The sequence below is a fragment of the Maniola hyperantus genome, chromosome 22 (genome assembly GCF_902806685.2).
Source record: "Maniola hyperantus chromosome 22, iAphHyp1.2, whole genome shotgun sequence".
Classification (NCBI taxonomy): Eukaryota; Metazoa; Arthropoda; class Insecta; order Lepidoptera; family Nymphalidae; genus Maniola; species Maniola hyperantus.
In genome coordinates, this window is record NC_048557.2 from 3,574,552 (window position 1) to 3,629,205 (window position 54,654).

The 54,654-nt window shown below is 38.6% G+C and overlaps 1 protein-coding gene, 2 long non-coding RNA genes and 1 other non-coding gene across 5 annotated transcripts; 1 reads left to right on the forward strand and 3 right to left on the reverse strand.

Moving 5' to 3' along the window:
• Positions 1-7,051: 7,051 nt before the first annotated feature.
• Positions 7,052-7,124, reverse strand: TRNAV-CAC (transfer RNA valine (anticodon CAC)). Its single transcript has one exon. It is a non-coding gene; the product is annotated as a tRNA-Val (tRNA).
• Positions 7,125-12,626: 5,502 nt separating this feature from the next.
• On the reverse strand, positions 12,627-15,087 carry LOC117992938 (uncharacterized). The gene is made up of 3 exons (XR_004675117.2): positions 14,617-15,087; positions 13,947-14,024; positions 12,627-12,751 (listed from the first exon to the last, which is right to left on the reverse strand). It is a non-coding gene; the product is annotated as an uncharacterized lncRNA (long non-coding RNA).
• Positions 15,088-21,566: 6,479 nt separating this feature from the next.
• LOC138403938 (uncharacterized) lies at positions 21,567-23,977 on the reverse strand. Its single transcript, XR_011238053.1, has 2 exons — positions 23,626-23,977; positions 21,567-21,791 (listed from the first exon to the last, which is right to left on the reverse strand). It is a non-coding gene; the product is annotated as an uncharacterized lncRNA (long non-coding RNA).
• Positions 23,978-27,751: 3,774 nt separating this feature from the next.
• On the forward strand, positions 27,752-53,577 carry mesh (sushi domain containing 2 mesh). 2 transcript variants are annotated; one of them, XM_069506164.1, is made up of 21 exons: positions 27,755-28,253; positions 33,527-33,765; positions 34,447-34,653; positions 35,211-35,369; positions 36,013-36,150; positions 36,664-36,832; positions 37,509-37,766; positions 38,080-38,419; positions 38,661-38,942; positions 39,171-39,303; positions 39,577-39,671; positions 40,060-40,178; positions 40,725-40,876; positions 41,569-41,677; positions 42,053-42,189; positions 42,838-42,967; positions 43,284-43,546; positions 45,657-45,761; positions 46,302-46,410; positions 49,335-49,491; positions 49,705-53,577. In XM_069506164.1, exons 1-21 carry the CDS (start codon positions 27,890-27,892, stop codon positions 50,075-50,077), a joined length of 4,038 nt encoding a protein of 1,345 aa, XP_069362265.1. In that variant the 5' UTR covers positions 27,755-27,889; the 3' UTR covers positions 50,078-53,577. The 2 variants fall into 2 exon arrangements, with proteins under 2 accessions (XP_034836554.1, XP_069362265.1); XM_034980663.2 differs by lacking the exons at positions 49,335-49,491; positions 49,705-53,577 and adding an exon at positions 46,808-48,599 and having other exon boundaries at positions 27,752-28,253.
• Positions 53,578-54,654: the final 1,077 nt, after the last annotated feature.

Genomic DNA, 54,654 nt, shown 5'->3' on the forward strand with positions numbered 1-54,654 from the left:
TTGACCACCTGTTGCGGTGGCACAAGCGAAGTGTGAGACAGGGGGCAATTCTCTCTGGGACGAGCCCAAGGGGGGCACCTATGACCTATGTATTCATACGAGATCTCATAGTCTCCCAATATGAGCTGAAAGTGGCCAGTGGCCACCGAAAGGGTTTTAGCATGTAAATTAATATCCTACATAGGTATAACATAACCAATTTCTCTTCCCAGGACTTCGGGTATCTAAAGAAGATTAGTTAGGGTTAGATAACTAAGAAATAATTCGTAAGAAATGCTCATCATTCTATTAAATCTATATATATAAAAGGCAAAGGTGACTGACTGACTGACTGACTGACTGAATGACTGACTGACTGACTGATCTATCAACGCACAGCTCAAACTACTGGACGGATCGGGCTGAAATTTGGCATGCAGATAGCTATTATGACGTAGGCATCCGCTAAGAAAGGATTTTTGAAAATTCTCTATATATGTAAAAGGAAAAGGTGACTGACTGACTGAATGACTGACTGACTGACTGATCTATCAACGCACAGCTCAAACTACTGGACGGATCGGGCTGAAATTTGGCATGCAGATAGCTATTATGACGTAGACATCCGCTAAGAAAGGATTTTTGAAAATTCAACTCCTAAGGGGGTGAAATAGGGTTTTGAAATTTTGTAGTCCACGCGGATGAAGTTGCGAGAATAAGCTAGTAAGTAAATAAATCTGTAACGGTAAGTAAGATATGAATAGATAATGCGTAGGTAATTGCGTCCGCCGCGCCGCCGCCGCGCGCCGGCCGGGTCGACGCAATCCGAAGCAATCAAGAACAGTTATTGTGCTTGGCAAGCTAAGAGTACCTACCTACATTCATTCGAATGGAAATGTAATTTGCCTGCAGTGTAGAGATAACTCTACGTACCTACCTACTTATAACTTACTAGCTTATGCTCGCGACTTCGTCGGCGTGGACTACACAAATTTCAAACTCCTATTTTACCCCCTTAGGGGTTTACTTTTTAAAAATCCTTTCTTAGCGAATGCCTACGTCATAATAGCTATCTGCATGCCAAATTTCAGCCCGATCCGTCCAGTAGTTTGAGCTGGGCGTTGATAGATCAGTCAGTCAGTCAATCAGTCAGACTTTTTAAAACTGGACCGCCCGCGGCTTGGGTTTGGCAAAAATATCATCATCATTATCACTCCATCGCCAGCTCATCAGTGTGCACGGATCCCCTCTCAGAATGAGAAGGGTTTGGCCATAGTCTACCACGCTGGTTAAGTACGTATTGGCAAACGTCACACGCCTTTGAGAACAGTATCTATGGAAACTCTCAGGCAATTTCCTCACGATGTTTTCCTTCACCGTTAAAGCAAAACGTGATATTAAATTAAGAGGTGCGTGCCCGAAATCAAACCCGCATTATTGACGTTTTAAGTAATTAAATAAGTATCACTTGCTTAACGGTGAAGGAAAACATCGTGAGGAAACCTGCATGCCTGAAAGTTCTCCATAATGTTCTGAAAGGTATGTGAAGTCTACCAATCTGCACATGGCCAGCGTGGTAGACTATGGCCAAAACCCTTCTCACTCTGAGAGGAGACCCGTGCTCTGTGATGAGCCGGCGCGGTTGGGTTGATGATGATGATGATGAACACAAAGACTATTTTTTGCAGTTAATCGCTTTTTAGAAAGGGGCCGGCAGAATTAAATTAATTATTACAATAAAAATAATATTAGACAATTCACAGCTAAATAATAGTCGGTGAAGCTCATGTAACATCAAATCGATTGTAACTGCGCACTATGTAAAAAGTCAGCAAAACAAACAAAAGACGGAAGCAAAGAAAAACCATATCAATATCGCTATAAAATAAAATAAAATGATTAGACTTTAAAAATAATGTTCTAGAATTAAATTTAAAAATGACTCACTTTTACAGGATTCGCAAGGTGCCGGCATCGCGGCTAGGAAAGGTCTAGAGCTGAGATCTAGACCGATGCGCACGCACGCCTCCCATTCCCAAACCTCGCGGGTCAATAACTGAGAGCAGGGAGGGGATCACACGATCGTGTAGGCCGAGAGATAGGTTTCGACCATGTTTCGACTAACGGCCGTTTTCTATAAACTATCTATCCGCCGTTTCAGTTACTAAAATTTATTTATTTATTTATTTTCCACACAAACAAAAACACTTACAATATTGGTTTCTTCGTGCTCGTAAGCGCTTGGCGGCTTGTCTGAGCACTGCACATTCCTCTGTAAATTAAAGTAATTAGGGAAATCTATCTTTTTGTCCTTACTTTCTTTTCAATTACCTACTAACAGCATTTCCTACCGAATTTAGTGAACTATACCAGCTATATAGCAGACAGATAAACTATAGCAGATATACCTACACACTTTCGCATTTATAATATTACTTAATATTATGGAATAATGGATGTCATGTTATACCTACGGTTTTAGGTTATTTTTGTTAACGCCTAGCAGATAATTTTCCCATGAGGTTGTTTAGTTCGTCATCTCTCGGCCTATAATAAGGTGGGTAAACAACTTATAGCGGGCGAACGAGGTACGTGTAATAAAATGATCGTAGCCCTTAACAAAAAGCGCTCAGACCGGTCGGCCGCCTCTCACCGATTGACAATCCAAATCGTAAACCGAAACTTGTTTAGTCAATCTCAGACCCTAGACAGAGTGAACTAGAGTGAGGGAACACTCGATTTGAACCAATTTAAATCAATAGGTACCAACTACCTATATAGTATATCTGTGTAGTCTAATGTATGTCTATTATATTTATTTTGTTTGCATAATATATTAGAATATTTTAATATTAGGTTTAGTTTAGCACCTCCAACTGTCCATTGTCTGAAAGAGATCGCTCGCTATTGAGCGATACACAGGAGCGATAAGACCGCCTTTTTGTACCTACATTTTAAGATCTCTTTTTTGTAACCTGTCATTTGTGCTTCGTGGTGCAATAAAGAATATTATATACACATAGATTATTATGTCATATATATTATTAAACTATGGTGACGTAAAATAAAAATAAATATAGGGCTACCTAAGGCAAATATGTACTAACTTTCTAACAAAACGTCAGGCATCACTGGCAGGCGCCAGTGACGTCGAAGCCTGATGTTTTGGCAATTTGTAACCTGCACGTCATCCGCGCTATCCCGCACGGTTAGCGCGGGGACTGTGCGGGTGTTCGAGGCGTCCCCACCCCGATTGCCATCTCGACCTGTCGCGGAGTACCTTTGGTAGGTAATACAATAAAGCTAAGACGAGAGTCTATTTAATAATATCTAGTCGTAATATCTATTACAGTTTTTTTGCGCTCGCGCAATTTGTAACCGCAGCGCAATAATATCTCAGATCTAGAGTCGATGAACCATTCGTGGACCATTCTACGACGTGATACTAGAAATTCAAGACTTGGTTATTTATAGTGAGTTTCTAGTAAGTAATCAAGTAACAGTTCCGACCGCAGACCATTTAAGCGGCGGTGACAGCGACGCTCATTGAAATCAAGTAGATTATACAACCTATACCTGCCCTTAATCGAAGTACGTGTAAAATGGACGTAAGGAATAAAGCTGTTGTACTCAGGAAGTCAGGAAAAGGTCGGAATTCGTAGACAATATAGCGGCTTCTTTAAGGGACGATGCAGGTGACATGGTGACAGAATTATGTCTCATTTATCACTCATCACTGACATTTACTTCTGCAGCTCGATTGCGGTAGAATAACAGCCCCCCAATTGTGTAAGAATAACCATTTCATGGCTATCGCAATCGTCAAGAAATTCTGCCATTTGATTGGTTGATTCGCTGTTTACATTTTTTCACAGCCAATCAAAGGGCCGAATTCTTGACGATTGCGATAACCATGAAATGGTTATTCTTACACAATTGGGGGGCAGCTTCAATTGGTAGGTAACAGCTCAGCTAAGATTGGTTGACGCTCGCTCACTATTGGCTACACTGCATTGTTGTGTACGGGAGCGGTGTGCAGGCTCGACCGTACCAAAGGGGAGATCTCCCACCGAGCGGTTGGTTGTGCTCGGTAGCGCCAGCTGGGCCGACGGTTGTATCTTGAAACTTCTATATATAGTCCAGATTGCAGAACACTCTGTTAGTGCGAGTACTGTCGGCGGTACTTTTGTTCGGGACTATGTCATCGATTGAACAGCGCCATCTAGTTTCTATTGTGGCAACCGCCACAGTTGCAACAAGATTCGCACAAATTCGGCCAATCAGAACAATCGGGACTGTAATAATGATTGATGCAGGTTTTACAAAATCGACCTACAGTATACGCTCACAATATGACGCTCATTGCAGCTGCTATTAGCGCCAAAATGGCGAAAATCGAGTTTCTTCAAAAACAGGGCGGCAATCGCAAGTCTAGCGTAGGTAGGTACTTGTGTTAGTAGAGATCAATGGAGCAGAAGGATAATAATTAGTGAAGCCTACTTCACGACCTATCGTGAAGTAACGTTTCATTAGTTCTTTTAATTATTGACTTGGTAAAGATTTGCAAAATATGAACCACCTAATTTAGTACCTACCTATGTACCTACCTACATAACCGATTCACCCATCTGATAAGGTCACAAGTTACAGTTGCATAGCTAATCTTTGAAATGCATCATTAAGATTTCCCTCGAGAAAGTGAACTCGCAAGCAATTTACATACACTAATCATCATAATTTAAACTCAATGGTTTGCATATTGTAAATTACTCTCACAAGTTACGTAGTTGTCTATGTAATAAACTTATAACAGCTTAGTGAATTCACGTTATATCTAGATAGATAGGTAGGTAGTTAGGTACTTAGTAATCAAGTTTTGATGGATTGTGCCGCCAAGCGATTGAGCGTTCCGATACTTACAATGTTGCGTGGAAACGGCTTAGGGTCATGGGTTAAATAAAACTGCCATACTCCATCCAGGTTGGCCAGTGTCTATCACTTAAGTATAACGTCAACATCATCATGATCAACCCATCTCCGACTCACTACAGAGCACGGGTCTCCTCTCAGAGTGAGAAGGGTTTTGGCCATAGTCTACCACGCTGGCCATGTGCGGATTGGTAGACTTCACACACCTTTGAGAACATTGTGGAGAACTCTCAAGCATGCAGGTTTCCTCACGATGTTTTCCTTCACCGTTAAAGCAAGTGATATTTAATTAATTAAAACGCACATAACTCCGAAGAGTTAGAGGTGCCTGAGGTGATCGAACCCCCGACCTCCGATTAGAAGGCGGACGTCCTAACCACTAGGCTATCACAGCTTGTATATATAAGTATAACGTGCATCATCGGAAATAAAAATAAGGTTAAATCTTCAGAGTATATAAGGCTGAGAGATTATCTAGAGAGCGTACTTTGCTCAGACTTTACTTTTCAAGCTAAGACTATGTCGAACTTCAAGTCGTCATAGTACGACTTAGCGCACTTAGCAAAGCCTTTAGTCAACTAAATCGATAACTTACGTAAAACTCAGGATATTAACTTTTGCCGACTTTAACCAAGTTTTCTCTACGAGTTGCTTAAGATAGCACGTGTCTAAGTACGTAAGGTTAGGCTATTTGTAGGGTAAACACGTTCGAAAACATATATTTTTCGGTGACATCATTTCGATATCACTAACTTTACCTGGAATAATTTGGCTGAATTAGGTATACTTATTACTTACTATAATATTTGGAGACTAACCCACGTTCAATGACTTGCGAATATTAACAAGAAACTAGTCTGTGGTTTCTTTATAAGCTTTATAATTCCTAGATAAAAAATCTATTAAAAATACTAGAAAATACTTACACGATTGAAATACATCTGTAGCAGAACTAAGGCTGAGATCTATAGAGCGTACTTTGACTTTGCTCAGACTTAATATTGAGTTAAAACGAGACAGATTCAGTTCCATCGATAATTTCGTTTATTATGTTATTTGTTTATGGCCAATATTTTGTATACCTATGGCCAATATTTTTTAGACATTTTTTTCCAGCACGTTGGGGTCCCAAGGTGCTTGAATGACTACCTCGCACCGGAGAGCGCAGCTTGAAAGACCCTCCCAAGTGAACAGGTTACATAATTTATACATACAAAGAAGTCACTGCGGCGCAAGTCCAGGACGTGTGGAAATCCCTATAAGAGATGTCCAGCCGTGGATGTCTATCGGATTCAATTGACGATGATGATGATGAATAATGAATATTTTTTAGACATCTTGCCATCTTGTTGTCGTTATTAAGGTACAAGTTGAGTCAAATTATAATAATTTTTTACCTCAATTATAGTCGCCACGAGAGTTGAACGGTCTCGCGTTTCCTAATTTTTTATAACGATCTGGGTAGATATAATATGCTTATGATTTGATGCTAGCTACCTATGTTAGTCTATTTCTTGAAACTCGACAAAAAATCGAGTGAATCTGTTCACTTCTGCACGTGTAACTTTTTAATATAATTTTGGTAAGTCTAAAAAGTTGTGATAGCCTACTTAGTAGAAGCTGTGATAGCCTAGTGGTTAGGAACTCCCGTCTCCTAATAGGAGGTCGGGGATACGATACCGGACACGCACCTCTAACTTTTCGGACTTACAATCCAGCATGCCTGAGAGTTCTCCATAATGTTCACAAAGGTGTCTGAAGTCTGCCAATCCGCACTTGGCTAGCGTGGTAGACTATGGCCCAAAACCATTCTCACTCTGAGAGGATACCCATGATCTGTAGTGAGCCGGCGATGGGTTGATCATGATGACAATAAAGTCTAATAACTTTGTACGTACCAAACAATCTATAACTAAGGAATAAATAAGACATTTGGATTTTTTAACAAATTTCCAAAAAGGAGGTTCTCATTCGGCACGTTTTTCTATAGCTTTCAATTTTTTTTCACTGGCTACATTTTCTAGTGCTACAAAGTTTCAACTCAATCGGTCATGTCGATAAGCAAAATTTTACGAATAAAATCCTGCGTTGCGTCGCTCATATTTAATGTGTTTTATGGTTCACTATCTTTAATATAAAAAAATGTTTCCGCCCGGGATCGAACCGGGGACCTTGTGCGTGTGAAGCACACGTGATAACCGCTACACTACGGAAACTGTGCTGTAAGTGCTGAAATATCGACACTGTCTCAATTCTCAATCAGTGCTAGTTTCACCCAGGGCTACCTATGTGGCCAGGGTGTGCGGCACACATGTGCCGGGGGTGCCGAACGTCACTCGCGACGCGGAAGACTCCAATATATATAATACGTAGTAGTAGTAGTAGTAGTATGCTACAGTCATCCGGCAGGAAATATTGTACATCGGACTTTAGAAAGAGATAGTGGTTTCGTAGAGCGTTGTCTCTCTTGGGACGGACAAGACGTCTATACAAATTACAAAGCCGAAATCAGTACCCTTATTATAAATGCGAAATTGTGTTTGTTCGTTGGTTTGTTGGTTTGATGGTTTGTCCTTCAATCACGTCGCAATGGTCCAACGGATTGACGTGATTTTTTGCATGGGCTTAGATATAAAGATCTGGAGAGTGACAAAGGCTACTTTTTATCTCGGAAAATCAAAGAGTTCCCACAGGATTTTTAAAAAACCTAATTCCACGCGGACGAAGTCGCGGGCATCAGCTAGTACTAAAATATAAATAACATAACAGTAAGTAATAATAAAAAATAATATTGATTTTATTATTTTAGATACTAAAATAAATTGCTTAAATTAAAATTACAATAAATTATTGCGCAATTTTTATATTAATATGTAGACCTTCTTACCAAAAAAAGATAAAAATATTGCGTGTATAATAGATAAATATTATCTAGGTTAGTAGATATTTATATTTTCATTTGTATTACATATGCACAATCCTCATTTTGTAATTTAGGTACGTAGTAAATCAGTCTATACCTATTACCTACCTATTTATGAAAATAAAGATTTAAAATATACATAATATATTACTTTCCATTGCAACTATAATTTTTATTCTATCGTGTACAATAGGTACATTAAATGAATTAAATATTTTCCTAAACATCTCATTCAATCTTAGCCTTAGGTCTAGGTCTGCCCATCATCCGCCTAAGAACAGAATAACAGACCCAAAATATTAAATACAGAGTGGAATCTGTACTGACCAACATATAGGTAGCAAATATGGCAAAGAGGATACCGGCAGCATTCAATATTAGCCTAAATCTATTGGTCTTGGAGGATCTCTTGAGTAATTTGCACTCGCAGTTCGGTGGACAGAGCTTTATGCACTCATCGCAGTCAGGTGGACAGATTAGTTTTACAGGTTGCTCGAAATCTGAAAATGCCAATAAATAAGTATAATAATTTAGGGTCTTGGACTGTAGAGTTAAAAATGGTGTGATTTTTTATGTACTTAGTGCTAGTTTATGGGGCTACAATTCATTATTAAAGAGAATAATTTTAAAAAACATATGTTTTTTATTTATTTTTAACATAATTAATTATTAACATCACGCTGTACGGAAAGTACGGAATGCGAATAATGACGTCACAATCCGTAAACGACAAATATTAAAAAAAAATTAACATAACTATAAAGTAATTTCTGCTGGAACATAATATTTCTCGTGTTAAAAAATATTTGTCATTTACGCGTTGTGACGTCATTGTTCGCTTTCCGTATAGCGGTGACGTTAATCATTAATTATGTTAAAAATAAATAAAAATCATATATTTTTTTAATTATTCTCTTTAATGATGAATTCTAGCCTCTTAAACTACCACTACACGAAAAAATCACATCATTTTATGACTACAGTCCAAAACCCTATTACTTGATAGTATACCTAATACAAAGTCTTCAACAGTGCATGTTGCTAATGATGACATTACGGATCCGAGATATTATGGTCACTGGGCCTCATAAGAAAGCTCAGAGTCACTAAGCGGACGATGTAGAGAGCTACATGCTTGGGGATTCTCTACGTGATCAAATCAGAAATAAGGAGATAGGAATACCAGAGTAATAGTTTTATCATCAGTATCTCCTCTCAGAATGACAACAGTTTAGGCCATAGTCCACTTCGCTAGTAAAGTGTGGATTCACACACGTTTCCTCACGATGTTTTCCTTCACCGTTAAAGCAATTAATCAATCAATACTTAATTACAAAAAGTTAGAGGTGCGTGTAGGGTTGCCCTGGTCGCCAAACCTAATAGCCGGACAGACCAGCCAGTTTGGCCGGACATTTGGGTAGAAAGGCCGGACACCCTACATTATAGAGGATTTTGTGTCTTAGTATTTATAGGTACGACAAAAAAATTGTATGTAAAATCAAGCTTTTTTATTATTGTCATAAATCTTGTCAGGCGGCACTGCCGCCTGCGGGAGCGACCGACAGTCAACTCGCCTGCGCTCGGCCACGCTCGTTTGCGAAATGTAAAAACCTAAAAAAGGCCGGACAAGCCGGACACCGTTTATTTTGGCCGGACACCCAATCAAAAAGCCTACCTATGTCTGGCTTTATCCGGACGCCTGGCAATCCTAGGTGCGTGCCCGGGATCGAAACGAATAGGAGGCGCTAGGCTAGTCTTAAACGGCAAGGATCTGCTTAAGGAAGATACCCAGGTTTTCACAAAATAGTCTTAGCTTGTAGTATATTATGTAAAGATAAATAGCTACCTTTCGAAGGAGCGGTTCCACAAACGTCAGCCATTGTAGTAGGTACGAGTACGAGAGAACAGTGACTGGAATAGAGTGATGTCGTAAAAATTAATTTTTAGTTTTAAATATAATAAAACGAAGGCCTTTCAGCTAAAAACACGGGAAATGCGTCAAACAAGGTTTTCCGAGAAGATCATCGGCTCACTTCATGCGGAAAATTGGTAAATCGGAGCAAAGAAAACAACAAGCTACCTACTTAAACTCTTTTTTACGTACCTCAAAAAGATAAAAGGAACCCTTAGATTCTAAGGCTTCTAAGGCTTAGAAGATATACGTTGTCTGTCTGTCAATTCGGGAGAATTAAAATCTATAGGGTACTTCCCGTTGACCTAGAATCATGTAGCGGTCTTACAGCACAAGTGAAGGAACAATCCAAAAACCGTGAATTTGTCACAAAAAATTTAAAGATTTGTGTTCCCGACGAAATAATTAGTTTACTATGTCACATCTGTCCGTCATAAACTTGCAGTGTTGCACAGAATTGACGTTGAAGCGATATATTTTTACTACCTATATGTTGTGTTTTTTTGTTGTGTTTTGAATGTGAACTGTGCGCTATGGTCCCAAATAAATGATTATTTATATATTTATATCTACTGGTTTGAGATATCTTGAACAATGGTACGGAACCCTCGTGTACGAGTCCGACTCGCGCTTGACCGGTTTTTTTATAATTATGACAGTTTGCCCTTGATAATATTGAAGTATCAATGTAATCGGCCATTTCTGGCATGCAAAATTGTTCTTATACTCTCTGTTTCATCTGTCCACTGCAGCTCGCTATCCTTTTTGTATCATCAGTCCATCGTGATAGAGTATGTTACGGAATTGGCTATATCAGTAATCGGAACCGAATTCGAAACCGGAGTTTTAAATTTGGTTTGTCGGAACCGGAATCGGAGACAGAGGCAGAAGAAGATTTGTTAAGGGAAGGTCTAAGAAAACAAAATTACACATATTCCCAAATCAGTTATATTCTTATCAGTTCAAATAATAATACAGACCTTCCTAGGTGTAGGTATAGTGTATCTATATCTGGACTTGGAAAATAATCACAATCGAATCAAAAGTCTAATTTAAAATCTTAAACAGTAGGTAGAAAAGTGAAGTTAAGTAGCATATTCGACCTCGATAACTTCCGATCAAAATTTATCGGAACTCAAATCGGAATCGGAAGTTCCGGACTTTCGGAATCGGAATCGAACCTCCATAACATCTCTACCTACTAGAAAAAGACCAAGCGCTACGCTTACCAGATACATTGAGCTAAAATACAACTGGGGTAAGCAATGCTTTTGTGCCTCTATGACATGGACGCTAAGGTATGCGGTATCCAATATAGGACTTTTCAGCTTCAATGCTCGTCGGCCCTAGCTAAAATACTTCACCTACCATTACCACTTCAGCTTGCTATGGATAACAGTACCTAACCTTGATTCTCCGGCGGATTTCCTTTTTTCGGATTCTTCAAAGAAACTCCTACTAAAGCCCTTTGAGCGGCATTGAATTTGTGGATAAGGCTTTTTTTAAATGAAAATATTACAATAAAACTTAAAGCTAGCCTTATCTAATTATTATACAAATCATGCCCGCGTGGAATGGTGCCAAGAATACTGGCTGCATTTCCGCGCTGGACAGCCAAGCTGATCCGTTGCGCAAAAAATGAGCCAGCCCTTCTGTCACCAGATGAGGCTATTAATCGCGGTGAAATGTCTCGTAAAAATTTTTTAGCACTAAGACTCCATGGCCCCAGGGTCTCCACGGCAAACGGAACAAAAATGTAACTCTCGATAAGAGAGGCATACTTGCGCCGCTTGCCGTTTTCAGCTGTTTCTGCTGCGGCTCCCGGTCTTGATGGTGTCTCCCTGATATGACACGGGGCCAATGTGTCAACGCAAGTTGCGTCCCACATTAGCGCCCGTCCCCGTTCCCAGGGAACCAGCGTCAATCCATCAGGTCTCTTGCCATTATCCCGACTAATCCCGGCACTGGTGCACGGAAAAACTTATTTAAAGTTTATGAATGCACCAAATTTATTGTAAACTGTAAATATTCTTCTTTAATAAAATAAATAAATACAAAAAATACAAAAAAAATCCCTGCCGGCTCAATGAGCGGCTTTGAATTTGTGGATCAGGCTTGTAATTATTCACGTTTCAGCCACGTTTCAACAGTTCACCACTAAAATTCAGTTTTAGTTCGTTACATCGCAATTTCTTTATAACAGTTTTAATAATATTGTCGTCTAATTCTATGTGTACAAGTAGCTACTATACTAGATAGGTATAAATAAGATGAACAATTTTTACTTTTTGCAAGTTCCAAGTAACAACTTAAGTATTAGATCAGATTTTATTATCCCCGGCTACAACACCAGTCCGAAGGAAGATCGAAGCGTAAAGGTAGCTCTAGAAGTAGGTAGGTACGACAATAGTGGAACGGGTGGGATTTGAACTGCCGACTTTTCGGATTCCAGCCCGCTCCTTTAACCGTTGAGCTATTGCGGGTTACTGTTACGCTCGAGTGCATTTTTATCATCATTAATAATTCTTCACCATAATATTATTACAAATGTTGACTCAGCTCAAAGGAGCAGGGCCCGAGAGTATTATACTTTTGTCTATCATGGCATCTCATTGCATTAAACAATAGATTTTCTGTAAACGTATCTCTCACGAGACTGTTTTATGTTTTTTGGCCGATTTAATTTATGAACATATATTATGATATAAATCATTTCAATAAAGTTGTAATAATTTTCTTACGCTCCCTTTTAGATCTATATAAAATTAACGTAGGTACCTATGCCTGGTATAATTATGATTACGGACCAGTTTCTCAATGCTCAAATGTTTATCTAAGTACTTAGAATTAGAAAGGAAGGTAGAAATAAATAAACGGAAAAAATAAGAGCACCAAAGATTTACTCTCAAGCATAAAATCAAAATAAATAATATATAGTACATATTGGAATCTTCATGTCAGCAAGCCAAATAAGTGGAGTCCAAATTAACAGCAACCACCACCTTCTCCTGTAAGTGAAATAAACAAATTAATCGCTGAACGAAGGTTACAATTGACATCATCATAAGCAACCCATCACTGGCTCTCCTCTCGAATTTGGCCACTGTCTAGGTACAGTTCCCGGCAAACAACTTGAGTATTGACGCGATTGGCTGGCGAATGGTGGATCCACGCGATTGGTTGATCAGTCGGCGCGAGTGCACGTGATTGGTTGATATGTCGACTTTCGCTTCCCGGATTCGCCAACTTTCTCCCACTACTCTGCTTCATGCCCAAGTTGTTTGCCGGGTACTATAAGTTATAACACGCTGGCCAAATGCAGATTGGCAGACTTCACATACTTTTGAGAACATTATAGAGAACTCTCAGGCATGTGCAGGTTTCCTCACGATTTTTTCCTACACCATTAAAGCACTAGTGATATTAACTCCGCAAAATTAGAGGTTCCCGGGATTGAAACCGGGACCGGGGACCTAGGAGGCCAACGTCTTAACCACTAGGCTATCACCATTTTTGGTACACGCTTGTCACTTGATAAAAAGTCATAATAGTCCAAAATGAAGGGAACCAAAATTCAGCTTATTCCCTCTCATCCCGAGGTTGGTTGCTAATTTGACTGGACTATAAGTAGCTTGATATGATAAGAAAGGTTACCAGACATTTGCTTGTTGTTTATGCTTGCTATGTTATCCATTAGGACATAGAGATCATTGTTGTCATTCTTTTACGGTCGTAGTGTCTTAATATCACATTATCATCATCATTATGATCAACCTATCGCTGGCTCACTACAGCGCACGGGTCTCCTCTCAGAGTGAGAAAGGGTTTTGGCCATAGTCTACCACGCTGGCCATGTGCGGATTGGTAGACACATGCGGATAGGTAATATCACATTATAGTTATCTTTTATAAAATTCAAAGTCCTGACTGACTGACTGACTTATATATCAACGAACGCACAGCCTAAACCACTAATCCTAGAGACATGGAATTTGGAGGGTGTGTTCGTTGTAAAAATTAGGTATCCACTAAGAAAGGATTTTTCGAAATTCCACTCCTAGGGGGTAAATGGGGGATGGAAGTTTGTATGAAAGTCTGTCATTTTTAAAGTTACTGGCTGCAGTTCCGTGCTGGACAGACTAGCTGATCCTTTGCCCAAAAAAAGTTGTCATACTTAAAAGCAGATAAAAAAGAAATACAAACCGCTGCTGCTGGTGTCGCAGCAATCCCCACAGTTGTCGGTGCTGCAATCATCTTTGCAGTCAGAATCCTTGCAAGTATCTGCAAAACGCACAAAGGATTTTGATTGATTTAGGTACGAGTTTACTTTTGTTTTTTTGATTCAGATACAATCTAGCCCTTGACTGCAATCTCATTAGGTGGTAAGTGATGATGCAGTCTAAGATGGAAGCAGGCTAACCTGGAAGGGGTGTGGCAGTTTTTATTAAACCCATTTCCTTTGGTTTCTACACGGCACATACTAACTATCGGGACGCTAAATCCCTTGGCGGCACGCCTTTACCAGTGGGGTGGTAACTAGCCACAGCCGAAGCCTAACTCTGGTTAAAATCAGATTTGATATTTCTACAAAGATTTGGTTTCGTGTAGTCTCAGGTACAATATTAAGTACTGTATCTTGTTCAGCCCGCACATTAAAGCGTATAAAATCCGCCATTTTGATTTTTGGCAATTTTATAGAAAAGGTACTCACGCACGGTAAGGACATTCACGCCATCAAGATGAGTCTAATGACGTTTCATTTATCAAAATCGGTCGAGTAGTTACGAGCGGGCACAGAAACGGACATACACAGACACACAGGTTAAATACATAACCCTTTTGGGTATCGCCGCGATCGGGTAAAAAAACCTACCTTTACACGGTTCAGAGGGTGCAGGCATGTTGCTTTTGGTAGATCTTTTTGGTAGATTTGAAGCTGGGAGACGACGTCAGATGAGATGATCTCCGACTATGCCCTGAATTGCAACACTTCAAGATTATATACTTTAGGATTACGGTAAAAACCAAGGTGGAAATGCAAGGTTGTGGTCGCTTGACTGAAGAAGTAACCTCGATCGTTTTTCATATTGGTTTTCATTTAGGAAAAAATCGGCCAACTGCGAGTCAGACTCGCGCACCGAGGGTTCCGTACTCGGGTATTTTTTTCGACATTTTCTTTTAATTCTAATAATAATTTCTATTAATTTCTAATTATACGGCTGTTTTTTTATTTCGTAACATTTTAAATGTTTTTTAAAATTAAAAACAGGAATTACTAATTTCACCATTTCGGTGTACAGCTATATCTATAGCGATACCAGTGGTGGGCAGTCTCCTTTCTTGCTGGTTCTTCTTGGTAGGAAAGGCATTCCGAACCAGTGGTAGATGCATCCGACTATTCGAAAGTACTTGTAAAAGTTTATTTTAATAAAAAAGATTTTTATTTATTTAAAATCAAAACTATTATGCATAAAAATCTGTTTTAGAATCTACAGATAAAGCTCTTTCATAATATGATATATCCACTTGGTAAAGTTATCTTACTTTGAAAATTTAAAATACTAATTATTTGTTCATGAACACATTTTAATTTTTTCATGTCAAGTAGGACAATTTCACGGTTTTCGGATTTTTTCCTGTACTTGTGCTATAAGACCTACCTACCTGCCTAATTTTATTTTTATTACATTACAAAAAAAATGTGTTCATAAACAAATAATTAGTATTTTCAATTTTCAAAGTGAGATAACTATACCAAGTGGGGTATCATATAAAAGGGCAAAACAGATTTTTATTTATTTTTATCATGCAAAATGCCGAAAAAATACCCTCGGTGCGCGAGTTTGACTCGAATTTGGCGGTTTTTTATTTCCTCTAGATATACGGAACCCTAGAAACAAGAAAACAACCAGATAACAGGAATCATTAATTTCCGATCTTTAGGGCCGTACATACTTTACTTCAGCTTTATATAAACTGCATGCCTACATAAACTGCATGCCTACGGTTGTTTGAATTTTTTTTATTTTTTTTTATTAAAGAATATTAGCCATGTTAAATGACTAATATTCCCCTTTCCTCTCCAACTAAGCGTCAAGCTTGTGCTAGGAGTAGGTACGACAATAGTGCAACGGGCGGGGTTTGAACCGTCGACCTTTCGGGAAATTGGGTGGAAACAAACCACGGAGGACTGTTGCAACTGTTATTCCATCAAAATCGGCTCATAATTGACGGAGTAATCGCGTAACGAACATACAAAATAATAATAAAAAAATTAAAAAAAAACATACAGTCGAATTGATAACCTCCTCCTTTTTTGAAGTCGGTTAAAAAAGGTTTGAATTGATATACCTAGTTCGGCTCCATTCCTCTGCATGCGTGATAATATATCGATTCTATAACATTTAGTCCCTACCTACCTGGGACAAAATGAGGGGTGGCAGGAGTGCTCCTGTTCCGCCGCACTATTGGTTTGTCATTCAACCTATCACTTCCCGCGCTATAAGAAAGTACGTACAGTATATTCCTTGATTTTACATCTTTTTCATATCCATATATATTGTAAATGCGAAAGTGTGTCTGACTGTCCTGTCTGCTGGCTTTTCACGGGCTAGCTGTTTAACCAATTTTGATCCAGAGATAGCTTGTATTCCAGGGAAGGGGACATAGGCTACTTTTTGTCCCGTAAAACCAGAGTTCCCACGGGATCCTTGAAAATCTAAATCCACGTGGACGAAGTCGCTAGTATCTTATCCCTATTTTGGTATACAAATAGCTTGCATCCTGGAGACTGGCATAGTATAGGCTTATTTTATACCGGAAAATCAAAGAGTTCCCACGGCATGTTCTTTAAAATAACTAAAACTGAATATTTTAACGAAAATCTGGAAAACCACAGACAGGTATAAGTTCCTAAACATATCTATGAATTTAATTAGTTAATATTCAAATGAGAGCCAAACTACGTATGTATGGAGAAAGTGACGGAAAGTCCTCTATGAAATAAGACACACATTTTTGTCAGTAAAGGTTATTATTAAATTCGTATTCGAAGCTTTTACAACAAAAAGAATCAATCAATCTTCCTCTAATTTCTCTAATTTAATGCCTGAATAGGTACTAGTAGATCGTTCATCTAGTTTGCCTTTCAAAATATTTTCTATTTCATCGTTTAGTGTTTGCAGTTCGTTATCTTCCTTTTTGATTGGATTAATTGTTCTACTTGCTTCCTCTTCTTCGTTTTGATTTGTATTAATTTCTAAGGGATCGTTTTGTACCTCTTTGCTTTGACTTGTATCATCTTCTGAGAATTCAGTTTCTTCAGCTGCACTTTGTTCGGATTTGATTTCTATACATTCATTTTCTTCTTCTATGCTTTGATTCGATTTGATTTCTATATATTCGTTTTCTTCTTCTTTTTCTGATTCTGATTCTTCGCTTTGATTTGATATAATATCTTCTTCTGATCTAATTTGTAGCAACTCGTTATGTTCCTCCTTTAATTCTCCGATTTGATTTGGTTTAAATTGTATTACACCTTTTTTTATTTGTACTTCTCGGTAAACATCGTCTATTGCCGAAAGTAAAGTGTTAATTTCACTAGCGATATTGATTCTCTGGGTATCTATCGCTGCTTTAAGAAAGTTTTTTTTAAATTCCACATAAACCTCTTTAGGTGTCGGCACCCGACAATGACCTTGATTTTGCCTCAATGTACTAAAAAACTCTTTTAACACATCTGTATTTAGCCTTCGGGTATAAAAGTAATGAAATCCTTTGGTTTTAAGATATGCTGATAAAAATAAAACTGAATTTATTGTTGTTTTAAAATCCTTTAAGCATCCAACGAGCGGAGTCACATCTTTATTCGCTTTGTTGACTATACGTAAATAGCTTAACACTTGCAAAAAATCTTGTAGGTAATCAATTTGATAACGTTCACCTGAAAATCTCTTTTTGTACTTGCAGGAAGTTTCATAAGAATTTTTCGGGGAAGAATTCAAAATATCGAACAGATCATTCAATCGTCGGACAAAGACAGCTGTTCCTAAAGCTTCATTCGGCAACTTGCCTGGTCCTATATTGTGTTGAATCGCTATTGCTACAGATCTGCTGAATACTTCTGCAGCAAACCTGACTGTCGCTTTTTCAAAAACCTGAGGTTTGATATGTGCTAAAGTGAGCTTGTAAGCAATACGGCAACTTTTGGATCTTTCTAAATTAAAAAGATTTTGAATATCGTCCCAAGAAGCGCACAAGCCAGTTATATCCCTGTCTGGGAAAAAAATACGATTTTTCGTCAGTTCGTTCCTCAACAATTTTAGTGTCTCAGAGACATCAAATATGTAGTAAATTTTATAATCATGGGATATATGTCGCACGTTTCGATTTTTTGATACACAAAAGAATAAAGGTCCGCTGTCCGTTGTGATTGCGGCAATATCGAACCCTATATCGATTAATTGCATAATAATTTCATCTACCCATCCACCAACCTCAGCGTAGTTTATAAGTAATTTTTGAAAGCAAAAAGCTATAGGTTGTGTCCATTTGGAAAATAGACCTCGAGCCATCACGACAACAACGTGGTTCGCAACATCTTGTGTTTGCTTACCGTTAATTTCATGGAACCCAATATGTGACTTCGAATCTTCTCTTCGATGGGGATTAATGCTTATCTCAGATTTTAAGCGCATCGTACCTACGCTTATTACACAAACTTTCTCTGATTCAGTTAATCGCTTACACTTATACTCTAGGCATCTAAGCATACTATCCGAAAGTTTTGTGTCAATATCTATACTCGTCTCTCTTAAATTTTTCTCACCTGGTAACTTTAATGTTTTGTATAAAAATCTATATGCTAAAGGGCTAGCGAAATATAGATTCATTATAAACTTTTTATAATCATTATTATCAAATAATTCCCCTGGATTTAATTCACTTAGGTGATTGTGAATGCATTCAATTCTTTTTTGGGCAACAACAAATTCAGATTCTGGTTCTTGAGGAATGTTTTTTACAGTTTTGGTATGTTTCGATTCTAGTTCGTCCGAATTCAGTGACGTGTTACTTAATCTTCTTTTTCTAGAATCACTCTGTGGAGTTAATAAATAATGAATAGTTGTGGCATTTGATTCTAAGCCACTTGTGGAAGGTTGGGAGTTGGTTAGATCGCCTTCTGTCTCTGTCTGAGTAGACTTAGTAGGTTGAAGAAGAAAGTTCTCCGAGTTATTTGGCAGACGAAGGGTAGGGACCGCATTAGATTTAAGTTTTTTCGTCAACCGCAGGGAGAATTCAAAATGAACATCACAAATGCGGTAATTTTTATGAAGTACTTCAATATCTTTACCCTCCAAGTCTAGGCGGCCCGCTGCAGTTATCCATTGGCGACATCTGAAAACATAAGCTTGAGGTTTATATTGAGGTGATTTATCTAACTCTAATTAAGGTACGTACCTAAGTAATATAAATGGCTTTAATAGTGTATGTGGAGCGCGTGTTACCAATTTTGAAAACTGATTCATACAATTTAGAAAGTTTTCAAAAAAAACTGCGACTGCGGTGTGCACCGCATCTTTTTCAGACCGCACATTAATATGCATAAAATCCGCCATTTTTATTTTTTAACAATTTTATGTACCCAGTGACACTAGACGTCACTAGCGCCATCAAGACGAATTTAATGACGTATCATTTATGCAAATCCTTGGTGCAAATCAATTAAGTCTTTGAGTACCTACTACCTACGAGTGGACGTGGGAACGGACATACATAGGTAGGTAACATACAACGGATGGGTTAAACACATAACCCTCCTTTTGGGCTTCGCCGCAGTCGGGTAATATTGTATGTATACTTCCAGGATGCAAGTTTTCTGTAAGGCAGTTATTGTCAAGATTGGATCAGTGGTTAAGCAATGAAAAGGCAGCTGACAGACAAAATGAGTAAAAGATGGTACAGTACACGGTAAAAAGGGTACATCGACCTTTAGAAGGAGCTATCTCCTTCTAGCAGATTTGTAGAGCATTGTCTCTGTCGTTGGGACCGACAAAATGTCATATAGGTATGAGTGACAGAGACAACGCTCTACAACGCCGAAATGTCATTCTAAAGGCTGATGTACATTACTTTCTGCCGCGCACTGTAAAAAGTCCTAGCTGTGTGTTCTTATGCACACACTGGAACAAACCAACGTACATTGAAAAAATACTGTAAGAGTGACACGCACTCATCCGATCAGAATCCGTGAAAATACGGATATAAAAAAATATCTACGTCATAATATGTCATAAGCTACCATACAAATAGTTCTAACTTCAGAACGTATTTTCACGGACTCGGATCGGATGAGTGCGTAACCGCCGTAAGTGCTGATGGTTTTACAGAAACATGCGCACATCGACACGTCGATATTCCTATTCGTTATCTGTCTCGCTCGCACATTACCTGTTCGCTTTAAGTGAGCGTGACTTGAATCTCTAGCGTTATGCCGGCAACACACGATCAAGTATTTCCTCCAATTTGCATGCGACTTCAGCGTGGCGATTCGATAATTGAATTGCTGAGTCTAACCATAGTACTATTACATTATTCTGTGGTGTTATTTTAGATTATATTAACTAGATTATTATTAGATATTACAATAGTACATTTTTCAAACATACACATATTTAGTTAGAATTACATTAAAAAAATATTTATTAAAAATTGAATAGAAACCCCACCCCATCCACCGTCTTAACCTCTAACTAAGCTAAGCACAACGTTTTTCTTATTTAGGTATAAAACGTTTGTTAAGAAAAGCGTAAAATGAAAGAGGAAAACCTAAATCCACGCAAAGTCGCGGACATCATCTAGTATAGGTATCACTATACCTAATCAAATAATTATTTTCTGTTGTTCAAGTCTCATGAAAATAAGACAAAAATTAATTGATCGTGTGGGGCGGGCATTACAACGAACATATATCAATTCAGAAGTGATGATAAAGCACAACGCATTTTTATCTTTAGTCAACAAAAACAAAGGTAGGTACCTAAGTCATAAAGTACCTACGTACCTAATCAACGTATGGCGAGTATTATAGTTATTAGTTAAATACGGTAAACGGAATAAAAAAATTATAATAACAATCGTCACATAAAAGTTAGTCGTCCTACTTTAGGTGCAATTTTATCGTAGGTATTATTACTATCTGCAACTCAGTCGAGATGAACGTATTCCATTCCACTACTGCGTTGGATGGACGGATTCAACCGAGTTGTGTACATCACGTGACACCTCAAAAAATGTATTTATTTAAATGTAACTACTTACAACGTTTCATTTTTAGGGAATCTGAAGAAGGCACGTTTCAAACACTCTTGATTGTCACTTTGTTTCTCTCGTTCTGAGTTAAAGCAGCCCGATACGGCGCAACAAACACCCATGTTTGTTTTTTACGCTCTGGCGTGATGACGCCGCGCGGCCCTTACGTAATGGTGGCTATTGGGTGACTGAGATCCAGTGTTGCCAATTGCCATTTGTCAACAGTGTTTCCATTTACGATTTCGGTTTTACCGTAGCTTCTGTAGGAATTCGCCTAATTTAATTTTTTTTAATAATTCTCAATCACACCCGAAAAATTTATCTATCTATTAGGTTAGGTTACCTACTTTAAAAAAATTCACGACCTAATAAATATTTCGCAATTTCCGAAAAAAAATCAGTCTTTCTAGCCTTTTTGAGCCCAGGCCTAGTTATTTAGTACTTAGGTAGGTATCTACACCTACGTAGGTAGGTACCTACTGTAAAAATTATTTAAAATAAAAAAAACTTAACACAACTCTAAACTAATTTATTAGATATCGTAACATAATTGGGAAAATATTGAACTTAATTATAAAAAGGCATGTTTATTGAAATCTTCTTTCTTCTATCGTGTTCTCTCTACTTCTGTCTACTTCTTGGTGGCAGACGCGTCGGTGGTGGTTCGCTTGCAAGTGCACTGGCATGAAGCGTCACACTTGCAAGACTGACAGCACTGGGTTGGTGTGCATTTGCAATCTGAGGAACAAATACTTACTTATTAAACTTTTTTAAATTCTAAAACTAGCTGATGCCCGCGACTTCGTACGCGTTTATTTAGGTTTTTAAAAATCCCGTGGGAACTTTAAAAAGGTGTTTTTTACCGGATAAAAAGTAGTTCATGTCCCTTTCCAGATCTCAAACTATACCCATGCAAAAAATCACGTAGATCCGTTGCTCTGTTGCGACGTGATTGAAGGACAAACCAACAAACAAACACACTTTCACATTTATAACAGGGGTAGTAACTAGTGTCTAGCAGCTAGTATACGCTCGCGACTTCGTCCGCGACTACACTTAAAAAAATCGTTTAAAAAACACTATCGCTGAAAAATGACTATCCGTTCCGCGAGTTTTGAACGGAACACTCGGCCGCTGAATTTAATTTATACTTACCTATCTATCCTTCTATATCATATAGGTACCTACAATGTATCGTAGGTTTGCATTTCTAAACAGATTAGATAGGTACAGTGGCTTGTTATCAAAACAAGATTTACCTACTTTATATACCATTGTTGCTTATTGCAAAACCATCACGTTTGCCCGAGTTTATAAACTAAATAGTTAACTAATACGTAGTTTATAAACTACCTACATAGTTAACTAACTATAAAATAAATAGTTCAGAAGTCACTAAAAATGAAATAAATTCTCCATAATTTAATAAATTATTATATCTTACTAGATGACGCCCGCGAATTCGTTCACGTGGATTTGGGTTTTTAATAATCACGTAGGGACTCTTTAATTTTCCGGGATATAAGTTGGACGTAAGCTACCTTACCAAATTTCATGTAAATCAGTTAAACAGATGGGCCTATAAGAATCCCTAAATCCTATTTCGATGAAATTTAGTACAATGTTAGCATACATCCCGGGGACGGACATAGGCTACTTTTTATTCCGGAAAATCAAAGAGTTCCCACGGGATTTTTAAAAAACCTAATTCCACGCAGACGAGCATCAGCTTGTTTAGAATAAATTATTTGAATTTTGAATTATTTTAAGTTGGCAATTAGGTAAGGATGTATCAAATCAAATCAAAAATCATAAAGTATTTAATAACTACATACTAAACTAAAATATGTTACCTATTGTTAACATTTTAATTTAAAGTAGAATTTTAAAAACACTATGATCAGCAATTATAATAATAGCAAAAAGAATTTATTAGCAACAGGTGGTAACTGCATCAATACAGACACTAATTAAATATTTACAAAGTTGTTGATTCTTTAATGGTACCTATAGGTATATTAGCTTACTTTTTATTTTAGTTGAATAAATAATTATTAATTTGAAAATTAAAAACAAAAAATAAGAATCTTATGAACAAATTATAATTAAATTAATTGATTCTAATAAGAAAAGCAATTTACATTAAATTTATATTTTTAATTTTGATACAATTGATTTCATTACGCAATCTAATTATAAATATTAATTATGTAATTAAATAATCATCATCATCATCATCATGATCAACCCATCACCGGCTCGCTACAGAGCACGGATCTCCTCTCAGAGTGAGAACAGCTTGGCCATAGTCTACCACGCTGGCCATGTGCGGATTGGTAGACTTCACACACCTTTGAGAACATTATGGAGAACTCTCAGGCATGCAGGTTTCCTCACGATGTATTCCTTCACCGTTAAAGCAAGTGATATTTGATTACTTAAAACGCACATAACTCCGAAAAGTTAGAGGTGCGTGCCCGGAATCAAACCCCCGACCTCCGATTATAAGGTAGACGTCCTAACCACTAGGCTATCATAGCTTATTAAATAATAGTTTATAGGAAATACTCACTGTCACCGCAACCACCGCAAGGCATCTTGAAAGACGGAAAATAAAAGTGAAAATGCAATTCAAAATATCACTATCGTAGAGCTTACTCCACAATCGCAGGAACAATGGCTTGAGACATCATCGCAGCCGATCCTGTATGCTTATTTATAAGAACACTGGGCAACTGAGAATTGCATACATATTACACACATAATTCTTATTGTATTAGCATAAATACGATTTTCGTGCAGCACTGCAATTTAGAACAATTAGCACTGCAGCCCACCGTACCTACTTAAATACTTGTTCTCGATATCACTTGCGTTCGGAATTAACTGCATGAAATTTTCCTTCATTTCTAAGCCTATTCTAGAATTTCTTACAAGGCAATGAAGCAGTTACAGGCACAGGCATAGATTTAATCTTGGGCTAGAAAAAAAAATCGGCCAAGTGCGAGTCAGACTCGCGCAACGAGTATTTTTTTTCGTCATTTTGCTCGAAACTCAAAGCTACTTAAGTACCTACTATGTTGTATCACTTGTATGTACCTACTTAGTTTTAACATTATTTGGTGACTAAAAAAATCAATAACATTTTGAAAATTGGACATAAAAAGAACTATAGGTATAAATAAGGTTACCCCTTTCATTTTCGACCATAGTCCATAACTCTAAATGATGACGTGTCTTGCCAGTTGTTTCGAGTTGTTTTATTAACTTACTTGTCTGGAACGTGGTAATAAAAACCCGATGCTCCCACTGTGCCCTTTTTCTGGTTTCAAGGACTGTGGGACCGGATGGACAAGTTCATGTTGGGATGCATTTCGTCAGATATTAATCTGATGTGAATTATTCCAATACAAAGTCCCTGGACCTACCCAAAGAAATGGAGGTAAAAAAATGCTTTCCTAGGTTGAAGCCCATGCGGCCGACTGATGTCAAAGAGGAGCCACTTTTGCAAATTGTAGCCTCTTTTTGAGCACGTATTTTTTCTTCTAAGGGCCTATAGTATATTATATACATCGATGTTTCCAAGCCTTTCACGGCCCATCCGTTCAACCGATTTTGACGAAATTTGGCACAGAGATAGCTTGCATACCGGGAAAGGACATAGGCTACTTTTTATCCCGGAAAATTGAAGAATTCCCACGGGATTTTAATAAACCTAATTCCACGCGGACAAAGTCGCGGGCATCCTCTAGTAAAAATAATCATCCGATACCTTCTTAAAGCCTTCTATTCGGGCGGTCGGGGGTTCGATCCCGCGCACGCACCTCTAACTTTTCGGAGTTATGTGCGTTTTAAGCAAAGGAAACCTGCAGGCCTGTGTGTTATCCATAATGTTCTCAAAGATATGTAAATTCTGCCAAACGGCACTGGGCCAGCGTGGCAGACTAAGGCCTAAGCCCTTCTCATTCTGAGAGGAGACCCGTTTGCAGTAGTGGGCTACCCATGGGTTGATCTTTATGATATGATGGTGTCTGATGACCTTTGTAAAGAAGAGAAGAAGGGAGGGAGGAGATGGTGAGTTCTTCTGTCCAGTATCTAGGAACATAGTTTTTAACAATTTTCGTAAAATTAAACTTCGCTTTTTAATTATATTCTTTATCTTATACCTTATACGCCATTTTTTTTAAACCGGTAGATTAAAAACCCCCGTTCTTCTTTGTGGAAGTCAGTCAAAAACCATGTGGTACGATATTTTAAATTTATAATTACTGCACTTGCATAATAATTATATCAAATATAGATTAAACTGACATCCGTTGAAAAATAAATGATGGGAATAATACAAGTTTCCGTACGACTGCCTTATCCGCTCAATTACGTGTACAAAAACATTAGTCAACACCAAAAAATTTTATGTATCCATTGCTTGTTATTAGTAGAAATTTCATCTTAAAGGCCATAGAAATAGAGCAATGGATAGTTAATTTAACAGTGAGTTTCTAAACCGGTTTCGTGTACTGAATGCAATTATTGCTAAAATTAGTGCCGCGCGGTTGTTTTGCACTCCAAAGAAACCATTGTTCGACCGATTCGATATGTCTCGAGTGGTATACTTATCTTGTTAATAAAACTAATTGGACTGCAGATATGGGAAGGTTGATAAGGAGTAAACTTTCCGTAATAATTATTCCCTGATATTCTACTATAAAGATTTCATTTACCTATGCAACTCTGGTAACGAGCCGAAATTTTAATATTTGCTAGCGTTCTGGTTACACCCTGTATAAGTCAGTCAGTTAGTCAGGACTTTGAAATTTGTATATACAGATAGGTACATAACTACATACCTATAAATACCTGATAGGCACTTTATGATTAATCTGCTTATCCCTACTTGTTCAGAGTGGTGACTCGTTCTGAGAGGAGACCTGTGCTCTTTAGCGTGGCCAGATGAGATGATAACGATGATAAATTAAGTACCTAAGTATTATAATGTCTAGACATGCGGTTAACCACAAGTAACTCGATGGAAAGTGATTAAATAAACATTTTCTCCTATTCATAATATTTGCCTGAAACAAAACTCTGTCTTTTTTCCCCGGCACTTTTGGTTAACTTTTGGTGCATTTATTACTTGTGTTTTGGTCATCAAGCGACACCTTCTAAAATACTACAGAATATGTTTTCACATTTAAATTTTGCTTTTAATATTTTCACAGGCGTTCAAAAAGCAAAAATAAAAATCGAATCGAGAGCTTTGAGCGTTATTTGAACCAACTAAAAGAAGATGGCGTTAGTTGTCGTTTAAATCGTGCAATAACATTACACTATAAATAAACCTCTTAAATAAGATCTATGGCTATACAAACAATGATTAAACGAACTTACCCGGGCTTTGTCCGAAGTAAGAATTTTTGAAAAGTACCGTAATGGAAAAGGTGAGTGGGGACTGGTGACTGACTGACTGATTGATCTATCAAGGTATCAAGTATCAACGCACAGCACAAACTACTGGACTGGACGGATCGGGCTGTACTATACCTACTGTACACGAGTCTCGTTTGAGATTTTCACTTGCGCCGCTTGTCCACCTATCACCTGTGTAGGTGAACTAGGTGGTAGGTATCTGAAATCTACTTTTGCCTGTTCACTCTTGATATGAAGGTAATTTAAAAGTGGAGGGGAACACTGATGCTGGAAGGGCATTCGGTCTTCTAGCGAGGTTCGAATTAAAAACGAGGAAGCAAATCGCTTTGTACGTGTCTGTGGGATCTCGACTACGAACAGATACAGAACTTGACGATGCCTTGCGATACCTACGATAATTGAAAGGAATAGAATCAAGACAAAATGTTCCTTGGGCACACTCGACCGAAATATCGAGGGTATACTGCTATGACCCAATAAGGCTTTATTGAGTTGGGTCAGAATTTTAGCTGTTCATACTTCATACCCCAACATACTCGTATCCTCGGTACTCTGCAGAGTGTAGATTATCGATAAACAAGCAACTTTGCGGCGCAGCGACGCGATGTTCCAAACTTTGAAGTTTAGAATTGACCACCGCTTCATCCATACTAATATTATAAATGCGAAAGTGTGTCTGTCTGTCTACCAGCCTTTCACGGCCTATGCGTTCAACCGATTTTGACGAAATTTGGTGCAGAGATAGCTTGGGTACCGGTGAAGACATAGGCTACTTTTATCTCGGCAAATCAAAGAGTTTTCATGGGATTTTTAAAAACCTATATCCACGCGAACGAAATCGTGGGCATCATCTAGTCATGACGTGCTATTTCTAGCGTGACGATCCACGGAATCCAGTATCTCAATCTCATACTTGGCAGAATTGTTACACCACACCACCACATAAATTGTTACAGTTCCTACCATGGGGTATTATCTTAATACAAGGTAGGAAGCTGTTCCAGCCTAAAATACAGCTATATTTTGTTGAAGATGCTAAGTTTCTTGCCAGCTCTTTTTGCTATGGATTCGATGCATTGTTGCATTAATGAGGTTGAACGACTGCCCTAAATGTGTCAATGTGTCACACAAAACCTTAATTACAGGTGCAAAGTAAATACAGAGGCCCTACAGGGCAGGTGGATTATTACAAAGAATTTGGCACACCCAACGCGACGTTCCTATTTGATATCTTATCATATTTACTCGAGATAACGGGTGGTTATTGAGCACACAATGTACAAACACTCCAGTCTCGGACTACAATACTGAAGAACCTGTCGTCGATGCAAAAAACCTTATCAATGAGATAACAGGGGCAAAGGACTGAAAATAATGTGATTGAAGAAAAGTGTGCTAGTGAAGGAACTATGGGTTTTAAACTTAAATTAGTTGTTATAGTAACATTAGTAATAAGTGCCAGTGTTTTAGGACAAGACGAAATAGTGAATGAAAATGAAAGGACTGGAAGTGAAAATGGAGATAAAGCTGCAAATCCAGAAGGCGTCATCGCTGCAGCCACAGAAGAAACCGTAAACGATGCACTGGTAGATTTAGTAGAACAAAGAGAGACATTAGAAGTAAAAAGTGGGAAGTATCAAGTTTTAAACGATGGTTTAGTCGGCGATACACCTACAAATCTGGAAGCCGTTGATTTTGGATCAAGCGATTCCCAAAATGAGCGTCAAGTGATAGCTCCACCTGGTACTACTTACCCAACAACTTCAGAATATGGTAAGATCATCATCATACCACTACTGCTGGATATAGGTAAAGTAGGAATTTCAACTCCACACACCGCAGCTGATGTCGGGCGATATGTTGTCTTTTAAAACGAACTTAACTGAAATAATTAGTCACCAAAAAAACCGGCCAAGTGCGAGTCGGCTCGCGCAATGAGGGTTCCGTAGTACAGTCGTATTTTTTCGACATTTTGCACGATAATTCAAAAACTATGATGCACAAAAATAAATAAAATCTGTTTTAGAATGTACAGGTGAAGACCTTTCATATGATACCCCACTTGATATAGTTATCTTACTTATAAAATTAAAAATACTATATATTAATTCATGACCACAATTTAATTTTTTTTGTGTGATCTAACCCTAAATTCACGGTTTTCAGATTTTTCCCCAGATGTCAGCTATAAGATCTACCTACCTGCCAAATTTCATGATTCTAGGTCAACGGGGAGTACCCTGTAGGTTTCTTGACAGACAGACAGACAACAAAGTGATCCTATAAGGGTTCCGTTTTTCCTTTTGAGGTACGGAACCCTAAAAACCAAGAAATGCGTTTTATTCAGCGAAAGTCGCCGAACAAACGATTGAATACTTAGTAAGCGACAGATCGAAATGGCAATTGGGGGGGAACGCCAACAGTCTGCGCACTAACCCGGTGCGGGATATCGCAGATGAAGTGCGGGTGTACGGGGCTTCCCCCCGCCTCATACCCCGTGTGCCATCTCGACCTGTCGCGTACTGTACTTAAAAGCTCTCTGATAGCAAGAATTATGATAAATCTATCAGTCATATTCTTTATCTAATAGGTACATGCATATTTTAGCTGTTGAAAAACAATTCATAGAACTAAACCCATTGTCTAAAACAATAACTTCTTTGCTTGCTCTTATCAGTAGGAACAATATTCTGCGTTAGTTAGATATTCAGTAAATGAGGATTTCAATAGAAAGAGGTTTGATGGTGCAAGAAGTTAAAAAGTCTATTTGTATAATACAGCATTTTGAAAATGCGTAGGAAAAGATGATTTCTTTATATCTTTGTTATACCTATTTTACTCCCTTCACAACTGCTCTCGCACTGCCAAGGGTCACTGGTAGTGGTCTCTTATAGAGATAAAAGAACTTCCCTGTCCCCTTTTTCTTTCATTTTCTCTTTATTGTTTCAACTTTCTGGTACAAATCAGTACCCCTATTTCAGTACCCTTATTATAAATGCGAAAGTGTGTTTGTTGTTTTATTGGTTTGTCCTTCAATCACGTCGCGAAAGAGCAACAGATCGACGTGATGTTTTGCATGAGTATAGTTAAAGACGGAGAGTGACGTAGGCTACTTTTTATCCCGGAAAATTCAAGAGTTCCCAATAGACTTTTAAAAACCTAATTTTACGCGGAAGTCGCAGGCATCAGCTAGTAAAAAGTAAAAAAAAAAGGATAGAATAAGTAAATATAAAGAAAGGTAAAGGAGAATATTAGGGAGGAAACCAAGTATTTGCCTATTAGATGAGAAGAGAGAAGAAGAGGCCATCAAAAGAGCTAACGAGTACTATCGGTGGAATGTTGGCAGTCGAGGATGAGTCAAGAAATGAGTCAGTGATGAATTAAATCACTGTGCACATAAACGCTCTGCATCCATTGATAAAGCATAAAGTACATTCACTCGTAAATAACTGTCATGTTTACAGAAGATTAATGAGACTGATCTTAATTTCTACATTTTTGATGATCTTATAATAGCACGGCTTAGTATCTACTACAACTAGTATCATAACTCTATGACTACAAGTCCCGGAAATTGTAAATGAGCGTGGCCGCCATTTTAGTGACGTCAGCACTAGACTGAAGTTTCGAGCTGATGGTATATTTTTATTTCGGCTGACGTCAAAATAACGTCTAACTGTTAATGAGACATGGTTCCAGCGCAATAGTAATTTACGGGACTTATAAGTATGTCACGTAAGGTACCGTAAATTCAACATGAGATAGATTTCTAAAAGTGCTTGTAGAGCTGATGTTTTAATTTAAACTACTTAGATATTACAGTCTTGGCAGACTGTTTTTAGGGTTCTGTGCCTCAAAAGGAAAAAAGGAACCCTTATAGGATCACTTCGTTGTCAGTCTGTCGTGTCTGTCAAGAAACCTATAGGGTACTTCCCATAGAAAGTAAGAGGGGGCTTCCAATATCAATGGTCCCGTTGACCTAGAATCATGAAATTCGGCAGGGAGGTAGGTCTTATAGCACACGTAAGGGGAAAATCCGAAAAACCGCGAATTTGTGGTTATGTCACAAAAAAATCTATTTATGAACAAATAATTTACTAATTTCAACTTTCAAGTAAGACTAATATACCAAGTGGGGTATCATAATATGAAGGGCTTTACCTGTATATTCTAAAAAAGATTTTTATTTATTTTTATGCATAATAGTTTTTGATTTATCGTGCAAAAAATACGACTAGAATAGAATATATTTTTATTCAAGTAAACTTTTACAAGTGCTTTTGACTCGTCAACTAGTTAAATTTACCACTGGTTCGGAATGCCGTTCCTACCGAGAAGAACCAGCAAGAAACTCGGCGGTTGCTCTTTTCAAGAGATCAATTTACAATATTGTTATACCACGTATGGACCCCTCGGACTGTAGTATGAAACCCTCGGTGCGCGAATCTGACTCGCACTTGGCCGGTTTTTTAATGTAAGGCACGTAAGGCCTCTACGAATTCCATATATGACTCAAATCGAGCTAAGTACATTGTTTATCTGCCCTGATAAAATACGGAGCCCTTATCTCTACCTAATTATCTTCATCGGGCTTTGATAAATAAACCTGCAATGTGAAATTGCTGTTTACGTTAGAACTAATTCTAGTTTTAGGTGCATATTAGGAACTATTTTAGGAACCAACTATATTTGGTTCGGTTATTATAATAATTGTAAGGTGCGGTTGTTATCGTAGATAAGTATATATATACTTGTACATAATGCTAATGATGATAATAACGATACTAAAATAATATTTAGTACTGATGTCTGTTATGTCTAGAGACCGGATTATATGCAACATAAAAAGCTTGTTATATGCATGCAAATATGCATGAAAAATGCTTGAAATATGCACAAAAATGCTTGAAATATGCACAAAAAATCGCAGAATATGCGAAATTAAATGATTGCATTGTTGCAACAAGGATACCATACTGCCACGTGACCCGTAGGGAGACTTCCTAAAACCTGCATCAATCATTATTACAATCGCAATTATTGTGATTGGCTGAATTTGTGCTATTCTTTTTGCAACAATGTATTGTAGCCAATAGTAAGCGAGTGTCAACCAATCGGATGTGATTGCGATCGTGACATTGTAGCTGTCATTCTACCGCAATCACGCAGCTGACTACCGGATAGTCCCCATCGCTTCCTCGCCGCTGGCTAACAGGAGCTCGCCAGGCCATCTCTGGCGGGCTCGATCTCACCGAGCGGCGGGCGAAAGCTTCACGGATATACCACAGCGGGCTATAGAGCGAGCCGAGAATACGCGGGCTTGATCGCACTGCAGTGCGCTTCCGGCTTTGACACCAACTGACCAGTGGTCACACCCCGCGACCCTCCTGTAGTTGCAGGCGATGTTGCAATCACTGTAAAGGGCCAACGCCTTGAACAGTTACCCTGGGATGGGACCCACCAGGGTCCACGTGGACGACTCGACTGCGTAATACTTAATGATTGATGCAGGATTTCTGGAATTGACCTGCTGGATATAAGTATTCAACATGACGTGACCATGAGTCATGGCATCTCGTTATACTTAAAGACGGATGCTAATATGACTAGGTATACGTAAAACAAAGAATTTACTAATAACAAGCTGACATCACCCGTACTAGGAATAACTGTTGAATGATATGAAAGTGATAACGATAAGCTATCAATATTATCAGAGCTCGTCGATATTACATTAGACTTCTACCGGCCTCTACTGAATATATCTAGCAATACAAAATTTTATGGCAAGGTAAATTTTGCGATTATCTACAAAACTTATTCCAGTTTTGAAAATAAAAGAAAAGCGGGTACCCATTAGAATCTTAATATTGGCTTAGTATTCTTCCTCTTCTTACAAACATCTTTGTTATAATATTTCTATTGTTTTGGTTTTGATGTACAATAAAGAGTAAATTACTTTACTTTACTCGTCACAATCCACGCCTTGCTCTTTGTCAGGTTCAGGTTTTATCTGGCATGGAGTAATGCTGCTACTTTTGGGATGACTTAGAATTAGACTTCTTTTCTTTCTTTCTTTCTTTGCCCTGGGCTGGTTTTCGCACTTAAAATATTAAACTTCTTAAAATAAAATTCTTAAATTAGACTTCTTCTTAATTCTTAATGGGAATTAAGTTTCTTTAACCGTATAACCCTTAGTGGAGACCGCGTTTAAGCAAGCGTAGTGTGGGACGCCCTCCAGCACGATGGACCGACGATATAAAGAGGCTGGCGGGAAGTGGCTGGATGAGGAAGGCTGAGGACCGGGTGTGGTGGCGCTCTTTAGGGAAGGCCTATGTCCAACAGTGGACGTCCACAGGCTGATGATGATGATGATGAACCTTATAAGTATAGGTTATAACCTAAATACCTTCAACGCTAGAGTGAATATTCATCTTCTAGGTCAGCGTGCTCCAACCTATAGACCTCATCATTACTTTTTATCAGGCATGATTGCCGTCAAGTGCAGGCCTATCTCTCAATAAAAATAATAAGTAAAAACAAGGTAATGGCAGTTAATATCAGAGCCTCAATAGGTCAACCGGTAAAGGAGTGGACTGAAAACCGAAAGGTCGACGGTTCAAACCCCGCCCGTTGCACTATTGTCGTACCTACTCCTAGCACAAGCCTGACGCTTAGTTGGAGAGGAAAGGGGAATATTAGTCATTTAACATGGCAAATATTTAAAAAATGCATCTTGGGTACAATGCCTCGCTGCGGTGGTCTCGATGAGGTTTTAGATTTAATTTAATTTATTTTAGTTTTAATTTAATATTGTTTTCTTTTTTTTTAGATTTAAGTTTATTAATAGTTTATTTGTTTCCATCTTCAAGTAATTTTTAAAAAATATATATATATATATAATATTGTAGTGATTTGCGTATGCTGTGATAACCTGTAATAAAGCTGTGCATTTATCATGTAACCCTAAGATAATGTAAAGTATTATATACCTATTCATCTATTAGTTGGATCTTAATAGTAAAATAATATATTTAATATTTCAGACTACATCGATGGCAGAGTCCTACCTGATACCAGCTACCAAAACAATGGCCAGCCTTACGTCATCACTCAACAAAGGCTGGCCCAAATTCGATCTAACTTCATGTACTGGTTCTACGATCGCGGAGGTAATGAGGATATTGGGGATTACCAAAGAGACATCCACACATCAACACCACAGATTCACAAGAACTTCAATTTCCAACTGCCGTTCTTTGGGTTCAGATTTAATTATACAAGAGTAAGTGAAGGTTTCTTTTAATCTCTACCTTATTCTAGAACATTTATTATGTAAATGTGATCAAAGTCCTGCAGATGATCTAAAACTGACCAAGTTTCTTCTATAGTAAAGGCTCATCATCATCATCATCATCATCATCATGATCAACCCATAGCCAGCTCACTACAGAGCACAGGTCTCCTCTCAGTATGAGAAGGGTTTGGCCATAGTCACGCTGGCCAAGTGCGGATTGGTAGACTTCACACACCTTTGAGAACATTATGGAGAACTCTCAGGCATGCAGGTTTCCTCACGATGTTTTCCTTCACCGTTAAAGCAAGTGATATTTAATTACTTAAAACGCACATAACTCCGAAAAGTTAGAGGTGCGTGCCCGGGATCAAACCCCCGACCTCCCGAATAGGAGGCGGACGTCGTAACCACTAGGCTATCATAGCCGTGAGTTAGGGTTAGAGTCACCTAATGCTCAACATCAGAAGCAGAATTTGTTTTTAAGTATGTCTCATATTCTAGTTTTGTGTATATACCACCGATTTTAAGCTACGATATCTTGAAATTGTTAAATTAAAATGTATATCATCAATTCTATTTAGAGCATTTGTGTTTTAGACCTTATCTACCCAACCATTTAAGAAAGTCATACCTAGCTTTCAGTAACACTAAATTCACATCTCTTTTCAGTTGTCCATGAACGGCTATCTCTACTTCAGCGATCCACCAGACCACTACACCTACCCATTATCTTTCCCCATGAAAGACTGGCCTACAATAAATGACCCTTCCTTCATCGGTATCTTCTTCAGCAAGTGTCGTATTGGAAGCCAGCGGCCTGAGGACCCAGATCAAAGAAGACCGGGTGTTTATTTTAGAATGGACAGAGATTTACAGGTTGGTACTTAGTTTTGGAAGTTTCTTACCTATATTATATAGTCTATTTTATGAAATAACTTAAAGGAAAAGCAAACCATTCTTTGCAAAACTTGCTGCGTCAGAAGACCATGGATGTTTTTAAGAGCCTTATTTATGATTTATTCTTGCATTACGTTGCATCAAAAAATCAATTGCTTCTTTGATTTGATCCTCCTGTTTGCTTTTTTAAACTTTATACTTGACTAGCTTATCCCCGCGACTTCGTCCGCGTGGACTATACAAATTTCATCCCCCTATTTTAGCCCCTAGAGTTGAACTTTCAAAAATCCTTTCTTGGCGGACATCTACGTCCTAATAGATAGCTATGGCTATGGCTACATGCTAAATTTCAGCCCGATCCATCCAGTAGTTTAAGTTGAGCGTTGATAAATCAGTCAGTCAGTCAGTCAGCTTTTCCTTTTATGTATACTATTTTTTTTAAATCGCAGTGGAAATCGATATCGTTCTGGATCAAATAGGTAAGACATAATATGAATAATTTTCAGGAACATATTGTATTCTTTTTTACTTTGTAGACACGTACTGACCAACTTGGTGTGGAAATGAGGGAACGCATCACGTGGGATATCCGTGAGGGTGTCATCGGCTCTGAAGCCTTCTTCCCCAAACATGCCATCACGATTACTTGGAAGAATATGTCCTTTGCTGGTGGTATTGATAACGCTTTATTTACGGTGAGTTTAAAGTTTTACATATTACTGTCATCCACTTTAACATCTGCACTTCTACACAGACAAAATTTCACGGACTCGTTGCTAATAGGCTACTAGGAAATGAAATGTCCTCTCGGCTTCCATTTTCCCTGCCAGATGCAATGCCTTCTAGTCCAAGTATTTCCAATTAAAGTCATCCAGTCCAATCTATGTTTAAAATTTTAAGCCTCTGATTCATTGGAAAGTCAGTTTTAAAATATTACAAAATTTGTATCGAAATGACGACCAAACAACCAAACTAGCAAACGCATTAGCGGTTCCTCTGGTACTGCAAATGTTCGTGGGCGGCAGTAATCACTTAACTTCAGGTGACCCGTCTGCTTGTTTGCTCGCTATTTTTATTTTAACAACAAAAAAACAGACACGAAAGTGAGTTAATATTGTATTATCATCTTCCGATTTAAGTATGCTTAAAACTTCAAGGCTTTAGCATATCGGGAAACAAGCCTCAAGCTCACTCACCAGAAAGTTAGTTTAAAATCGATCAGGTACAAAATTTGTCCCGTACAGACAAACAAAGAAACAAACAGACCGACAGAAAGCGATTTAATAAAAACGTGGTATGGGTTCACCACCTGAGGTATGATTCTCTAACCTTTTACAGACAAACTCCTTCCAAATGGTACTGGCGACAGATGAAGTATTTACATATGCGATCTTCAACTACCTCGAGATCAATTGGAGCTCCCACACTGAAGCTGGTGGTGATACCACCACTGGGGAAGGTGGTGTCCCAGCTTATGTAAGTGAATATGAAGTTAGAATAATTGTACATTTAAAATTAAATAAAACGGATGCCTGTACGCTTAAAACTGCTACAGATCGCATAGCTTTAGTAGCAACTACTTACTTTTAGCTACATCATTGGAAGAAATAGTACCTAGCCGAAGCTCAAAAAAAGATAAATCTGTTAGAAAAGGTGCTTCAATTATATAAGGGAAACGGGACCTAATATGGGACACAACGTGCGTTGATACATTGGGACCGTCTCATATTATCAGGGAGACAGCATCAAGACCGGGAGCTGCAGCAGAAATGGCTGAAACGAGTGTTACATTTTTCTTTCGTTTGCCGTGTAGATCCTGGGGCCATAGTCTTTGGTGTAACAAAATTACGAGACATTTCACCGCGGTTAATATTCTCATCTGGTGACAGAAGGGCTGGCTCATTTTTAGCGCAAAGGATCAGCCTGGCCGATTTTCTTAACTGTAAGTTTGTAAGCTGGTTTTCATTGAACTTTTATTTTGTGCCGTAGATTGGTTTCAACGCGGGCAACGCGACACGCAGCTACGAATACAAGCCTTACTCCCAAGCGTCGGTGCTCCGAGACTTGACCGGAAGAGGCTGGGCTAACGGCTTCCCAGGACGACACATCTTCAGGATTGACGAGAACATCCTTATGGGCACTTGTAATAAGGATATAGGTACATAATTATATTATAATTACCTATTCACTTTTTTAAATTAGTAATTAGCAATTATTATCTTCATGAAGAAGAAAAAAAAATACTCTAAGGAATTCGCGTAATTGCAAAGGTTTTTTGCAAATCCAAAAAGCATTTTGTGCAGGCTCTCTATCTTGAGATCTATATAGAGCATACTTTAACTTTGCTCAGACTTAAGACATTGTTGAAATGAATCAGCATAATATTGCTGACATAAATCTGTCTCGTTTTAGCTGAAACTTAAGTCTGAGCAAGGTCAGAATACGCTCTAAATATCTCAGCTTCAGACTTTTAAGTGTCGCACTAGGGGACCATATGACGTATTTTAGTTATAGTGTATAACTGAGTAGGCTTCATTTCTTAAAATAGAAATAGCGAGCAAACGAGCAGGCGGGTCACCTGATCTTACCGCCTGATTACCGCCACCCATGAACATTTGCAGCACCAGAGGAACTGCCAATGCGTTGCCAGCCTTTCAGGAATTTGTTTGCCTGCGATAGTGGAGCGGTGCGAGAGGGATGACAGTTGTCACAAGTCAACGAATCGCTAAGCTCTCGTCTCACGTCATTACACCTCTTCTGCATCGCTCTCCACAACCGCAGCTATGCGCAGTGCCTGTACCAACTTCGTTTCCTAAAAATGTATTCATTTTCAGACGGAGCCAACCTTCCACTAATGTTCGCGCCTGAAAGTGGTAACATGCTTGGTGGCACCATCGTCAACATCACCGGCCCTTGCTTCAAACCGACTGACCGGATTTCATGTAGGTTCGACACGGAATCTGTCATCGGTGCCGTTATAGATGAAAACAGAGCTATATGCGTCCAACCACGTTTCTGGCACAATGGTTATGCCAGATTCGAAATCGCTATCAACAATGAGCCTTATAAGTGGAAGGGGAAATTTTTCGTTGGTAAGAAACACACTTTGTACTGATAACTTTAATATTCATTCAAAATAGAAATATGCCCTTATTTGCATTTCATGACTACTGGCAAGTAAGTAAAATCTTTGTGAATACGGGTGTCTCAGCGCCAATTCTTGGACCGAGAAAGCTAAAATTTTTTTGGAATTCACTAAACTTGGACTAAACAGGATTTATAGTTTCACCAAATTCCCAAGCTGCGGTCAGTCGCTAGTGAATAATATTATTATCAATTTCTAGAGGTATTCACTATCGACAAATAAAGTTTTTGTAACTTATAAAGGCAAATGAAATATTCCAGAAACTCCTGCAACCGCCACTGAAAGAATCTTCTTCCCGGATAATGCGGTACATGAGAGGTTACCTCCTGAAGTCCGCATGACTTGGGACCGCTTCAACTTAACAACCAACCTGAATGTCCAGCTACAGATCAGTTTGTGGGGCTACAAGGAAATTACGATCAGACCGCAACTGGAGTTTATTGATATGATAGAAATGGGAGTTGCCAATACAGGAGAGTATGTGATAAATCCACAAAACTTCCGCAACAGAGACAATATTATGCACAATGATATGCAGTTTGGGTTTATCCAGATCAATTTGACTACTCCTGAGGTGTATAAAGGTGTACCGATTTCACCGTAAGTATCGTCTTGCCCACAAGTTATTTATAAAATGTAAAACTAGTCTCCAATTTCGCAACCGTGAAAATGCTTTATTACCCTGAGTACTTTGTTCTGGAATTCTGTTGAAACTTTTTTTAAGGAGGAGGAGAACAAATACTTTTCTAGTAGTCAGTGGCAAAAATCTGTTCTGGTATTCAGTTGCAAAAACCTGCATTAACACAATAAACATCCTTAATTGTTAAGTTTTTTTTACCAGGGTGTTATGGAGTAGGCCAATTCCGCTCGGCTGGTACTTCGCTCCCCAATGGGAGAGAATCCACGGCGCACGCTGGCCCCAAACTATGTGCAACAACTGGCTAAGAAACGACCGCTTCCTCAAGAACTACGCAGCTCAAGTCTGGGTGTGCCCTTGTACGCTGGAACATGCTTTGCTGGATAAAGGACGCTTTATGCCCGATTTGCATTGTGACAGAGATACAAATCCTACGTGTAGATATCATTGGGGCGCTTTGCATTGTGTTAGAAGTGGTTCTCCAAGGTAAGAATAATAACAAAATTCTCTATTTTGTGTTCCTCTAATAATTTATTTAAATTCTTATAAGTAACTTTGCCCTGCATTAACAGTCATTCACTCATCTACCAGTTTTTTCTTCTTTCGTGTTTTCTATTAGGCTATAATTTTACCAGCTCAATTGTTAAGAGATTATTTTTTAAAGAATATCTGAAATAAGTTTTGAGTTATAAACTTTCTTCTCTTTCTCTTCAGTTCTGAAGGATCAGGACAGCAGTGTTGTTATGATAAGAATGGTTTCCTCATGCTCTCGTACGACCAGATGTGGGGTTCACAACCTCACCGGTCTCACGACTTTGGATTCACTCCTTACAATGAGGCTAACAAGGCAAGTTTTTAAGTATTTTAACAAACCAAAAATAAATCAATTACATACGTTATCATTGGCATCAGGTGACTTTATTGTATTCAATAGGTAATCAATTTCTGGGACTTTTATTGCAATGTCACGTCACAAAAAGAAGCAACTACGATATTAAAACATCTGAAGTTCTAACCTCATTCAAACAACTTTAATCAACGTGACCATTAACTTTAACAATTACGTCTGTTCTGCAAAATATTCTTAAAAGTTTTAGTAATTCTTGTTTTTTGTTCTAAGGTCCCGTCTCTATCCCATTGGTTCCACGATATGATACCATTCTATCAATGCTGCATGTGGCAAGAGGAACAGGCGGTTGGCTGTGAGACATTCAGGTTTGTATATTTACTAGCACGTTGAGTCTCGATGCGACAAATTATTTGTGATAACGTGTTGTTGGTATACATGTGCGTATTGGCATGGCATTTTTTTTATCGAAGGATGGCTTCCGCTTGATGATAATCATGTCCAATGAAAAACAATGATGAGGTCTAGGTTGAAGCGCGCTTGGCTAGAAGATGACTATACACTCTTGCCTTAAAGGTATTTAGGTTATACGTGGCAGGAAACAGGAACGCTGGAAGAGCATTCCACACCTAAGGGTCTGTATCAGAAATGTCAAGCAAAAACGTTTCGTACGAGTAGATTGGATGTCGACCACATGTATAAGGTATCTTCTACCTATAGAGGCAGATTAATACATATGATATTCTGTGTTTTTAGATTTGAACGACGTCCTTCTCAAGATTGTGTAGGCTATCAGGCTCCCGGAGTTGCAGGGATATTCGGTGATCCTCACTTTGTTACGTTTGACGGGTTGCAGTACACCTTTAACGGGAAAGGTGAGCTTATAAGATTTCAAAATCTCCTTCTTTAAATTCTCAAAGCTTTAAAATTACTTGAATGAAATGGCAACTTTGGTTAACAAATGATAGAATTACCTAATTGCTAGGTAAAATAGGTCTTCCCAAGAGCGCGCCATCACACACGATCCTCCGCCTTCCTAATCCACCCACTTCCCGCTACCTTCTTAAGGTCGTCAGTAAAGCGGGTTGGAGATCGTCCCACACTGCGCTTGCTGATACGCAGTCTCCACTCCAGAACACGTCTGCCCCAGCGGCTGATACGCAGTCTCCACTCCAGAACACGTCTGCCCCAGCGGCTAATGTGGCCTGCCCACTGCCACTTCAGCTGGCTAATTCGTTGAGCTGTGTCGGTCACTCTGGTTCTCCTACGAATTTCCTCGTTACGGATTTGTCCCTCAAAGTAATACCCAAACAGGCCTTCCCATACTCTTGGAAAGGCCTATGTCCAGCAGTGGATGCATACTGGCTGATTGATTGATTGATTCTTAGATAAAATGTTTTAATACTTATTTATTCTTGTAGGTGAATATGTACTGGTGAGGGTTGACCGTCCTGAGATAAAACTGGACGTCCAAGGTCGCTTTGAACAAACTCCCAGGAACAGATTTGGAGCGGTGAATGCTACTGTACTGACTTCAGTTGTAGCTGCTTCGAACAACTCGATCCCGATTGAGGTAATTATTAGAACTTGGCTGGCTTTGATATGGTGTTGACTGGAAATCATACATTTTACTTAACTTTTTTTTTAACTTTAACTTGTTTACTGCAAGTACAGTTAGCATCACTAATGATAAGTGGCTTTTTATTACACTTATTTAAAAAAATAGTAATTAAAAACTACAACACTTGTAAAGCTGACACTTGTAAAAGTTGTTATAATACGAGTACCTATTTACTTATTTAAATTATATTCTTGTCATTTATTTACACCTAAATTTAAATCTAAAAAAAACACCGCGATTAATAGCCTCATCTGGTGACAGAAGGGCTGGCTCATTTTTTGCGCAACGGATGAGCCTGGCTGTCCAGCGCGGAAATGCAGCCAGTATTCTTGGCACCATTCCACGCGGTCATGATTTATATAGTAATTAGATAAGGCTAGCTTTAAGTTTTAACATTAAATTAAAACTAAAATAAATTAAATTAAATCTAAAACCTCATCGAGACCACCGGCACCGCCGCAGCGAGGCATTGTACCCAAGATGCTGGCAGCATTACCCCTTTGGATGGCCAAACTAATTATTTGACCAAGGTAGCTGCCAGCTCTCGGGTCCCCGGTTGACTCGAAACTTAACTTTAACTGAATTTTTACTTAACGCAGGGCAAAATCTTTAAATTTGTTTAATGCTTTGCTATATTCTTGCAGGTAAGGTTGCGTCCACAGCACGCGCAGTGGAGATATCGACTAGATGTGTTTGCTGATAACAAGAGAATTTACTTCGATCGATCCTCGCTAAGAGTACAATACTTCCCTGGTAAGTTGCTACAAAGTTTCCACTGAGAGTCTATGGAGATAATATACAACAAGCCACAACCAAAGCTTTTCTCTTGGCTCTAGCTAGAATACAAATTAGACCCCCTTTGTCTATTTACGCAAGTAATTCTTCTATTAGGGAGCATAGACGTATAATACTCTAAAACATTCAATTTCTTGAAAAATCAGATTAATATGTGGAATTTCCCATTCAGTAAAATTCGAATGCAACTCTTGGTTGTGGATCTATAAAGAACCTTCTAAAAAGTCTTTTTTTCATCAAAAATTATTACATCAGTGTCTCTCTTAGGTGCCGTTGCTACATCGTTTTCTAGAACCTCAAAAAGCCAGCTAAATTTAATTTGTTTTGTCCTAGGTGTGACAGTGTACATGCCTATGTATGTCCTGAATCAGTCAGAAATCGTGATCATGTTCCCCTCGGGTGCTGGAGTTGAAGTGATAGAAAACAGAGGCTTTATGAGTGCCAGAGTTTATTTGCCTTGGACTTATATGGTAAGTTATTTTAATCCTGACTCTTTCGGCCCTTTTGCCTAAGCATATAAGAGGCGAAGCAACTCGGAGCGTACAGGTGTCAAGCCGGCATCACGGAGGAGCAGCAGTGGAGATCTCAGCTGTGCTAGTTGGAGGGTTGCCTTTTTGCCATATAAAATCATAGATCCGCCCATTGAAGGTACCTACTTGTACGCAATAAAAATCACAGGCAAACTTTTACTTTTATAAAAATCATTTACAAGGATGTACCAAAACTTTGTACAGTACGCGGCCGAAAGTAATGTACATCGACCTTTAGCAGGAGATTTGTAGAGCGCTGTCCTTGTCGTTGAGACCGACAAAGCGTCATATAGGTATGAGTGACAGAGACGACGCTCTACAAAGCCGAAATGTCATTCTAAAGGCGGATGTACATTACTTTCGGCCGCGTAGTGTAGATACCGTTTCTAAGCTGCGCGAGCCGCGAATAAATGTGTGTGTGCCACCCTGGTGCTACCGGTAGAAATCGAAACTGAAGTTTTTTGTTTTTGACTAGATAATTGTTGACTAGATAAACACATTTCGCTCTGGAATTAATGTAATTTCATTTTAATTTAGTTTTTTTTTAATTAATTTAATGATTTATTAATGTTTTTCTTTATTTCCTAGAATCAAACTCGAGGACTCTTCGGCAATTGGTCATTGGACGTCAATGATGATTTCGTTCGTCCTGATGGCTCTTTAACGTCAATTGACGTCAACAACTTCCAGTCAGCGCACAGGGACTTCGCACAATTTTGTGAGTGACTGGTTCCATCTTTTTTTTAGCTAAGCTCATTCATACCATACTGATGAAATTAGTCCACCACTTTACATTTCATTTTTTATGAAAAACTGCCATACCCCTTCAGGTTAGCCCGCTTCCATCTTAGACTGCATCGTCACTTGCCTGCACGAGGTTAGATTGCAGTCAAGGGCCAACTTGTATCTGAATAAAAAAAAAAATACATACAGTCGAATTGAGAACCTCCTCCTTTTTTTGAAGTCTGTTAAAAAAGGGATTCTTGTAGATGCCGATTCGATGAAATTGGCGCTTATTCAGAATATTTTTTCAGGGCAACTTACAGATCGAGAGCAACAGGGTGTTGGCGTAGCTATGTTCTTCAGAGAATATGGTCGCACGGCAGCTTACTTCAACGACAACAACTTTATACCGAACTTCATAAGAGAGCCAATAGACTTTTTGCCAGGAAATCGCTCCGGAGACGTGAGGAGGGCACAGGAAATATGCCAAGAATCATATCAATGTCGATATGACTATGGCATGACGCTGAATAGAGAACAGGCGGAATTCACGAAGAACTATCTATCATCTATTGTAAGCATCTAAGTATATTAGTAACCGACATAGCTCGTAGCTGTGATAGTCTAGTGGTTAGGACGTCCGGCTTATAATCGGAGGTCGGGGGTTCGATCCCGGGCACGCACCTGTAACTTTTCGGAGTCATATGCATTTTAATTATTAAAAAAAACATCGTAAAGAAACCTGCATGCCTGAGAGTTCTCCATGATGTACTCAAAGGTGTGTGAAGTCTACCAATCCGCACATGGCCAGCGTGGTAGACTATGGCCAAAACCCTTCTCTGAGAGGAGGCTCGTGCTCTGTATACTTAGTGAGCCGGCGGCGATGGATAGATTATGAGGATGATAATGATAGCTCAACGGGTTGCAAAGCTGAAGTTACAATGGGCAGGGCACATAGCTCGAAAATCCGATAGACTTTCCGGTCTCAACATGCTAGAATGGCGACCTCACACCAGAAAGCGCAGCGTAGCAATAACCCCCACTAGGTGACAGTCGACATCAAACGAGTAGCAGGGAGCCGCTGCATTTAGCGGCGCAAGACCGTGGTATCTGTAAATCCCCACAAGAGACCTTGTCCACCAGTGGGTGTCTATTGGTTGATAATGATGATGATGATATTACTTTAAAGTCTTGTTCTTAGGCGTTACAATCTTGGCAGACTTGTCGATCGCCTACCGACGAAAACATGACTCCTATTTGTAGTCTTCAGTCCGTCTAAGATTTCCCAGTGCAGAGTTTATTCTGAATCGATCCAGGCTTGCAAGATGCATTTTGCAAGCCTGAATAGACTGCATCAGCTGCACTGTCGTAGGCACGCTTATAAACGTTCATAATGAGTGTACCTAATTTCCTCATCACAGTCTTAATTTATGCAAAATTGTAGATTTAAACGTGGGAAAATTATGTATGACTCAGTTGATAATAGCAGAGAAAAACTTATAATGGAAGGAAATCTTTAAATACCAATGAATATACTTAAAAGTCGATTTGTCTGTTTGTGTAAACAGTAGACCGTAAGTATATCAAATGAATAGGTTTGTTGAGTATGAAGTTACTTACTTGAGTTCCATATCCAAAATAATTTATAAGTTTTGGTGGCCAAAACTGTACCTACTGTTCTTTTCAGAGACGAAGAGCAGTCATTGCTTGACGCTATTGTATTGTAGGTACATCCCGGTTTCAACCTAGTCTTATGAACTCCAAACTGACCTAGGTTTACATTACATACTAGCTGATGCCCGCGACTTCGTTAGACTGGATTTTGGTTATGAAAAATCCCGTGGGAACTCGTTGATTTTCCGGGATAAAAAGTAGCCTATGTCACTCTCCAGATCTTTGACTATACCCATGCAAAAATCACGTCAATCCGTTGCTCCGTTGCGACGTGATTGAGGGACAAACTTAAAACCAATAAACCACCAAACAAACACACTTTCGCATTTATAATAAGGGTACTGATTCATTATTTGAGGGCCGTACCTTAAGTTGCATTTTCCATAATAAAATGGGTTTATGGAAAACAGTTGCATGTGTCACTTATTAAGTAGGTATCTTGTGTCCATTTCATTGTTCGTTTAATTATAGTGAACTGCAAGGTCTTTATGTTAAGGGAATTCTATAGAAAATCTTCAGTCGTACCTCGATATCCAAACGAGTAACTAAACTCATTCCAGACTCTTTCTAGTTTATAAGCTAAGCCCTATTGCAGTTCTGTAAATCTAGCTTTTGGCATTCATACTTAGATTAAATTGTAAGTATTCCAGATATATTTTTTTTTGCAAAATAAACGATAGATAGGAGTTTTCAGTGAATTAAAGTGATCACGTTCAAATATCTATTTAAGTACCTAGGTAGTTCTAGTTGTGCAGTGTAAAATATTTTTGATATTTGAACTAATTTTATTATTCCGTAGTAGGTATAGTCCGCGACAGGTTGAGATGGCAATCGGGGTAGGCGGCGAGAGGACACCCCGCACAACCGCACGTCACCCGCACCGGGTTAGCGCGGGGGCTGTACGGCCGTGCGGGGCGTTCCCTCCCCGATTCCCATCTCGACTTGTCGCGTACTATAATATGTAGGCTCAAGGCTGGTCACTCATTTAACTTTAAAATTTTTGTTCTAAGGTAAACATACGAGAAACAAACGCGCGTCGCGTCGTCAGCTGTGGCATATTGGAGACACCTCGATTTGGCCGGAAGAGTAACTTCTTCTTCGTTCCTGGTACAAGGGTATGTACTCTTTGATTCTGTGTGCCTTTTTACTGAAGAAATTAAATACTTGCTTTAACGATGAAGGAAAACATCGTGAAGAAACCTGACAAGCCTGAGAAAATAATGATCTCAAAGGTGTGTATTAAGTTACCAAACCGCACTTGGCCAGCATGGTAGACCATGGCAAACCCTTCTTATTCTGAGAGGCCATGGCCCCACCAACTTCGCGGTCATATAGGCCGAAACGCGGGAGGGCACCCGTTCGGTACTTGCTCGACGGCTCTTTCCCGGGACGCCTTCTTGACTCCCTACAAGTTCTTTCTCTATACTACCTTGTCCCCACCAGGTCACTCTGCCCATTCTGGGGTAGACGTCACAGATACGGGAGATTTCCTTCTCCGATCGTGGTGTCTCCTGTTCTAAGAGGAGAGACGTCCTCAGTAGTAAACCGGTGATGGGTTGATCATGATGTTGATGATGACAGTTTTGCTGGGACTGTATCGCTAAATATGTTTGCCATACATGCCCGTAGATAATTTAAACCATGTTTCAATTCAGGTGAACTTCGAGTGCAATCAAAACTTCATCCTGATCGGTGACAAACGTCGTATCTGTGAGGAGAACGGTAGATGGAATCTGCCAGATTACGGCTACACTGAATGCTTACGTGAGTATACCTACCTACCTACTAAAAATTCAACTAAGAATTTTCATCCTGGTCAAATTACGAAATTGAATATATTTTTTAACCAATTCTGTGATAGACAAATATAGTGTTCTCTCTTATGAGAAGTCCTGGAGTCCTTATAGAAACCCTTTTACTTCTTCCTTTAGCTTTCCCCTCCACTTTTAAAATAGGTTCAAGTCAGGAGAGAATAGGCATCTTCTAGGCAAGCGAGGCTGCATCATCCCTTGCCAACAAGTCTGATTAAAGCCAAGCGCTAGTCTGTAAATTTTTAAAAACGGACTCCTTTTTGAATTACGGGATCGTCAAAATTTTTTTACAGTCAAATTAGTTCTTCTTTCTATACAAAATATTAAATAAGTTCAATTTTTATAAACAGGTAACCAGGAGTATTCTCAGCGCGCCCTGTTTTTGACTTGGGGCATCATAGTGGCAATTATTTTACCGTTAGCACTCCTCATTTGCCTGTTATGGTTCTGGTGTTGGCACAAACCGAGGTCCGAAGGCAAAGAAGGTTTCCGCTTCGCAGACATTCCACGGTCGAAATCCGCCTCTCGCCTTAATCTTAGATCAGCCTCAATGGGAAACATCACCGACACTATGAAATCTTCCACCCTACGTAGCCAAGATTCCGATGTAAAGCCCAGAATGCCCGATACTCCCACTGATGAAAGCCCCTTACAACCTACCACGACTTTAATAACCAGAGCTGCACCTCTTCCGCCTACCGAATCAATGCAGGATGGTGATACTTCAGGCATTGGATACTCCGACTCCAATAAAAGCGATTCCAATAAATCTGATAAAGCCAAAAAACGTCGGGGTTATGACAAAACCTACAGAACTAACGAACCCTTACCGAATGCCCCTGAGATAGAATTTGCAGATAAACCCTGGGATTTATCTGAAGAAGATTTGCTATCATTAACAACGCCATCTGAAACAGAATCCAATAAAGACTCAACTTTGACTCGACCCGCTAAAGATATAAAATACATTAGCAAACCACGCCAAACTGGTCGACGTGCCCTTCCTAACGATTCAGGTTATTCCACCAAAGAGGGATCAGAAGATCCTTATTCACCAAAGTTTGAAGGACAATACAGTCCTATACCATCTCAGTATTCTCCAACTTACTCTGAGATTTACTCTCCACCAGTAAGTCCAGTATCAGACAATAGTCCAAGGAGCACTTATAACAATACAGGCTTACCAGAGCCTCCTAAAAGTGCTCCACCTACAGAAATAAAGACATTTACTCTTCCTCCTAAAAGAGGAAAGTCTGTAGAAACACTAATCGATCCTCCCGCGGCTGAAATGCCTACTTTTAGCAGTCGATCCACTATGGTTTAAGCTTATCTACCGTTCGATAAGCGCAAAATCCCACTGATAAAGTATTAAGGTGAAAAATTAACACTGCCCAACATTATGTCAATTTTTAGGGTTCCGTATCTCAAAAGAAAAAACGGAACCCTTACAGGATCACTTTGTTGTCTGTCTGTCTGTCGGTCTGTCAAGAAACCTACAGGGTACTTCCCGTTGACTCATGAATAGAAGATGATAATAGAATCATGAAATTTGGCAGGTAGGTAGATCTTATAGCTGACATTTGGGGAAAAATCTGAAAACCGTGAATTTGTGGTTACATCACACAATAAAAATTAAATTGTGGTCATGAATTAATAATTAGTATTTTTAATTTTACAAGTAAGATAACTATATCAAGTGGGGTATCATATGAAAGGTCTGCACTTGTGCATTCTAAAACAGATTTTTATTTACTTTTATGTATCATAGTTTTTGAATTATCCTGCAAAATATCGAAAAAATACGACTGTAGTACGGAACCCTCATTGCGCGAGCCTGACTCGCACTTGGCCGGTTTTTTTGGAGTATCGGGCTGCCCATTTAAATTATTATATTTTGTACTTAACTAACTGATTCTATAATCTAACAAATAATTGCTTAGAATAAGTTAGCATTTGCACTAACTTAGTATTTTATAGGTCACTAGACATTTCCATTAGTTAGGGTTTTCTACAGGATTAAGATTATTTTGTGTTGTGTTGTTTCCCGTTGTTGTTATTGTTTCAAAGTTTTATTTAAATGTTTACAAATTAACAAATCGATGTAAAAAATAAGAATACGATTAAAATATTTATAAATCGGAATTATTATCACAGAGAGAGGAAATTTCTGTTCTGAAGCAAGGTAGAATAACTTCCACTATGGCTTAATTTTTTTTAAATTTTCAATAGGAAAGCAAGGAATAAAGCTACCACATTTTGTGTGGAATAGAAATTTTCTCGGTCGTGTGATGTGTTTTTTATTTTTTCCTCGATAAGCTCTTATTACTTGCTTTCTTATCAAGGTGTACACAAAAATAACTGGGTCACACAGGTTGGTAACATTTTTATTTATTCTATTATAGAGTTTTTTGTTTCATAGTATATGTCTTATCTTGATAATTTGATGATACAACATTAGAGTATTTTGTAAAAGGTATTTAGATACGTAGCCTAACCACTTTGTTTAATATGATACCTACGTACTCATACGAAATTTTTGTCATCGTGTCAGTCTGTGGCATCGTAGCTTCCAAACGGATGAAACTATTGTTTTTACCTGAAACCAACTACCTATGTATAGTTGGTTTTGTATTTAGAATGACATTTCGGCTTTGTACAGCGTTGTCCCTGTCACTCATACCTATATGACGTTTTATCGGTCTCAACGACAGAGACAATGCTCTACAAATCTGCTATCATCTTCTAAAGGTCGATATACATTGATTTTCTGCCGCGTACAGTACTAACAGACTGATTAATATAATGTTTTATAGCTGTAGGTTAAAGTAGAACGTCGAGAAGAAAAGTTGAGTTTGAATTAACATTCGATTGATACAGGTCATCAGGAATACTCCGCGCGTACCCTCGGCGCGACATGGGGCATCATCAGTGCCGTCATGCTGCCCATCGTGGTGGTGCTCATCTGCATCGGATACCGCATCCTGAAGAAAAGGAAGGACGACGACCGGGATGAGAGCGACTTTATACCGATCAAGTAAGTGCAACCTTGGTTTTACAGGCAATTTTTGTTTGGACTGGGGAAAGCTTCGGCGGTGGCTATGGCCATTAGCCACCAGTAGGTACGGCACCGCAAAATGGTACATGGTTACAGTTATGTACATCGGCCTTTAGAATGACATTTCGGCTTTGTAGAGCGTTGTCTTTGTCACTCATATCAAAAATTTATGAAAGGGCATTTTTTTCACAGAACACGAACCTTCGACCCGGATGAACAGTTGAAACTAAACTCCGATGACGAATCAATCCCTTACAAGAAAGACCCTACGGAGGACAGTCCGCAACCGACGTCACCGCTCAAAGTTGACAACGAAGCTACATATCCCTACACTGAGGAGTACCAGCAGTCCCAAGACCAGTATCAACCATCAACTGATACGTTCGGGCAACCATACCAACCGCAAACCACTGAAACTTTCGCGCAACCATACCAACCACAAACCACTGAAACATTTGGACAACCACAACCGTATGCTAGTACGAGTACGTCACCAGCACCACAGTATCAACCGCAACAACCACAGACCAGCAAACCATGGGTGGGTGAAACCGAAATTAACTAGGACTGTCTTGGCCCAAGCTTTAGGGTCTTGCTTTTGATTATAAGCTTACATTACAACCACAAACCACTGAACCGTTCGGGCAGCCAGCGTAGGTACCAACCGCAAACCATAGAAACGTACGCGCAACGATACCAACCACAAACCACTGAAACGTTCAGGCAACCGTAGTAACCACAAAACACTGAAACGTTTGCAGAACCACAACATGCTAGAAGGAGTAGGTGCATTACCAGCGCCTCAGTATCAATAGCAACAATCAAAGATTAGCAAACCGTGGGTGGGTGAAACCGAAATTTACAACAAGCTTTATGATCATACTTTTGATTAAAAGTTTATAATACAACGAACCGCAAAACACTGAAACGTTGGGGCAACTGTACCAACCGCAAACCACTGAAACATTCGCGCAAGCATGCCAACCGCAAACCAATGAAACGTTCGCACAACCACGAAACGTATATTTAGTTAAACGAGTAGGTACCTACGTCACCAGCGTCGCAGTATCAGCACGAACATGAATATGCGCGAATGAAATTGAAATGAATTAGAACCTATCTTGGTCCATACTACAAGGTCTTGTTGCTCTTGAATACAAGATTAAATTGTCACATATTCACTTGCAACTTGCTTGCAACATTATTAGTAGGTAGGTACCTAAGTACAAAAAAACATTCCGACGAATTGAGAACCTCCTCCTATTTTCAAGTCGGTTCAAAAAGATGGATGGTTATTTTAGATTTTTTACACATTCCACTGTTTATTACCACCTAAATTATTCTATAAGTTTGGTTTTTTTTCTATTATTTTCTATAATTTAAGAAACGAAAGGACGACTAGGGGTTATAAATGATTTGGTATTTTCTGTGGGAATATGAAATTATTAGGCTTACAAAGTTACAACATAAGACTCATCAGCTAGAGTAGGTAGCTAGGTACCTAGTGTTTTCCCTAGAGGCATATCGATTGCAGTTTTAGTTTGTAAATTATTAATATATTTTTGTATACGTGCACCACCTTAAAATAAGTTTTTTCTTACTCTTCTCCTTTTGTTTAAAATTCTTTTACAAAAAAACATTATCTACCTACCCCACCAATAGAGTTATGATACTTTTGAATTTTTGTAAGACTGCAAAGAACACCATAGTTGGTAAACTATATTCTTATAGTAAACCAAGGAGAACTTACCTAACTTAGGTAATGAATAAGTAGCATGATAAAAGCTTTACAGTAGCCAGCAGGAAATATTGTACATCGACCTTTAGAACAAGATTTCGTCTTCGTAGGGCGTTGTCTCTGTCATTCAAACCTATGTGACGTTTTGTCGGTCTCAACGACAGAGACAACGCTCTACGAAACCGCTATCTCTTTATAAAGGTTGATGTACCTACAATATTTGCTGCCGGCACGTTCTAGTACTATTATAATATTATATTCTGTGCTGCCGGCTACTGTACAAGTAGGTAGGGAAAGCAGGTAGGATTCGTACACTTTTTACTCTAGGTCATGTAAAAACAAAACTAATAAATATTTCAAAATAATTTCAACGCTGCTGGATTACCTAGTTATCTGGCTTTAATTATAATGTAGTTCAGTGTTGATGCAAAGTAAGATGACAAAGCTATGATGAATTTCCCAAAAAATGGAAATCGTACGAAAGCACCCCACACGCGAGGTAGCTTCGTACATCGAGTAGGGTACATTCGTACATAGTGGGGAGCCTTCGTACACAGGGATTAAAAAGGCTATTTTATATGAAATTAAACATTTATTGATATCAAAATTAACGCAGAATCAACCTTAAGCATAGTAATAATTAACAATATGGTGTTTACAAACAATTTGTTACAATTTAAGTCATTCATTAATCAACATTCTAATTTACCGTTATAGTGACTCGCGTTTCATCTCTTTAGCCTTCTGTTTTCTCTCTTGTTCTTCTTTTTTCATCTTTTTTGCTCTTTTCTTTTCTATCAGTCTATGTTTTTCGGGATTATATGTTATATCCTTAATTTTTCTAATACTTTTCCTTACTTTGTGTCTTTTTAGGTGCATTCTCATTCACTTTAGGCTAAGGTAAAAGGTTGCATAATTTCTAGCGTCATCATCCCACAGTTGATGTAGATGGTGATGGAGGTGGCAATCTTGATGATAGATCTTGTTGAGTAAGAGTTATTTCTTTGGGAGTTGAATTGGGATAGCGCCTATGTCAAAAATAAACGATTTCTTAGTAATTATTATTAAACAGAGGGTCTTCCAAATTTCGTGAAATCCACGTCCATTGTAAGTTTTAACCATTCTAAACTGATTCTAAAGTTGTCGATTTAAATATAAAGAGTACGTCAAATTCTAAATAATATCTGTCCCGGCTGTACTCACGTGTGTGTACTCACGTGTGTAGTAGTTTAAATGCTAAAGTACGTCAAATGTTTATGACGTCATATCTATGTATATCTTTTATACAAGCTGGCATAAGTACTATGCCAGCGTTTTGACGTTTGATAAGAAGTTGCTAATTTGACTTATAGCGCAGCTCACGACAGGCATGAAACTTCGAAGAAAGAAAACATCGAGGTTTCACCCACACTGGCAGGCGTCAAATGTCGCCTATATTTGACGCTCGGTAGGCTATGAAACTACTAGGTTTGATTTAACGACACCCCCTAGCCTAATATTTAGCAGATGTCAATTTCAGGATCAAACCGAGAGTTTATTCACTCTAGTTCTACTCTGCTAGTCTAGGCACCACCACTATTTGTTGCATGTTACATCTGGGAGTGGTTTAGAATTGGAATCCCATAACCCAGTTAGTGCAAAAACGATCTGAACTCACGCGGGGTGCATTCGTAAAGTACGAATCCACCCCACTCCTAACTGCACGAAGGTACCCCAACCAAAAAAATCAAACAATAAATTTAAAATAAAAATAACGGTGAGGGTTATCCCAAAATAAATGTTTACACATGAATCTAAGGCACTTATCCAAAGACTATTATATGTTACTTTAACAAATTGAGCCAAGCTTATTACGAATTAATGTCGTCAAAGATGAGTCGAAAAATTATTTTCGCGGTGTGAAAACACGTTTTAAATTATTCTAAAAAAACTGACTGTTGTACAGCCACTGCACTTAGCTGTGAGCCTATGAATATGAGCGGGCCTCACATATACAAAAACACAAACGCGTCACCACTCACCATGTAGCATAGTGTAGATATGACTGTTGTACGAATGCTCCCTCTGTACGAATCCTACCTGCTTTCCCCTATATACTTAGGTAGGTACCTAGGTTGTAGCTAAAAATCCATTTAAAACATTAAAAATAATAATTACCTACATATATTATTATTAAATTAATATTTACTTAGGTAGGTTTAGTTTATTTTTCTACAGTAATTTAAGTAATATGTCATGTGGTATGCCGTTAAACGTACACATTATTTGTAAAATTTAATAACCAACTGAATGTTTTGCTTTTGTAAAATATAAAAATGTTACTGGAACATGGTGTTTTATTTCGAATCAAAATCCATCAACAACGTCAACAAGTTTCCGCTCAACTCATAGCTCAACTACATACAACCTACAAGTTTCGGCAACTAATTTCAACAACAAGTTTTATGCTACAAGTTTTGGCAACAAGTTTAGTTTCGTTAACAAGTTTCGCTAACAAGTTTCCGCTAGGTACAAGTTTCTGCAACAAGTTTTGGTATCAAGATTCGGCAACAAGTTTTGTCAACAAGATCCAGCAACAAGTTTCGTCAACAAGTATCCGCAACAAGCTTCACCAACAAGTTTCAACAACAAGTTTCTGCAACAGGATTCAACAACAATTTTCAGCAACAAGTTTTGTCAACTGGTTTCGACAACAAGTTTCCTCAACAGGTTTATATTCATGCTTTATTTATATTATTAGGGCGGTTCCAGACTAGCGTATTTTTTTGTGCGTATACGGTCGTTTCAGCATACGCGCTTACACGCGCGCTACATACGCGCTTCAAAAAACGAGCTTATACGCGCGTATAAAACGATAGTCTGGAACCGCCCTTAGACCTTGCAGTTTTAACCGATTTTCCTTTATGCCGATTTTTTTTAGTCTGGATTTTCCGTCAGTTTGACATTGTCACTTGTCAGTGAACTAATGTCATTTGATGTTGACATATTGTCAAACAGGCCCTGTCAACTGAGGGCCATAAAAGATGCATCAGTCCATTTCTTTCGCACTTTCTATTCCTCTTTCGAAATCCACAGGACTATCTCGCTCCACTCACACAGTATTAAAGGCACATGTACATACAGCACACTATGATATTTTTTGCTCAAATCTTATTGGTCGGTGATTAGATCCAATCGGCTTTCATTACATAGAATTTCGAAATAAAAACATGTGTCGGTTTTGAGAGATTTTATAACCTAACCTAAAAAACTCAATTTTTCTCCTTAATCCATTGCGAGAGTTTAAACCTTGAAGTGTGCTGCAGTTATAACAGGATATTCGTTTTATATTTCTATTTTCAGTTTTTTATGTTTTTGTTTTAATTGAGAGATATAGTGGATGTGCTCTTTAAACTTGCCTGCCT

Excerpts from the sequence above, each read along its gene's own strand:
- mesh (XM_034980663.2), top strand. The coding sequence starts at position 27,890 with ATGGGTTTTAAACTTAAATTAGTTGTTATAGTAACATTAGTAATAAGT. Across the intron at positions 37,767-38,079 it reads GAAGGGGAAATTTTTCGTTG|AAACTCCTGCAACCGCCACT; the intron begins GTAAGAAACACA and ends GAAATATTCCAG. Across the intron at positions 46,411-46,807 it reads CGGCTACACTGAATGCTTAC|GTAACCAGGAGTATTCTCAG; the intron begins GTGAGTATACCT and ends TTTTATAAACAG.